Here is a 72,089-nt window from a genome sequence, read left to right as displayed (position 1 = left end):
GGGCTGCACTTCCAGCCCCTACCTGAGCAGGTGTGAGGGTTAAGCCCACGGAGAGTGTGAGGTCATCCATGGCACTAATGGAAGGTGCAACCCCAAGCAACTTGCACAGATCCCTGATTTGCATTTCCCTCACTTGTGAAGTGAGAAGTAAAATAAAACCAGCAAATTCATATTACTGTCATGAGAATTAAATGAGACGATATGTGCAAGGTAACTTCGAACACTGTCCGCTAAGTAGTAGTTGCAATGTCCAGTAAGTGGTAGCTAGCTATGATTATTTTTCCCTGTTAATATTAGTGCAAAGACTCTAAAATTATGGAAGTTATTTCAGGCAGTCAACTCTTGCTCCATGCCTACCTTGCTTCCTCACTCCTTCCACCAGCACTGGGTAGTTGAGTCAGTGGAGGGCAGCCACCTGCAGCTGCAAGACGCACACTTCTTGCAGGGGAGGCTTATCCTTCCCCGGCCCTGAATTCCAATCCAATGCTCACTTCCTCCATTTCTTTGCCAGACCCACACTGCCCAGGAAATGCGGAGTGCCATCCAGAAAACTGATTGCCTCCCCACGCGGCTGCCTGCTGAGTGATGATTTAGAAACGGTCCTGCATCAAGTACAATTCTGTGGCGGGCTCCATGTGCCTTTTGTGGGTTCATGTTCTGTATTGCTCAGAACCGAAAACATTTTACTTACCACTCACATAAACAAAAAACATGGATGGAGAAATGACTCTGTTTTCCATTCTCCAATAAGTGTCTTTCCCTCTTTTTTCCTTCCCATAAATGACAATACACAGTTTTATTACTTTGATAGACCGCAGATTCGTTCATATGCAAGATGGAACTAGTCGAAGAATCTGGCTAAGGATAAAGTTTCTTCTCTTTTCTGTGTTTCACTTTTGCAGTAGAACTCATCTCTGAAAACCTTCCAGTTTGTCTGTTTTCTGATCATAGTGTCCATTATAATTCTGCCCGATGGCAAACTTCTCCTTATTGACGCTAAATTACATTTAATCCTGTTAGGATCTCCTTTTATGGAAAGGCGTGCGTTGTGATGACATTGACAGGAGTCCAGAAGCCAAGATGACCAGCCAAAGGAAAATAAACTCTTGGAGCTTCCTAATGCTTGTCATTCTCATGCTGGGCCCAGCTGTGCAGCCTCTTGAAGGATGTAGAGGATTGGGGTGTTCAGTACAGATAACGGTGGGCTCCCAGGCGGTGTGGGGAGCTCTCCACTGTCAGAAAATAATCTTTTGAGCCCAGTGGACTAAGAACCAAAGGCCATTTTGAGCTAAGACAGTATAATTCTATTAGTGCAAAGCCCTTGCAGAGGGAAATGGCCTGTGCTAAAATCTGTGCACAAATTAAAATAACAGGGCTAAGGGGAAAATATCTCTATAAAAGGCTTTATGACTCTACTGGATAATAATATCGTTGTCACATTAGGATCTGGGGACCTAAAGATATAGAAGCTTTTTTACACAGCATATGGGCCTTCTTTACTCAACCTTAGCCTGTGCAGTAACTCTGTTCTTGGGTGCTTATTTGATGAATTTATATGCTGTGCCAAAGCTTACTTTTGTTCTCATCAAGAAAAAGCAGAAAATAAGGTCTGCGTATCCTTGCTGCGTGTTGACACCTTATAAGATTGATGTCATCTGAAAGCCCCATTTTGGCTAAATGTATTGCATGCGTAAGTTCCCTGTAATTTGCATGGGATTTTGTGGCAACAGGCACTGTTAATATGGCTGTTTTGATAGGTGTGTAAAATTTATTTAAATGTGTATCTTGGTTTAGAATAGATTCATTAGAGAGGGGTGAATTGAGGGAAAAAAAGCTGTCAGCACAAGTGCTGTTTATTTTCCAGGGTGACAGAAATCAAAAGTCCCAAGGACCGTGACTGTTAAATAGCTAACTTCGTGTATCACGGTGCTACCTGCACTGTGGGCCCGCCTCGCTGATGGGATGGGAGCTCCACGTGTAAAGCTTATGCTGCGTTTCCCTAATTCCATGGCAAGGACGACATGAGCAATGGGCTGTCACAGTTTTGAAAATGGTGCCATATAAGTAAATAAAGACACAGTTCATAAGTCTACAAAAGGATGATGACAACATTTATTTTACAATTAAGCAATAATGAAACATGATTCTTTGAGCGGTGGCAATAGAGCAGGGAGTTTAGTGCCGATTCATCTCCTTCCTAACCTAGAGCAAAATTAAGATAGTAACCAACTGGTTTTATTTCCTCCCACCCGGATGCCCTTTCTCCCTCCCTTCCTCCTCTCTACTTCCTTTTTTCTTCCTCTCATATTTTCCTCCCTGCTGCTTTATCTGTTCTACCTCATTCTCTTCCTCCTGATCCATCCACTTATTCACTTACTCACCAACTCTCTCACTCTCTGAGTCTTTCATCAGTCAAACTCATAGACACGGACAACCGTATGGTGATTGCCAGAGGGAAAGGGGGATGGGGGGAGGTAGAAGAGGGTAAAGGGGGGATAAATGGTGATGGAATAAGACTCAACTTGGGGTGGTGAACACACAATAAAATAGGCACATGATGTATTAGAGAATTGTACCCCTGAAACCTATATAATTTTATTAAGCAATGTCACCCTAATAAATTCAAGAAATTTTTTTTTTAAAAAGAACCTATCTGGGTCAGGCAATATGCTGGCACTGGGACTGCCCTGTGACCCAGACAGATGTAGCTTTGGTCTTCATGAAGCTTGCAGTATCTGAGGAAATGATGCTGGGTTATCCAACACGAGGACCACCCGCATGCTCAGGGCACCGGCCAGGGCAGGGGCTGCCTTCCTCCCCTCTTTCACAGACTAGGCTTCGTCTGTAATATTTGGAGTAAAGTATAAAAGCCATCATGATGGGAACTATGGGAACCTTGCTGGACATCTTAAACTTACTGGAAAGTTTTGACTTTTCTCTTAATTCCAAAATCCATATGGTGTCGGAGGAGACACCATTATCTTGTCAGAGCTTTGGGCCTCTAAAAGTCTTACTAGAGAACATGTGGGGACCAAGTAATTAGACAGTGACACTGAACAAGTAATTAGAAGTGTGATGTGCGCCGTGAAGGAGAGTGCTATGGAGCATATGACGGGGGCCTAACCTTCTATTTTCTCGGTGAAATCCAAGACACACACAGTTTAAATTACAGTGGGATAAAGACCTTGAAAGAATTGATATTTACAGTTCTTGGAGTGGGTGAAGGTGGGAAAAGTAATCACTCTTTCTGGCTGCCCTTGAACTGGGTAAGCACACTGGAGAAGGTTAAGAGAGATCGGAAGACTCTTAAGAAAGGACTTGCATTAAGATTTTTACTCTAATAAAATTAAGTTGTTGGAGGATCTTGAGTTCAAGAAGTAAAAACCCTTTTCTTTATCTCCAAATGGTCGGGACAAGAGGAAGACAAGGTAAGTAAAGGCCACGTCACCTGCATTGTATGGATACTCCTTAAACATTCTGCTCCCACTGGCTTTGAGGTCTTCTGAAGGCTTAATCTGAGGACCACAGGGACTGTTCCTGGGATGCCTTTATGATACCATAAGTGGGAACATGTCATGTGGTCTTGGGAAGTTTGATATAAAGTTTGGTGTCAGTCACAGCATCGCCTAAGCTACTATGTGTAGCATATACCAGTGGTTCTCAAACATTAGTGGGCATCCGCCTCACCCAGAGGGCTTGTCAAAACACAGGTTGCTGGGCCCCGTCACAGACTTTCTGACTCAGCAGGTCTGGGTGTGGGGTGACTGGGAATTTGCATTTTTTAAAAAACTTTTTTTATTGTTGTTTAAGTATAGTTGCCTCCATTTTCCCCCCACCCCCCCCCTACCCCTATCAACAAAATAAGCAAGCAGAATATAGCCAGAGACACTGTAATTAAGAATTTGCATTTCTCACGCGTTGCCAGGTGATAGTGCTACTGCCCACTTTGAGAACCCTTGGGGCATACATTGAGTTGACCTTAATGGTGGGGAGGTGGGAAGAGTATCGGCCTAGGAATCAGAGACCTGAGTAGGTTTCCACTCCGCCAGGTAAATGCTTTCATCATCATCTTAATCTTGCTGAACTCCAAGTTTCTTCCTTCATCCACGAAATGCATGTTTTTCTAGCAAAGTTACTACAAGGGCAGATTATACATGTGAAAGCACATTGTAAACTGAAAAAGCCCTCTGAGATTGAAGACCTTTTCTCATTCTCACTGTGATCGTACATCTCTGTCTAGTGTGTCCAGTGAACAATGGCCCAAAGATTGGGGAAGGCTTCCCAGAGGATAGGGAGAGCAAACTGCTGACCTCGAACAATCATAGTTGCAGGAAGAGTGTAGCGTAGACTATGAATATGCTATAAATCAGACATAACAGAAAAATTGAGTGTGACCAATTCTGTGGTGTTTCCATAAATTCCTTGTTTGTTGCATTTGGTAATCTGTCCATCTGGGGGGAACCAGAGTTGTCAATTTTCTCCATCTGATCAGATTCTGGGTGAGTACATGAAGCCTGTTAGCTAAGAGAAGCTGAACCTCCTTCAAGAGTGATGGAGTGTTAAGAAAAAATGATACAGTTTAAATACAGTGGTGTAAAGAGAAAAACAAAAATCAGAATCAGGCAACAAGCTATTTTGGTTATGTGAAGCAACTCATTCTCATTAGTTGAGGAGTCCCAGTTGTCATTTTTATTTTCTGACCTATTTGCTATTGTACAGTACCTTTTATTCAAATTTATTATTAAGGCTTTATAAAATTAGACCTCAAATGAAAAACCCTTCTGCCCCCATGAGCTATACATGAGGCCCTGTATTTTACTGACTGTTAACCTCCTGAGATGCTTCATCTCTAGTCTCAGCTGAGCCCTGCCAGTGCTGAGCTGTTCCGAGAGAAATGGACGATTCTGAGCCGTGGAGAAAATTTGAACATCGATGTGTCCTTGAAGCATATCTGTGAGGTGTACTGGGAGCACAGCAAAATTGAGAATCCCCTCCATGGGGGACCCAGAAATCCTTTATTTGGCCATTAAACTGTTCATAGAACTTATCACTTTCATGCGGTGACAGAAAATCATTGAGGAAGGTCCCTCCTGTTCAGCAATGACAAAGAAAACATCCCTGAGTATCAGTTGTCCTGGTGGTGGTTGTTCTGAGCTCTGGGCACATGCCAAGTGGCTTTCCAGGTAGCCTCCAGGTTTGATTTGAAATATAATTTTCTCTCAACCTTTGCAGGGGAGAGGGTGTAGATGTTGACTTGTGTTTTAATAATTATGTCTGGAAGATTTCCTGTAGGAGGCTGGACTGTTATTCTATAGCATTTTTGAGGGAGAATAATAAAGGAGGGAAGAAAACATATTGAAAAGAGTCCAGCACTGCAACACTAGCAGGACATCACTGAGAGTAGTCCTTAGCTTTCAGAATAGGGAAGTGTCAGCAGCCGAAAGATTAAAGTCTACATTAATAGCCTGGATTCCAGAGTCAGACAGACGCGGTTGAATTCCTTGCTCCACCACTCCCTAGTTCTCTGACCTTGAGTAAGTAACCTTCCAGAACCTCACAGATGTGTGGTGGAGATCACATGAGGGAATGTCTATTAATTCCAACTAGATTACGTGTTCCTTTAGAAAAGAGAGTAAGGTCTTTTGTCATTTATTCAAATATCTTGTGTTAAGCAGCCACGGGGTGCTGGCCACTGGGGATATCTTCTTCCAGTGTGCCTGTCCCATTGTGCCCGCTTCACACTTAGCATGCAGATAACACTTCAATATACTTGCTGTATTAATTAAATAAAAATCTCCCATTTTACTTATTTAAAAATGGTATAATGTGGGTCAAATCATTCACCTCTCACACCCTCCTTAAAATATGTGCAAGCTTTAATTTGGACATCCTATTAGTAAAAAGTTGGAATGGTAAAATTCCTTCCCAGCTCTCCCATGCCATAGTATTTCCTGGGGACATTGTTGATTAAAACTTGACACAAGGAACATTTTACTTTATGCAGGATGAAATGTATGCAAAGGACCATGACTATTTTGCTATCATAGTTTATATTTCTGAAGTTTGGATCTAAATTTTGATTTAGGCATTTTGCCCCCAATGAAATATCATGTTATAACGTAGCTGCTAATAAGATCTGATACAGTGACTTCCAATTGAATTTCATTAAAAAAATAAGAGCATAAAATGTCTTCCTAATAGTCTTAATTAGGGAAAATGGAAGATCATAGTATTTCTATATTAATGCACTAACTTAGATAATTGGGATAATATGAAATACATAGTTTGAGAAAAATAGGAAGTTTGGAAGCCAAGGGAGAAATAAGCCACTACTTCCGAATTTCTAGTATTTTTGTTTTTGTTCCAAGGAAACTCACCAGATGCTGGGCATAATGTCTTAAAGTAATTATCCTCTTTCATGTGTACAAGTCAGTATTGTCCTCCTGCAGCCCTTGTTTCGTGGTGACTACTTCCCCGGGAAAGGCATTGTTCTGCATCTCACTGCTTCATAACAACTGCCACTTGTCCCCCTGATTAGGGCATTGTATGAAAACCCTGCATTCATCGCAGGGTTCTTACTAATCTCTCTCCTTTCATCCAGAGCCTCCCAGTTTCTCAGACAGCTCTGCCTTTGCATTTCTAATTGAATGCTCCTAAAAGTTGATATTCATGTATTCTGCTTGCCTGAAATCTCTGTTCATACCTCACTATGACTGTCTTATCTCTCTCTTTTATATTTCAGCCTGGTTGGGAAGTGAAATTAGTCTTGATTCCCTAATTGGAAACCACATGGGGCATCTGCATGATGATAACTGTATCCAGAACTCAATAGCTACCCAGCACTCTGAAACAGAAGGTCACCATTTTGTAACACCATAGAAAATGCCATTGGGCCTTTTACAGAATTGTCAATCAGGATAGAATGGACACTAATTGCTTCTCCCACAGCTGTTAACATTCCCTTTTAGTGACCAGGCAAGTCTTAAGACAGATAAACTCTCTTAGACATCTGAAAATTTCCTACAAACCTAAGTATAGGTTTCCAAGGTGACATCTGTGATGAGTTGTCCGTTTATTAGCGTAAATAAGGAGCTAACACTTCTGAACAAATAAAATATTTCAGACAAAGAGATCTGACTCTATTGAATGACACAGTCATCAGATGAACAACATTCTGTGTTCACGGTGTTGGGAGTGTTTGTACCGTTACCATCACAGTGTTCTCCGGGACAGATACCGATGCACCAAATGATCAACAACCCAATCTAGCGGGGTCCACACCTATACCAGGTTACTAAAACTTTTCTCTACCTAAAATTAAGGAAAATGTAAGCTTTAATATTACATAAGTCGTATTACATAATACTACTGCAGAGTTAAAGTTTGTAGTAGTACATATTATTCATAACTAAATATATATGTTTAGGAACTGCATACTCCAAGTTTTATTTTTATGAATCAGAATATGTGTTAGTTATCTATCTGGATAACAATCACGCCAAACTATAACATATTAAAACAGCCATCATTTACTATCTCACAGTTTATAGGGGTCAGGAATCTGGGTGTAATTTAGCTGGTTTCCTCCAGTCCAAGGTCTCTCATGAACTAGAAATAAGGCTGTTGGCCAGGGCTGTGATCACATTTGAAGGCCCAACTGGGGGAGAATCTGCTTTAAGCTCACTTTCTTGGTTGTTGGTAGGATTCAGTTCCTGCAGACTATTGGATTAAAGGCCTTAGTTCCTCACTGTTGGCTGAAGGTTTTTCTCTTTTCCTTGTCTTTTTGTTGACTAGCTCACAATATGGCAGCTGGCTTCCCTCAGAGAAGGTGGGTGAGAGAGGGAGAGAGAAAGTCTGAGTCAGAAGCCAGTCTTTTTAAAATGTAATTGTAGAAGAGGCATTCCAACACTTTTTCGTATTCTATTCAGCAAGCAAATCTGTAGAACAGAATAGAACAGAACAGAGTGGAATCCAATCCAGTCCAAAATAACACAACAGAATGGAAGTGAGCTGCTAAACCTAGGCCATGCTCAAGGGGAGGGGATTATACAAGGACTTGAACACAAGGACGCAGGGACCTTTTGTCACTAAATCAGAGGGTGCTTTACACAGAGTGTGTGATTGAAAGTCTGTACGTAACTTCTTTTTCCTTTTTATTGTGGTTCAGTTACAGTTCTCCAAATTTTTCCCCATTGCTCACTCTTGCCCCGCCCTCCCTCTCACTCCTTCAGTCAGTCCTCACCCTGTGGTCCATTACTATGGGTCCTTTATACATGTTCCTTGACTATACCCTCTCCCTTCTTTCCCCCATTATCCCTTTCTCGCCTCCAATCTGGTCACTGTCAGTTTGTTCCTTATTTCCATGTCTCTCATTCTATGTTGTCCATTTGTTTGTATTGTTGATTAGGTTACACTTACAGGTGAGGTTGCATGGTGTTTGTCTTTCACCTCCTGGCTTACTTCACTCAGCATCATGCCCTCCAGCTCCATCCATGCCGTCACGAAGGGTAGGAGCAGACATGAATTCTTTAGAGTGCAATTCTGCAAACTCTTTGTAAAGATCCAGATTATAAGTATTTTAGGCTGGATGGATCACATAAAATCACTGTTGCATATTTCTTTTTACAGTCTTTAAGGATATAAAAACCAATCTTAGCCTAAAGGCCATAAAAAATGAGACATTGGCCAGCTTTTTCCTGCAGACCATTATTTGCCAATACCTGTAATGGACTGTGAGGAAGATTTCAGCTCAAATTCTGAAAGATCTCTAGAAATGAAAGCTATCCAAAAATAAAAACGTGTTTGCTCAAAAAAAAAAAAAGAAAAAAGAAATGGGATGGATTACTTATTTATAGAGTTATTTAAGCAGAGTTATAAAATTCTTTCACTGGGTGAGGTGTGGTTGGGACTGAGGGCTAAGGCTCAGAAAATGTACTGATTGAGCCCCTCCCAAAATCAGACCAGTAGGTTCACAAGGTGTGGCTCGATAAAAGTTGGAGATGACATGTGCTGTATCTGATTTTGAGAGAAACACAAAATTTTAGCATACCAAAGTCTCTGAGAAGTGAAGAAACTAGTTTGATTCTGTTTCCTCAAAACATATTAGATCAAGGAATCTCCCAATCCCCTTTGTTTTAGTAACATCTGCTACTTTTAAACCATGGAAAAGCAAAGGAGATGTTAGTTTCAATGACATGTAAGATCTCTTCCCAACGTTTTCACTTCATGATTCTAGACATGTAAGATATTATTTGGTTCTCTTCATTCATAGTTTTATGTATATCTGCCTCTCTAAAATGTTTAATTCCCTTTAACATTTATCAACTACGTATATTAGTCTGGGCCCTCTTACTAGGCATGGAAAGATAAAGATGATCTAGCACTTGCCCTAAAAGAGCATATTAATTTCTTTCAGGCTCTGAAATTTAGTACAGTGCTTTCCACACGGAAGGTTGTTAGGAAAGGTTTGTCAAACAAATGAAGATTGAAAAAACAAATGGGGCCCTTTGGACCATTTGGGGTTATGGACACATAGGGGAAACCAATAAATAAATAAATGAATCAATGAATTGTGGGTGAAAAATAACTGCATTTAGTTATTCCGATATTGCTGTAAATCTGGATATACGTTCCTAAGCAATCAAACTAAGTTTATCACCCTTGTAAATGAAGAAGCTTAAAGTGAAATTGTACTCCTGAAATCACATTAGAATCTGCCACTTTAAAAATAACCCTTGCCGATTCAAGTTGACATCATTCCACTAGATGGTTTGATATGACTGTGGCTTTCATCTTTGTATAATAGAGTATTATCTGGGTTACAACACATAATTCAATTAACATTATCCTTTCAATTTCTCTATCCTTTGTTGAAATGCTTAAATTTATTCCTCTTTTATCCATGCTTTTCCTTTTTCAATCTTAAAAACTACTGTCATTCATTAATCTATATATTTTGAGGTTATCGTTTTACTTTAGGTAGGAACCATTTCATCCTTATCATCCACAGAGCATGGGCTTGGGCTCTTCTTCTCTATACTGTTTATTGCCATCAATATTCCATCCTTATATATTTTTAATCTCAGCCAAGAATGTTGTATCATCTTCAATTCTGGTCAGATAAAATAAATGTTCCATTGGATATGTAAGTGATCCTATAAGCCAGATGAATTAGAGGTTTTGCCTTTAGTGTTAAAAAAAAAAAAGATCTTTACCCTTAAATCAGACATTATGGAGACAAATGAAATGTTACATGCAGGCATGTTTTTAAATGCTTATTTTTCTCACCTCCCCATGAAGAAAAAGATGACATTTGCAATTCAGGCTTTGCTCTGGAAAGTGAAGCCTTGTCATTTATTTACAAAAAAAAGGAGCATCAGGAACACTTAGAGAAGCTTTCATTCTTGCTCTCTCTCTTCAGCCATCAGGTTGCAGTAGCATTGGCCTCTGCTTGCCTGGGCTGGAAGCAAATAGATGCCCCCAAAACAGCCTAGGAAATCAAATCTCAGGATGTTTTAACTGGAAGCAATTTAAAATGATATCTGGTCAACCCTGTTCTGATAATAGAGAAAACTGGGGCTTAAGGAGATTTTTTCTTAAACGTTCTTATCTTTTTAATTGTTCAAGTACAGTTGTCTCCATTTTGCCCCCACCCCACCCCAGCCACCGCCACCTCCCACCCCTGATCCCACATCCCCTTGGTTTTGTCCATGTGTCCTTTATAGACATTCCTGAAAACCTTCCCCTCTTCCCCCCATATTCCCTTCCATCTCCCCTGTGGGGCCTGTCAGCTTGTTCTTAATTTCAATGTCTCCGGTTATATTTTCCTTGCTTGTTTGTTTTGTTGATTAGGTTCCACTTAAAGGTGAGATCATATGGTATTTGTCTTTCACTGTCTGGCTTATTTCACTTAGCATGTAGCTCTCCATTTCCATCCATGTTGTCGCAAAGGATAGGAGCTCCTTCTTTCTTTCTGCTGTGTAGTATTCCATTGTGTAAATGTACCATAGTTTTTTGATCCATTCTTTTACTGATGGGCACTTAGGTTTCTTCCAGTACTTGGCTATTGTGAATCATGTTGCTATGAACATTGGGATGCATAGGTTCCTTTGGTGTTTTAGGGTTCATAGAATATAAGGAGATTAAATGAATTATTAAGGGTGATACAGCTCTCAGCACTGTACTAGGGGCCACTTTTCCTGACTTCCAACTCAGGGCACTACTTTAATTTATCACATCATGCTACCTCCTCTTCTTCGAGTTTTGCTGAATAGTTAAGTAAGGACTTCATGAACAAATCAGTACTTCATAACACATGTCCACTGTGTCCCCAGGTGGGAATGTCAAAGCAAAGAGAGCCTTAAAGTAATTAAATAAGTGGAATTTTAACTTACGACTGGGCAATCTATGGTAAAGGCGGAAATATGAGCGTGAAAGTTAGTGGGTGGGCCCACAGTGTTGAAATAGCTACTTGTATAGGGTATAGTAATGAAGTCCACAGAAAGGGAAAGCATGGGGGAAAGACAGAATGTTTGAAAGTTTTGAGCCTTTGATGCTCCTCTCCTGAGGCCTAATCTATCCTCATTTTAATTGCATTTTAGAAAGATATTTGAGAATGTTTTAAGAAACAGAACAAATGATTAGAAAGTAGACATATCTGAAGGGTACCTTCTAGTGCTATGTTGAAATTTGTTTATTGAAGATCTGAGAGAAGTCAGATGATAAAGGGAATATAAAACAAAATCTATGAAGATGGGCAGTAAAAAAAAATCAATAGAAATCTTTCTGACATTGAGAGGCAAAAACAGTAACAAAAGATTCAGATTACTACAAAAGCAATAACTTCCATTATGATGAGGTGTCCATCAAAACTCTGCTTATGATTTTAGGCCATAGACTAGTTTCTGCCACCTTATATTTCAAACCTTGTTTCTCCCCCAATACCTACATACTTCCTTCCAGTTATGGGTGTCTTAGCTCATAATGCAGTATCGCCTCTGGCCTTGCACCTTCGTGTCAGGAGGTCAGATTAGTCCATAGTAGGAGTTTCTTAAAGCCCTCCCTACTTCTGTAGGGCTATCAATAACTTAGTTATACATAGAAGTGACTATGGGACTCTCTGAGCTTCCTGGATTTCCCAGAAGTCTATTTCCTTTGCCATATTAGGGAAGTTCTCCTTCATTATTTGTTCAAATAAGTTTTTAATTTTTTGTTCTTCCTCTTCTCTTTCTGGCACCCCTATAATTCAGATGTTGGAACGTTTCGAGATGTCCTGGAGGTTCCTAAGCCTCTCCTCATTTTTCCGAGTTCTTGTTTCTTCATTCTTTTCTGGTTGGATGTTTCTTTCTTCCTTCTGGTCCACACCGTTGATTTGAGTCCCAGTTTCCTTCGCATCACTATTGGTTCCCTGTACATTTTCCTTTGTTTCTCTTAGCATAGGCTTCATTTTTTCATCTACTTTTCGAACAGATTCAACCAATTCTGTGAGCATCTTGATAACCAGTGTTTTGAACTGTGCATCTGATAGGTTGGCTATCTGTTCGCTGCTTAGTTGAATTATTTCTGGAGCTTTGAAGTGTTCTGTCATTTGGGCCTTTTTTTTTTTTTTTGGTCTTGGCGCGTTTGTTACTTTAAGGGGCGGAGCCTTAGGTGTTCACCGGGGCGGGGTAAGGCTAAAACAAAAACAAGAGCAAACTAGGCAAACAACTAGAACAGGAACAGAACCATAGAGATGGAGATCACATGGAGGGGTGTCAATAGGGGAATGGGAGGGGGAGAGGGGGGGAAAGGTACAGAGAATAAGTAGCATAGATGATAGGTGGAAAATAGACAGGGGGAGGGTAAAAATAGTGTAGGAAATGTAGAAGCCAAAGAACTTATAAGTATGACCCATGGACATGAACTATAGGGGGGAATGTGGGAGGGAGGGGGTGGGCAGGATGGAGTGGAGTTGGGGGGAAATGGGACAACTGTAATAGCATAATCAATAAATATATTTTTTTAAAAAGTGACTATGAAGGGAACCATCTAAATCCATCCCCCTAAACCCAGAGTAGATGTGTCCCTGATCCACTTTCCTATTAACAGACAAACATAGAGGCTCAGGAAAGATAGACAGCAAGACTTTGCTCACCAGCTAGTCAGACGTGAGACAAGAGCCTACATCTCTTACTCAAAACTGGTCACATTTCCACTACTTCATTTTGGGTGCCCAGGCTTTTTCTGGGCTTCCTGCTGTACCTCCCTCTGGGTACCGGGAGGAGGACCTGATGACTCTTCCCAACTGTCCACATGGTTGATTGGCAACATTTATTAAAACCAGATTTTCATCATTCTCTCTAGAAAGAATATTATAACTGAATTGCCATAACTTTGATGGTAAAATTTCAGGAAGATCCCTCTTCTTGGACATTTAATTTTTCACTCTGGCCCCTGCCCAACTCAGCAGTCTTCTCTCTTGCCCCTCTCTTAGGTACCCTACAGATTTCCTTCCTTAAGGAATTTTTTCAGTCCTCTGATTTTTTTTTTCCCTTCTGGCTTTTATAACTGTGTTTCTCTGTGTGAAATGCCCTTCTGCTTTTTATTCCTGCCTGGCTAATTATTTCTAGGTTCAACTTGGGATATAGATGAAAGAGTCATATATCCCTCACCAATTTTTCCATTTCCAGCAATCCCTGAAATAGATTGTATGCGGCACCATGTGCCTGCGAAATTACCTTCAAATACGACAAATGGTTGCATTAAAATATCACCTCTTAGCCCTAAGACGAGACTGTACAAATATTCCAGAGACTGTTTGTAGTTTGTAGGCAATACAGTGCAAGCTAGCTCTTGGTTTTAAATGTTATGCCCAGAAGAGATCTTTGCAATTTTATAAACAGATGGATTCTTTTTGCTTGATTCAGTAGTGTTTTTACAATTAACTAATTAACAGGTTTATTGCCAAAATTGGCAATAACGAGTGTTCAGGAGCTTTGACCAAAGCGGTCTTCTGCAATTGCATAGATACCAAAACAATCTGCATAGAGTTTGAGGCTAAACGTTGCTCACATCCCAATTTCACCTGCTGTTTTCAAATAAAAGTTGACAAATACAAAAATGAACCCTGCAGATTTCCACACTCCTTTCATACACACAAGTCTCAGCTTTAATTAATAATAATTACAGGTAACAAACTATAGCAAGAAGGCCTAAAGTACCCAGATGGTTTTCAAGTGTGTAAAATTGCTTAGCAAACACAGTTCTGAAGAACTCCCCGGAACCACTGTTATGCAAAGTCCATCTGTTGTTTTCCAGCTAGCAGGACCTTGATAAGGTCTTCAACTTTAGCTCCTACTGTTCCCCACTGGGAGAATCAGGTTAGGGTCCTGTCCTGTGGGTCATGTGGCACTGCAGCTTGGGTCCTACCCCAGTCCCTCTCTGTCACACCCCAGGCTGCAGCTGTACTCAAATCCATGTGGTTCCTGGAACATGCCACAGTCTCTCTTTTGTTTTGGTGGGAGCTATTTTCTGCCTGGAGACCTTCCAGTCTCCATGATGATTTAGTTTGAGCAGCACCTTTTTGGGCTGTATTTCCCGATCAACCCCCTACTCCTGCCTCCAGAAGATGGAGTTAGATGTAGGAGGGAAGGGGGCAGAGTACATTTCCTTCTGGTGTCCCTTTATTAAAGTGTGACCAACTTGCAGTGAAGGAATAAGTTTTCAATTAAAAAAATAATTCTAGGCTCAGTAAATGTCTATTACAAGAAAGAAATAATGAAAGAACTAATGAGAGTAGGAAGAAGAGAGGTGGGGAGAGAGGCAGGCTCTCTATTTAGAATATCCCCTCTGCCTAAAATCCTTTAGTCCACATTTCTCATTTCATCGTTCAGAACCCCAGCAGGGGTTTCTTTTGTATGATTACCCCCTTACCACTACCTTTCTAATGAGCATTGTTTTACACTGTTATTTTTTTCTGGCATGAAAAATCTGCTTTATCAATTAGGTAATAAGTTTTTTGAGTTAGAGAGTGGCAGAAATGAAATCTCAATAACCAAAGGGACTTAGCAAAATGTGACCCTTTCTAACCCTAATCCCAAGGTCAGAATCCTATTGGTCACAGTTCTGGCACTCTTGAAAATTCTCTGGAAGCTTCTTTGGTATCTAGTCCTTGACAAACATTCTCTGTGCATGATTAACAAATTAAACATTCCTTGTGCTTAACAAGATTAAATGCTGTTCTGATGATCTCATTGATTGATTAAATTAATTGCTTTTATATGTATGCTCTACCATGTTCCCCAAACTACACATCACTGGATAAGAATCAGTTATGATCTTTGAACACTCTGGTGTGGTCTGAGCAGTGTGTTAAAGAATAGCCTTTGTTTCCTGATTTCTTTGGCTCAGTTCAGCTGACATTTTCTCCTGGAAGCCTTCACTGACTTCTCTACCATGCGGTAGATAGCCCCTCTGTGTGCTTCCAGAACATGACTGTGCGCACCTTTATCACAACGCAATAGTCTTTGTATAGCAATGATCTGTCCCTGATTGACCTGCCTGCCCACTAGGCTGCCACCCTCTGGACAGCCACGACAGTGTCTGTTTTTGCGTGGTCTCTAACACAGAGCCTACGACATGCTGCCCTTCCCTGAATCCATCCTCTCTTTTGCTTTAGAAGTTCTCCTTCTTATAGAAGGAAACCTGCACACATACTCCCCTGCAGAAAAACCTCTGAAGGCTCTGTATCTTCTATAGAAAAATGTATAAGCCCTCTGGTTTGGAACAGGTATCTTTCCTAATATGGCCCAACCTACCCTCATCCAGGTACTCTGAACCTTTCACATCCATTTTCCTGTGCATTACCTTACTTTTTCAATGGAAAAAAAAATTGTTCTTCCCTTGATCTCTGCTAACTGAATACTTCTCTTCTTGGAAATGCCCTGTCCTTCTTTAAAGATTCAGCCTGAATATTAACCTGCTCTTTGGTATTCTGAAAGCACTTTGATCCAATATACCACATCACCATAATTCAACTAACCTGTCAGTGAACACCTACTAAGAGACAGAGAATTGGGAACCAAGGACTTACTATGTGAGCATGGAATCTCTTTACTTGTGTTCTTCGCTCACTCTGGCCAAGCAAGGTCTAGCCAGTTGCGATAGTTTAGATGAACGCACTCTTGGGTATTTCTTGGTTATTTATTTATTACCAACCTAATGTCAATACTGCATTTTAACTAGCCATTTTACATATCATTTATGAAATTGTAAATGACTACAGGTGGAATTCCATGGGTGAATTTTTTTTTTCCAGAGTGCCGCATTAGAAAACTCTTTGCATTAATTCTAGAAGCTCCTGATATCTTCTTGCTACCATCTTTCTAATCTTTTCATTTAGAATTCCCTTCTTTCACTTTTGTACTTTGCTGTAGTTAATTTTTGCATTAACATTGTCTTTGACATTGTATTAGATATAATGCTTTAATTTTTAGCATAATGTATGGAGAATTAGGTATACAACTTCTCTACTGATAATGGTAATACTGATAATGGCAGTTTTAATGTTCAAGCTCCTTGCATATTTTATTAAAATGTACACCATTATTTCACCCAAGTTTCTTCAGGGAGCTGAGCAGACACTATTCAAACAACTTTAGAAGAAATACAAGCCTGATTCACTCTCATCTTTTCTTCTTCTTCTTCTTCTTTTTTCTGTTACACCGTAACCTGTTGCTGTGCTTTTCATGGAGGAACATATGCTCTAGAGAAAGACACAGATAGAGCCCATAGAATGAAGTTCAGTACGCACACCGTACTAATGCAGTTGACATGCACAGGGTCTTAACTCTCGCAGCCAGACAAACTTGCCCCCAGGATCCAGGGGAGTTTCCAAGGAACTAAACCAGAAGCAGTGAACGCGACTATGTCTTCTCTCTTCCCCTTTATAGGGGAGCACATCCACCTGGTTGTACACTCCCAGCATGGAATCACTCATAACTGGTCTGTATTTAATCAAATTGGTGGGTTCCTATTTTTAACATTTAATATATCTGATGGATTGATTGATTGTATTAATTGATACTCTCCTTTCCTTCTCTAAATGTGCTGGCAACCTAGACTCACTAACACCCATGATACTTTGATGACTCCGAGTCAGCGGGCCACATTCTTTTAAGTTGGTTTCCTTGTTTGTTTACTTACTTAATTATTTATTTTTCGGCTTCATTGCAGTACAATTGAAAAAGTCATGATATATTTAAAGTGTACAGCACAATGATCTGATACACATCTATACTGTGAAAACATTCCCTCGATCCAGTTAGCTCCCATAGGCACCTCACATATTTATCTTTTCAAAATATATTTATATTTGATAAAATATGTCATGCACATTAAAGAAAATTGAAAACATTTCTGATTCCTTTAAAAGATAATAATACATAAATACTTCAGTGCCCACTATCCAGCTTTAAAATTAGACACTCTGTGCCCCTCCTCCCTTGCATTTCTCTTGCTGCTCCCGCGCCCCCTGCGCTCTCCCCAGGGTGACCACTCTGCTGAGTTTTCTCTAAATGACTCTCTAAATTTCCTCCATGGTTTCGTATATAAACCTAAAAATACGTTATGTCATTCTGGTGCTTCCTAGTACAATCATATTATTCTACTTCTAGGTAATATACATGTAAAATAATCTTCTCACTTTATTTTTCCCTCTGTATGTTCAGATGTTATGTGCGCAATGTATTTTTCTTTACCGCGGCATCTTTAACATATAACCATCACCATCCCCACCACTTCCGCCTTAGTATCCTCCCAGATATTCAAAGACCTTAAATAACTTAATCGTAATCATTTTCCCCCCAATTTAAATCTAGTTGTTTCTCTGTGTTTTAATTCTCATCTATTTTTCTCCGCCATTCTATCTCAATTATTCTATCAGGATCACTTCCTTTCTGTTTAAAGTACATTCCATGGACTGTACTCTAGAGAGTGTCTGTACTAGGTTGAGCTTCTTGTATATTATTTATCTGAAAATGTCTTTACTCTTTTTCTTGAATAATATCTCAATTTTTTTCTTGTACATTGAAAATATTATTCCAATATTATCTGGTTTTTATTGTTGCCGTTGATAAATCATCAATGGGTTTAATTTCCATTCCTTTGTGGTCAATCTGTCTTTTAGGACTTTCTGTTTCTTCTTGGTGTTCTTCAATGTTATTATTATGACTCAGGTGTAGATACTTTTTATTTAATCCCTTAGGAATATGTTTCAGTTATTAGTTCTGAGAACTTGGTGCCTTTAAATAGCTTTGGAAAATTCTCAGCAAGTGTTAATTTGAATACTACCTTTTTTCCATTATCTCTGTGTCAAAGACAATACTTTGAATGTACCAGGCACAGAATAGGATTGGCTTATCTAGCCTCCATTTCAATTAGGAATGCTGTGCCCGAGTTGTGGACAATGGAAGGTGGGTGGAGGGGATTTCTGGCCCATCTAGGTTTGGCAGACATACGAGCAGTGCCCTGATCATCAACTTTGTGGGGCCAGAGGAGTGATCACCTCAGGTTCAAATATACATTGATTTACGGGAAGATGCAACTACCCTGGACAGGGGGCCAGACATCTGGAAACAGAAATATTAGACGACCGGAGAAAAGGTAGGATAGAGGCAGATGGGTGAACATACAAGTGCATGCTAGGTGTGAAGATCTTCTTGGTAAGACATATTAATGCCCACCAGAGAGCATCCCCTGTGGGAGAGGAACAAATAACTTGGCTGATTGATATTGGCCAGTCTCTGTCACCCTGGTGCTGGATAATGGCCATCCATTATTCTATGGTGAATGAGATGGCCATACGACAGAGATGGGGCCATGAATGGCCTCGATAATATGGACTCACACTCACCAAGCCTGATGTCGCTACTGCTGCTGCCAAATGTCTAAATAATCAACACCAGATACCAAGGATGAGGCCCTGACACAGCACCATTTCTTGAGGAACCAACAGCCACTTTGGTGGCTAGTTGACTACTACATTTTGCCCTGTCTACCATTGAAGGTCCAGTGATAGATTCTCACAGGAATAGACACATAGTCTGTATATACATTTTTCTTTTTTGCCTGTAGGGCCTCAGACAGCACGACAACTGAAGGACTTACAGATCTGTGACCACTGGTCCATCCATGTAATATTATGTTGGACCAGGGGCACAAAAACATATGCAAGTGGGTTTACACCATGACATTCATAGATTTCATCCTGTAGAAGGAGGTCGTAACATTGATGTCAGTTGTAGCCCAGACACCATCTACAGTAGTGGGGCTGTTTTTTGTTCCATTAACCCTCCTCTTCCAAGTTCCCCTCCCCCAAAAGAGAGGCCTCCTGGAGTCAGGAAGAAGGTGCTCCTCAAAAATAGTAAGAAGTTAGTGGGGAGACATAGAGGATAGCCTCTGAGGGACAAGGAGAGGTTTTGCCTAGATTTCTCTTTACGGAAGGCCTTACTCCCTTGTTTCTGATAGTTGTATCACTGTAACAGCTTTTTCACAGAAGGCCTTAGCTGCAGATAGCCACCTTGCCCAAAGTCACAAGCTTCCTGGTTGTGACTGGTACTTAATGGCTGACCAAAACAGGTTATAAACAGCCAGCCTTTGGGTCCCAATTGTGACAGTTTTCTTGGACCATCTTAGCTCCCCAGGTCCCTGTGGGTTAGGCTGAGGCTGTTACAAGTCTTCTCCACATCTCAATTTCTCCCTCTCTTCCATCCTACCACTTTCCTTTCCCTTTTACAGGAGCTGAACCCAAGGTCATACCTTAACAGAAATCCTATATGCAAAAACTCCATATTGAAATGCGCTTTCTGGGAAACTCAACTCATGACAATGTTATAAAAATGGGATTTGTGCAAGAGAGATGGGGCCAGTTTGCAAGCACAGTAAGAGGAAATACAGATATTTGGGAAACTCAGAACCTTGCAGCACAGGTGTCAAACACAAGGCCCGTGGGCCGAGTCCAGCCCTCCACCTTGTTTCTACCTGGCAGCAGCACTGAGCTCCTTTCCCCTAGTTAAGGAGTAATTACATTTATACAGTCCTAAAATCACATTCGGCCCTTTGAAGGCAACCACGAGGCTGATGTGGCCCCTGGTGAAAATGAGTTTGACACCCCTGCCTTACAGAATTGAGAACATCAAAAGATCTAAAAGTTGCAACCAGCAAAACCTGTCAGTAAATAAAATGACCAAGGATAAAACCACACGATAGGTTTGGCGACCCCTCTCGTTACTCCAGATTGTTTGTATCTGCCAGCAGATCAAGAGAGAGAGGTGTGTGGGATTGGAAAACGAAGAAATCATATCTGAAAACAATGTCTCTAAGCGTAGTTCTGGTATCATTATTGGCACATGTAACTGACTGAAAGCAAATAGATCAGAGGCTTAATAAGTTTTGAGGAAACCTATATTGACAAAGAAATCATGGGCATGGATTTTTTAAGAAACAGATCGTTTTTTCCCCCCAGACTTAAAATATCCTGTCGGTTCCAACATTCCATAAACAGGAAGTCAGTTGTGAAACCCGGGCAGACCACAAGGGATGGCTGAGTCCCCAAGCCTGCTTCAAACGTGGCCAAAGCTAGTGATTAAAAAGGGACGACATTACAGAGAACAGCACCCCAGGCCTGAAACCGATGGACAAAAATCCTTCCCAAGGAGGAAATCAGAGCTCACGGAAGAAAATTGTTTCTTGAGTAAGGAGTGTGCTGAAGATTTCAGCGACTAGTGTCAGCCTCCCACTCTTCTCCTCTCAGAACGGGAATATTTATTGTAATTATTTCGCTCCTGTTTCACCATTATGGATTTGATGGCCTGGGGATTTATGGTAACTTTTTAGTTCCTGGCTCTCAGGAATAAGAGATGCTGTGTTCGAAGAGACTAATCTAAATATGACTCAGAATTCTTGGGTTTTGAACTGAGGGGAGTGGCTAGATGGGACTTTGGATTGGGGCTGAGCGTGTTCTGTGTGTGGGTAGAAAAACGAAATGATGTGATGACTGGAGAGCAAATGGAGGCAGAGACAATGCTGTGCTTTTGCCACACCACGTCTGCATATTCTGGGACCCCTCCAGCTTGCTCTTCTCTTTTGGAAGCAGCTGTGGAGACCACTTGTTGAGACAGAAGAGCCACAAAATCCCTGGGGCACCCAGGGGAAAATATTTCCCTAAACAGTTGCCTGATTTACATTGGACTTTGTGTGAATAAAACATACACTCATTTTGTTAAGCTAGTAAATTTGGGGCTTACACTGTTGCTACACCATGGATTAGCCCATTCTGACTAATGTAATTTTTCTTTCTGGACCAGCAGTTATGTTTATGCCAGACATTATTCCTGCATCCCATATGTCTTTTAGCTTCCTTAATGTTTCAGTAACTTTTCTTTCTGAGATGATCCTACGTCATTTATCTGGATCTATCATTTAGTTTCTCACACCCTTGGCTGTTGTCTTTAATTTACCCATTGCATTGCATTTTTAATTTTAATTAATTTGTTTTTATTTCTGGGAGTGTAATTTGGATCTTTTCCAACTCTGTTTAGTTGTTCTCTTTTTAACTGTGGTTCTATTACAGTTGTCCCAATTTCCCCCCCATTGCTTACATTTTCAAGCTTATCATTTTTTATAACCATATTGATTTTGTATATTTTATATTCTGCATCTGATATTGTAATTGCTGAGGACTTTCAGTTCTGATATTGCAATCTCTTGGTATATGCTGGCTATCAGTTTTGTGTTTTCTTTTGTGTTTTGTTATTTTTCAGTGTGATTTGCTCATTTTCCTTGGCACTTTATCTGTGTGTAGTTGGATTCCTCTAAACCACATTTTTATCTGTTCAGGCTATTTGACAGCATTACCAAGATAGGATTACTTTGCTGTGGGATTTTTTTTATTTTTACCAAAATGTAAATATGAATTTGTATTAAAAGCTTCTATAATGATTGCCCATTGGTAATAAATTCTCAAATGAATTTTTTTCCCTTTTCACTCAGTACAGAATCAATAAATGCAATGAATTGCTAAATGCTATGTCTCTTGAGTCTCTTTTTACTGTGAGGATGTTGTCCTTGGAGGCTGAGCCCTGTGGAATTTGTCTTCATAGGCTCCATCCTTGGGCTGACCCTAGATTTTTAACTCTGGTCCCCTGCATCTTTCACAACATTAAAGTACAAACTCAAGAACAACAGGGATCACCAAAAATATCTACATATAATCTCATTTTGGTATCCTGTTATCTTTCAAGGTTTCTGCTTTCACCTTTTCTTTTTTTCCCTCTGTGAATTACTTCCCTTTGTGCCAACTCAACAATGCTTTTTAGAAGATTAAAAAAATATATATATATGTATATATACATATATATATATATGTTTTATAAAATATTTTAGCTCTTTCTTTCAAGAAGCTTATTTAGAATTGTCTAGTATACCATAGTGCTAGAAATAGAAGTCATATGAGGTCACCCCAGGGACTCCACACATGCACATACACCTCTACCTGTCACCTTGTACACTTGCCAACATAGAGGTGTCTGTTACTTCTGATCGTTTGCTTGCTACAGATTTTTTATTATAACCAATTAATTTATAGAGCTATTATGCTGTTTAAACAATTAAGAGGTCTTTTATTTATTATTAAATAATGATGACAAATCTCAATAAAGATCAGTTGTTTAAGTAAAGAACATTAAATTAAACCTGGAAGAAACAACAAAAAAATATTTGGAAAATTTTTAAGGATCTGGAAGGATTCTGTACTCAGATTACTTCGCAATTGTCTTTAATTTCTTGTCCCTGTACAGAGAAATAAAAATAGAAATTAATGCTGTATTATAGTTAGGGTTTATATAAGGAAGATAATGGGAAAGCTAACTGAGAGAACTTCACTTGATGAGAAGACATTGGATTTAAATACAAAGATTAGTAGAAAAATATTTCCAGTATGTATGCAAACTTTTTATAATTCCCCAGTCTAACCATTTGTTTTTCCAATAAATTGGCTTTGGCTATGGGAAAAGTGAGATCTACTAGTAATCTTAAACCCACATATACATATTGGTTAACACACTTGATACTAAACTATGTGCAAAGCAAAGTTTATTAGAGGTGTTTGTTTTTTCCCCCAAATTTTACTGAGGAGTAGTTGACAAAAAATTGTAATACCCTTAAAATGTATCATGTGGTGATTTGACATCATACACATTGTGAAGCGACTCCCTCAATGTATTGACACATGCATCCCGGAAGTGTTTGTTTTGTAGTTCTGGATGTAGGAGGGGTTGCATCTCAGCATTGCCCAGCCAGGGGCATTTTTATAAGAGAATATTTTTACTATGTCAATGTGAGGAATGTCTTCAATCCTACTAATTACAAAATATGCAATTTAGGACAATTATTAAGTACAAAATTTTCACAAATTTTTTTGTCAAAACTTGCAGATCCAATTTTGGTGAGCAGGTAAGGAGAAGCCACTTTTATATTTTCACCAGCTTTGTTGAGGTATAACTGACAAATAAAAATTGTATATATTTAAGATGTGCAATGTGATGATTGGATTTACATATATAGTGAAATGATTACCATAATCAATTTAATTAACATATCCATCACCTCTCATAGTTACCTTTTGTGTTTGTTGATGATAAGATGTCAGATCTATTCTCCCAGTAAATTTCAATTACATCATACAGTGTTATTAACTATAGTCACCACGTAGCAAAGAACTTTTATGTGAATGTTTCATATCCTTAATTCTTTTTTTTCATACTGGTGTTTTTATTTAAATGGGAAAATTCTTTCTATGATTGCATTGCTAGAAAGAGGACATGTATATTTTTAATTTTTAATTGAATTTATTTGGGTGATATTGCTTAATACAATTATACAGGTTTCAAGTGTACAGCTCTATAACACATCATCTGTATACTGTATTCATATCCTTCATTCTTGAAAAAGTTGTTGAGACAGTTTCTTTAATCAGCATTGTTTTTTGTTGTTGTTTGTTTTTTGTTGTTACTTCTTATCTCCTTAATAGTTTTTATCTTCTAGAGTCTTTCCTCCATTCTCAGACTCTGGTCTGGGGTTTATCTTTTTATAGTCAAATATGACATTGATATATTTGACTTAACAAAATACAGTTCTCATCCTCAGAGGAATTTTGTCTTTGACCTTAAAAAAGCACTATCATTTTTTTCTTTATGACTTTTTTTGGTAATTTACATCGTGCTATTTTAAGTTCCTGGGCTCTTTTATATACTCCCTTATTTAAATTCACATAACAACCCTGCCAAGGAGTTATTATAATTTTCATCACAGAGATAAGAAAATAGAAGACCAGAGAAATTAACTTGCTCCAGGCCATGAGCTAAAAGTTGTTGATTTCAGTGTTGAAACCAGGGTGCTTGCGTCTCATGCTCAGGCCTTCTTGTTACCGCATCACATTGCCACCCACCCCTCTTGGCGGTACTTGAGCCTAAACCTGCTTTGTCTAGCTCTAAACTACCAGCACTGTCTATTTTTTTTCATAACCAAACTTCACGTAGCTCAAGCAATCCACTTTTCCTAGCCTGACCTGCCTGGGAGGATTTTGAACTAGTATTTTTTTTCCAGTCTAACCAAACTCAGTGAAGCTTTCTCTAGAATGACTAGACGTTCAGCTCTCTCTTTAGCACGATCACTAGACTATTAGATCCAAGATGACAGTTTTGGGTCCCTTTTGTCTTTGGATCTCTAATATCCTCCCACGTGAACCACAAGGAATAGGCACTCATATTTACTCGATTGCAGAACTCACCTTCCTACTCCAGTTCAAGCCCTCCCTAGACTTCCTCTCCAATACCCACTAATTCCCATGGCCATCGGCTGGGTGTCTGCTTCATGTTGCATAACATGTCTAACTGAGATGTTCACAACCTTCTGGAAAGTATTCATCTTCAATAAGAAGCAGGTACCGACAGAGGAAATATTAGAAATAAAAAACGCAAATTAAAATGAAAAATGATGTTCCACCTCCCAAATTATCAAAAATAGAAACAGTGATAATACTCAGTGCTGGCAAGGTTGCAATGAGGTAAAAAACCAACCAAACAAATGAGCTCATATATTATGAATGGGCTGGAAAATGATGCAGCTTTCTGGAAAACTAATTGGTCAATATGATCTGAAACTTTAAAAAATTCTTAACTCTGACTCACTAATTTCCTAAATCAAGAAAAAGTCTTACATGTGAAGGTGATTATTGTAACTTTATGTGTAAGATCAAAAATTATAAACACCCTAAAGTTCCAGTAATATTAAAGTTGGTACACAGACTATCATAGTTCATTTTAGTAGACTATTATACAACCATTAAAAATATGTTGGGAATCATTTACAATACTGTATAAAAATTCTGTCATTTTAGGCTGATTTCCCAGGATGTAGCATCTGAGACAAAAGCTTGTGTATAGGTTGTACATCTGGGGTGGGGATTCTGTGCCGCAATCCGGCAGAACACAGGGTGAAACAAGGAGACCCAAGCAAGGGTGTGTTTTTATGTCGCCCGTGGCTGACAAGCTCAGTCCCACCAGGATTTTCAGAGGGGTCTTCTAAATACAACTTAGAACCATTTCCCTCAGGAATGAAAAGAGGAAGCATTTGTCCACTGGCTCCTGCCTCTTGTTGGTCAAGGCCAATAAGAGGTCATAGCTCCAGGCTGTCCATAAGGTTCCATGAACGTCCCTGTTTGCGGAGTGAGGAAGCTCTCAGGCTGGAAGAAAAGTCCATGCCAGGCATCCTCTAGCTGCTCTAGCATGAAGCTCATCAAGGCTGCCGGGAACCATTGCTCTTACAGCACTTGGAGTAAGTGAAGGGATTGCAGGGACCGTGTGGTGAGACACAGGCACGCTCACTATACTGCTCTAATGTTAGGAGAGAAATGCGAGATCTAAAGTTACACATTGAGTAGAACCTCAATTAATTTGTGCATTCAGCCACCTACTGAGTGTCGAAGTGGCCCTGAGTTCCGTGAAAGCAGAGACTAGGACACGACTCTTCCCTTGGGAGTATAATTTTTAGAACAGGAAGAGGGTTTGAGGGTAGTGATGGGGTGAGAGACAATAAATATATAAGCACATTATTAAAGGTTGTGATTAGGTCTAAGCTAGAAATGAAGAGCTGTAAAACAAATTGACAATGTAATGATGCTTAGAAAAAAATTAGGTAAAAATACATCAAAATGTTATTAGCAGTGGTTTCTGAGTAGCAGCACTTACTGCATACCATCTCTGTATTTTCCACATTTCCTATAATGGGCATAGATTTCTCTCAATAAGCAGAGAAACCGCATGAAAATTACTAGTAAAAATTGTTAAAAGGAAATGAAGTAGTTCCTCATCACTTGGGTGGCCCCTGGAAGTGATTTCATATCCCATGTTGTACTTGGTCTTTTTCCTGCATAGCTTTGGGCTTGGTTTCCCTTCCCACTTGTTTTTCACGGCCTTACAGACATTTCACAGAAGGGAAACAGATGCGTGGGTCTGTGTGGGTGGATGTGTATGTGGATGAAAAGCAAGTCCCTGAAGGCAAGGACATTTCCAAAGTTGCTCTGCCCTTAACGAGAACTTGGTGAGCCGGGGCTCCTGAAATATAACTTACCCCATTCGCTCTCTGTTAACAAGGCCAGCGATCCATGAAGTTGATTCTTTTTTGGCTTTTGGTGTCTGAGCATTTAAATTAATGGTTTGAAAGGAAAGTCGATTACTGTATGCAGCATAGCCAGCAATTGTTTACACTCAGGCTAAACAATGGATTGACTTAGGTTTTCAGGTTTCAGGGTGCCCACTGAGCTCTGCTATTGGCGATTCAACATTGCTTTCATGTCCCCCCTTGCAAGGTGTCACCAGAAACACAAATCTGTAAGGGGCTTTGCCGCTTACCATCTGCTTGGTACTCAAGGTCTCCGAATGGCCCCAAAAGGTGGTGGCTGTGCGCAGTGCTCAGATTTGAATCGCATTAAGTAGCAGTCTGAATTTTCTGTCTGGCTGACCTCTAAAGAAGGGCAGAGGAGACCCACGCAGGCGTCAAGTGCCCGGCAAAGGAACCTTCCGGGGCAATTCTTGCTCCCGTCCCGGATGCCAGTGTGACCAATTCAGCAATTGTCTTCCCCCAGGATAAAATGAATATTGTGTCAGTGAAGCTAGAATCAGAGAGTGATGATCTGAGAAGCAGTGAGAAGGAAGACGTTGACCTTGGAGAGGTTTAAGAATGCCTTACGAATAGCTATCCAGAACATAATTAAAGGCATTTTAACATCATAAGCCTTGAAGAATGCGAACCATCACTACTGCACGCTGGGGAGTAAAAGATATTGCTTTTATAGCTGCAGAGCTTATGGTCAGAAGTGATATGAAATATTGGAAATGTGACAGTTTTATAATAATTTTATTCTTGTTCATTGTGATAATTTTCATTTGCAGCTTTTTACCTTTGAATATCTTGTACTGCATTAAGTCTTCCTCACTCCATCCTTGTCCTGTAATGTTAGAAGCTGCAGTTTTTAATCTTAGGAATTACAGTAAATGCTACAGGCACAAGCAAACAGATAATGGTGTTTACAACGCCTGTTCTCTGAAGAATTAAAAGTTCTGAGTGAATTTGTCTCCCAGTTAATAAAAGCAATAGACCCCTGAGTGAAAAATTGTCTCTTTCTTCTTGTTATAATATCACTATCACTTTCATATCCTGTTTCCAAACTTAGCTGCTTTTTATTTGGGGTGCAAAAGGGGAAGGCAGATCCTTTTTTAAAATTTATTTTTAGAGAGAGGGTAAGGGAGGGAGAAAGAGAGGGAGAGAAACATTGATGTGAGAGAGAAACATTGATTGGTTGCCTCTTTCAGGGGACTGAACCAGCAACCCAGGCATGTGCCCTGACCAGGAATTGAACTGGCGACCTTTTGCTTTGAGGAATGACGCCCAATCCACTGAACCATGCTGGTCAAGGCAAGGTAGGAACCTTTTCATCAATTAATTGACTCTGCTCTATTTCTGTTTCCCTTGTCAATAGTTTTCTTGAAAAACCATATGTATTTAGTGAATAGTCCAAATCAGAATTACTGCTAGAGATGATTGAGTTTAAATATTTAAATATTTCCATTTCTCAGATGAGGAAACATGAGATCACATATGTCTTCTGACACAACGAAAACAGTAGCGAATGTTCACGGAGCATTTGCTGAGGGACAGGCAAAGCTCTGAGACCTTCACAGGCATTAACTCGTGTGTGTGAGTGTGTGTGTGCACTCGAATAAAAAATTTATTTATAAAAAGAAGGTGATGGGCCAGATTTGGGCTCTGGGCTATAGTTTGCCACTCCCTAACTCTTCTAAGCTTCAGAGTGTCAATATGAGATGGATCCCTCTATTATTGTCAGTCCCAGTTACAGAAAAGTACGCTGAGGCATAGGGGAGCCAGGCAACTCACCTAAAGTTATATACTTAACGAGTGCCTCCCACTGAAGAAATTGGTCTGTTTGACCTAAACTGACACACTCCACTGTAGACAAGTGTTTGAAGGTCTTCTCCAGGTTCTTTCCTTTCTCTTTATTCCTTGGGTTCTTTCTTGGAGGGAAACTGTCTAGGTTGGTAGGTAGAATCTCACACATACATATGTGCTACAGACTTACCTTGATTTATTTTTTTTTACCTCATTCTCTTTCTATGGTTGGCAATGCTGTTTAATATCATGCTTGGTCATCCAAGGGGTATGTAAAAGAAGACTTTGATGTGGTTCTGCATTTGAAAAGGTTAAAATTAATTGTGAAGTCAAAGAAATTAAAATTAGATAAAAGTTTACTGAACACCTACCACATGGAGTACATAGTGCAACTCTTCTTTATCTTAAGACCCGGTCAGGATCCAAAGGGCTGTGGGATGGCTCACTTATTCAGAAGTCCCAGGACACTTGACAAGCAATCTCTGCTAGGCCACTTGTGTGTTTTGTAAAAGAACGTTATATATTTAACAGTTCTGATTTTTCAACCCTCAAACAATTTCTCAAATATAATTGTGTGTTCGTAGTTTTCTTTTTTATTGCAAATAAGTTGATGACATGATACTGCTTCAGACATTCAGTTAATTAATAAAAGTCCTGATTGCTAGGTCTCAGGGGACCATTCCCAGCCATCTGTTGGTGGCTGGCAGATTGCTTCACTTTGTCTGAGTAGGAATCTTTGTCTCTATGAAAGTTTGTAAACTGAATGTTCCTAAGTGGAGGGCTTTCTGGGATTATACATTACAGGTGATACAAAGATTACAAAAATATTCAAAACTGAGTTTTTATCTTTGAAGAACAGAGAATCCAGGTAGGAAGACAAGGCATAATCACATATCTAAGATGCTTTTTGATTATTCTGAGAACTCGTGCAAGGGTTAGATTCCTTTCTAATGAGTATAATTATTCACTATCTGTTAACAGGTGAGCTTGCTAATGAATGGCACAGGTGTGGCCCACGTGATCGCAATGAAAGAACCGCCTGCGTAGGTGTCAGGCGGGAGAGTGTGTTTGAGTTGAAAACGGAAAGATGCGTATGGTTTAGAAAGGTGGATAGGGAAGAAGGAAGAGATTGACCATTTCATGTCAAGGTCCAAACGCATCATCAAATGAATCCTAGCCAGGGCAAACTAGGACTTCCGATCCACCACCACTACCCTATCCCATCTGTACTTCAAGGAAGCAGTTGCTCATATCATCAGTCAGATCAAAGCACTCCTTGGGGACCATGCTGGTGTCACAGTTGTGCTTACAGTCCTTAAAGGTGGCAATGGCACCTTTCTCTATCTCTTATGATTTCATTTCATGTCGTAAGCAGAGCTGGGCAGGGCCACCATCCTAGGGAACTGTAGTAACTTGTTATTCAATATCTCTCAGCTTACCATGGGGTAGGTGACCCAGGTCAGGGCCTGCTCTCCATGTTTACTCACTTATTTTCTCTCTTCTTGTACTCTCCCTCTGTCTTCCATCCCTTTGTCCCTTCCTTCCCCCACAGATCTGATTGTGTATAATTGTCTAAAAATGCAGATATGCAGAACGAGAAGGGGAATTTGAGGCACCTCTTAGGTGTCCACCAAAAGAAAACTTACTCTGATTCTGCCATGTGACAGAGTCAAGTGGTAGGAGGACCTTCTGCTGCTGTTAATTTAGTGGTTCTTTTGTTCTAAACATCCTGCTTCTGCATTTGGATATATTTCTCTCGGGAACTGTATGGGGAGGTAAGAGAATTTATCATGGCAAGATTTGAGAACTTGGAAGTCCTTGGGTATTGAACCTTTACCCCAAGTCTCTACATTAGCATTAGCATTAGCATTAACATTAACATTAACACAGGGTTTATTGTGGAAGAGAGTGCCTCAAGTTTATTGTCATCCTAGTGTGTATAAAACTGCCAGGAAACTTGATTATAGCAGTTCTCGGTGGTTTTAAAATAGTTATTTTCTTTAAATTGTGTCTCTGATATATTTGATCATTTATCTACTAAGTGACTGAGATGAGGTACTTCAACAGCTCTGCCTCTGTCAAGTCACTAGGCTGGTGTGTGTGTGTGTGTGTGTGTGTCACACACAGACCTCATGCCTGTCAACATTGTAATGGCCATTGATTTTTCTGAGATCTAACCACTGCATAATTTAGCCTATGTGATCTTAGCTTTAAAGGAATCCTTTTTTTAGGCCAATTTCAAAGTTACTTGCGAAGAGTAAATTTTATAATTTAAAGTTGGATAAGTGGATGATGGCCAAGCAGTGTCTAGATTAATGATTTTCAAATTATAATCTGTGGTCCAGTCTGTCTGCATCAGCACCACGTGGGGCATATGTTAAAAATAAAGAATCATGTACTTTAAACTAGACCTATTGACTACACATTTTAGGGTAAGATACAAGAATCTGTAAATTGTAACATGCTTGTTATTTGATTATGACTCTATCCAAATTTGAGAACCGAAAATGACCCTAGGCTCTCTGTGTTGAGATTATACGTCTAGAAATGTGTTGTAGCTAAGACACGAGACCCTGCACATGCTGCATGATAAGGAATCTGTCTGGTCTCATTGGACAATTCTTTCAATAACTTTCTCCATCGCATGCCCAGTAGGCTTCCACCAGATCTACCACGTGATGATTTGCTGGAGAGTGGTAGGATGTGATGGTGATAGGTTTTTAAAAAATATTTATTGAATTTATTGCAATAATATTGGTTAATAAAATGATACATTTCAAGGGTGCCATTCTTTAATACATCATATGCATATTGTATTGTTTGTTCACCACCCGGAGTTGAGTCTCTTTGTGATGCTGACAGTTTTAATAAAGTCTCTAAACATTAATTCCTTAAACTCAGCAGATTTAAAGGCAAGCCCCGGGCCCAAAGTAGAATGTGTAGCAACTTATGCATTGCAAATAACTGGCAGAGTGTACAACTCAGCAGTAAATATTTAAGTCAATTAGAAGAACTCTGAGACTTTTTGATACGTCCTAGAATGGTCCTGGCGAATCAACCTAAATTCTTGACTAATGTCTCATTTCCTAAGGACCGGTTGGTTTATTTGACAGGAAAATGCCAGATATGTTTTAGTTTTCTGTTGTGTTTTCTGTCACCATTATCAGAACAGATTTAAATCCATAGCTAAAAGCTAAGCCAACACTTTCTGTAGTTTGGCCAAGGTAATAAGATGTCTGCTTTCTGTAATGTTGATTCTTGAGCATATTGAAAATTGATTCACAGTGCCTTCTATCATCCAGCTTTATTTTTATTCATACCAAAATGCAGTGTTTTGGAAGGTAACAAGCAGATGACTAGCAATTTTCAGAAAGCATGCTTTATTAAATGATATAATGTGTACTGAGCACTCAACACAGAGCCTGATGCCTGGTAGAATTGAATTAAATGGTAGTTACAAATATTTTTTCAAAAAAGTAATTAACCCGACCCGACTTCCTTTGCAATACAAGGGGATAACTCAACAAGAGACAGGATATAAATAAGCACATTTAGAGAAGCATTTCAGCACTAATCTGCCCACATGAAAATGACAGAAAGTGAAGGAGGGTTCCTGAAAAGATTGAGGACACCATTGCCAGACTACACTTATTTTTTTGCTACAGAGCTCACCTCCCAAAGCCTACAGAGGCTGAAAATCATCCGTTTCCTGCTTGCTTGGCCTCCTTTGCTATTAGTTCATTGGCGTGGATTTCGATCCTGACCAGCAGGACCTGAGGGTCTGATACCAAACCTGACAAGGATATGTGTCAAAGACTTTACACCCTGATGGAAGAGAAACAGAGAGCACATCTTTCTCCATTTGTCTCGTTTTACATATTTTTGGTGTGAGGATATGATGGTTGGTGCTATGGCAGCTATCTTTCAACCATGAGAGTAGGTCCAATCAAGAACATCAAGAAAAACTGACACAAAGCCCTGATGTTGCTGAGCCATTGAATGCACCCTGGAACCACTCCAATTCCTGTGAATGTGAGACAAACAAACCTTTACTTCAAAGCTTCTTAGTTTCTGGTCATTCTTTTTCTTGAAACCCAAAGTATCCTATCTGATATACCTTTATGACAGCTACACTTTGCTTCTAGAATGCAAGCACCACTAGGACAGTGATCAAGTCTAGTTCACTTCCAATTACAGTGATTTCAACCCGGTGGAAGCTCATTTCTCCCTCACACAAAGTCTGCGCTGCTGTGTTGACTGTGTGAGGTTGTTATATGAACAGACTCCTTTTATCTGGTTGCTTTGCCATCCCTGGGGTGTTGCCCTACCTCATCCATGAAGTCTAAGGTGGCTCCCTACCATGTCTGCATTCCAGAAGGAGGGGAGGAAGAAGAGGGGAGGGTCTTTCCTTTTAAAGTCACCACCCAGAAGTTACAGCATCATTTGGTTTATTATCCCATTGGTCAAAAACTTAGTCTCCTGGCTATGGGTACAAGGACAACTGGGAAATGAAGTCATTACTCTACATAGCCATGTGCCCAGCTAAAAATTCTACTCTCATGTTTGAAAGGAAAAAATGAATATCAGGACACAAAGAACAGTTTCTTCCACAGCATCGCTGATGAAAATTATAGTCATAAATTGATTTAAAATATGAAAACAATGAATATTTTGTTTATACCTATCACTTTACTAAGTTTTTTCCCAAAATTATCAGAACCAGTTTTTTACAATAACATTGCAACATCGATAGCATTATTACCCCCACCTTGCAGATGAGGACAATAAGACTCAAAGACTTTGAGCAAATTGCCAAGGTCATACTTTGAATAGTTGATGAGACTTGTATTTAAGTCAAAGTCCATGCCCCTGAGGTTTTATCCATTAAGACCTATCTGGCTCACTACCATCATCTGTCCACAATGCAAATGCTTTGCCTAATACTACATTCTGTGTTATATTTACTCCCTCTTCAAATTTTGCTTGTGAATTCTAAGAGCTTACATTTGTGTTTACTGGTTACCTCTCATTGCAGTTTTCTGCTTCTCCTGATTCGTATGTCCTGTGTCTTTATAGCACCAACCCCTGAATGGTATACATCTCTTTCTCTCCTTGATTATTCACCAGTGCCAGTTATTAAGGAATTGTCTCCCCAATCCAAACTGACCCTTCTCTATTCCCCTTTGTGTTGCTGGCATTGGGCATCTGTAATCACCTTTCTGCTTCACTCGCTGCTCCCTGGTAAGTCATGCCACAGGGAAGCACTAGGAGACTATGAGCAAAGCTGGAGGGGAAACGGGACCTGCTCTTCTTGTTTGCTTCCTGTTTGCTTTATTGAACTTCCGGTTCCTGTCAATATCACTCACGGTATACTTCTTCGCCCCAGCAGTCGAATGCACATTCAAGTTTTCCCAACACTTGGAGGACCAACCCTGTCAGGAATACTCAGAGATACCAGCACCAGGCAAGCACTGCTCCCTCCTCCAAGGTATGAATTTCAGCTTTACCTGGTCTTTGTTCTGTTGTAATGATGCTAATGATTCGCCTTAGTTTTCCCAGCCCTCGGGGTGGTAGCCACTTAGTGCAATTGCTACCTCCATAATACTTTTCTGTTGTGAAGTTACGCTCAGTCATTTTTGGTTTAACTTTTTTTTTCTCAATTTTTCATTGGCTGAGCTTTATTTTTCTGAGTGGATCTGTGTTTCTAGAAACTGCATGGAGAATCCTTGATGGAAGGCAGGATCCTATTTCTCCCTCTCTGCCTGTTCCACAGAGGTGGGCACAGTGTGGGGACACAGTGGGTACTTGATGAACACGAGGGGTTGGGTGGTTTCCTTTGTGCACATTCCTCAGAGCCCCAAAGCGGACCTGTCTTCTGCTGACCGAATGGCCATCACGCTTGTGCACTCAGAAGCACTTGAAACCGGAAAACACCTGGGCTCTTAAGTATCTCTGAGGACAAAAACCTGAGTGATGCTGCCCACTCAACAGGAAGGAAAACTGAGGTGGAGCAAAGAAGTTGGCCAAGCTTTCAAATTACTGGACTGCAGCCGGAATGAGAAACTATCTGCTTCTTGGACTGCTTTCACCTAAACCCCTTAGATAGGGGAGGACAAAACTGACTTTGGAGAGCCAGGTTGTTCTTCCTCTCTGACCTTTCTCATTGGCGCCTACAGCCCTTCCCTGTCCCAGCCTGCTCAACTGCCTCTGGTGCTTTCCACAGGCCTAAAACTCGCTTCGGAGAAGGAAAATAAAAGTACGATCAAAGCCTCATATAATTTCACTTCCCCCGGGGGGAGAGAAAACCTCTTCTAGCAGCCTGCTACCTAGGAGTTAGCCTAACCACCCTGTGTCTCCTGTCCACAGTGAGTTGAAAGAAGTGGAGAGGACTTGACGTTTTTGTTTTTTCCAGTCACTAAGTGGTACGAGGGGTGGGTTAGGCAGTCAAGATAAATAACCACTTGGAGGCACTAAGAGGCAAGAGCGAGCCGTGGGGCTCCCACCAGGACTATGGGAGCTTCAAGTGTGGAAAACTGAAACCTTGTATTCACTGGGTATAAAGTTCTTGTTTAAATGTTCATAGCCAAGTGGCTGTGTCCGAGCCCTTCACCAGGTGGTGTTTTTTCAATGGGCCTCACACTGTGGGTACCATGGCTCGGTAATTGACTGATTGTATCTCCAAGCCTGGCATTTTTTTCTTTATATATTTATTTTATTTCATGATAATGGCAGATCTTGCCATGGAAAGGGCTTCTTGATATGATAAGTTGCTTTGAAGATTGAGTGATATTTAATATTTTGAGTGACTGCTTCTTGTTGAAGCAATTGGGTTCTTCAAGGACATGCTATACATGTTTAAAATGAGATGTCTGGGGCTGCCACAGAATAATCGACTGTGAAATAAGCCCATTGGAAAGGACAATTACTCCCGGGGCCTCAAATGCAAGTCAAGTCTCCCGTGGCAGCGAGGGGAGGTTCCTGTTCACTTCTATCAGGAGTGAAAATGACTGTTGCTGTACTGCTTAGCATGGGCTGGTGCCTGCATCATAAACTCACCAGCCAGCATCACTGAGATGCAGATGCAGCCCAGACAATCAGCCAACAAGGGCTCGTAGTATGAGTGGCTACTGTGAACAATCCATCCATCCATCTATCCAATTCATTCTGACATTAATTAACTATCCAAAAAGTAGTTATTTAGAACTTGTGTGCCAGTTATACACACAGGTACTAGGAACAAAGAGACACATAGTATTTTCCTTAAGCATACAGTTAAGTAGAAAAAGGAGAGAGAGCTAACATTTATTAAAACTATACAATGTCCCAGAAATTATATCTTATTAATCCCTTCAGCCATCTTATAAAACCATCTTATAAAACCATCTTATAAAAATGTCATGTCCATTTTACAGAAGCTGAAACTGAGATTTAGAGCAGTTAAGTAACCAGCCCAAGGTCACTAGCTGGTAAGGAGCCACACCGGAACTCAGCTCAGGCTGAACCCCTCTGTCCTCACTGCCCTGAGGCTGCACTGAGAAGCCGAGTGGGGACGCAGCTGCGAAATGACTAAGACTCTGTCCCTTCACAGTCACAGATCTTTTTTTATATATATATTTATTGATGATGCTATTACAGTTGTCCCATTCCCCCCCCCACTCCACTCCATCCTGCCCACCCCCTCCCTCCCACATTCCCCCCCTATAGTTCATGTCTATCGGTCATACTTATAAGTTCTTTGGCTTCTACATTTCCTATACTGTTCTTACCCTCCCCCTGTCTATTTTCTACCTACCATTTATGCTACTTATTCTCTGTACCTTTCCCCCCTCTCCACCCTCCCATTCCCCTGTTGATAATCCTCCATGTGATCTCCATTTCTGTGGTTCCATTCTTGTTCTAGTTGTTTGCTTAGTTTGCTTTTGTTTTTGTTTTAGGTGTGGTTGTTAATAACTGTGAGTTTGCTGTCATTTTTACTGTTCATATTTTTTATCTTCTTTTTCTTAGGTAAGTTCCTTTAACATTTCATATAATAAGGGCTTGGTGATGATGAAATCCTTTAACTTGACCTTATCTGAGAAGCATTTTATCTTCCCTTCCATTCTAAATGATAGCTTTGCTGGATAGAGCAATCTTGGATGTAGGTCCTTGCCTTTCATGACTTGGAATACTTCTTTCCAGCCCCTTCTTCCCTGTAAGGTCTCTTTGGAGAAATAAGCTGACAGTGTTATGGGAACTCCCTTGTAGGTAACTGTGTTCTTTTCTCTTGCTGCTTCTAAGATTCTCTCCTTCTCTTTAATCTTGGGTAATGTAATTATGATGTGCCTTGGTGTGTTTCTTCTTGGGTCCAGCTTCTTTGGGACTCTCTGAGCTTCCTGGACTTCCTGGAAGTCTATTTCCTTTGCCAGATTAGGGAAGTTCTCCTTCATTATTTGTTCAAATAAGTTTTCAATTTTTTGTTCTTCCTCTTCTCCTTCTGGTACCCCTATAATTCAGATGTTGGAATGTTTCAAGATGTCCTGGAGGTTCCTAAGCCTCTCCTCATTTTTCCGAGTTCTTGTTTCTTCATTCTTTTCTGGTTGGATGTTTCTTTCTTCCTTCTGGTCCACACCGTTGATTTGAGTCCCAGTTTCCTTCGCATCACTATTGGTTCCCTGTACATTTTCCTTTGTTTCTCTTAGCATAGGCTTCATTTTTTCATCTACTTTTCGAACAGATTCAACCAATTCTGTGAGCATCTTGATAACCAGTGTTTTGAACTGTGCATCTGATAGGTTGGCTATCTGTTCGCTGCTTAGTTGAATTATTTCTGGAGCTTTGAAGTGTTCTGTCATTTGGGCCATTTTTTTTTGTCTTGGTGCTTCTGTTACTTAAAGGGGCAGAGCCTTAGGTGTTCACCGGGGCGGGGTAACGCTGGTTGCTGAGCTGTGACACTGTACGTGGGGGAGGGGCCGAGAGGGAGCAATGGTGCCTGCTCCACTCTCCACTGGATTTCCGTCACTCCCTGTGCCACCCACAATCAAATTGGGCCCCTCTGGTGCTGGTTCCTGAGTGGGTGGGCTTGTGCATGCTCTAGGCCCCGGTGGGTCTCTCCAACGACCCCTCCTGTGAGGCTGGGAGTCTCTCCTGCTGCTGCCCCAACCCCCATGGGTGTTTTCAATCAGAGGTTTGAGGCTTTATTTCCTTGCACTGGAGCCCTGGGTTGCGCGGTCTGCTTCGCTCCCCGCCGCTTGTCCCAGTTATCTGTGTGTGAATGTGGGGTCGCGGGGTGCTACCCGCCGCTCTGCCTGCCCTGTTCTCTGCCACTCTGAGTCCGACCCTCTCAGTTTATGTGCGTGAATATGGGGCCGCAGGGTCTGCTAGTGGTCAGACTGCCTGTCCCGTTCATCCCACACTCCTCCAGTCTCGGTCTGCCACGGCCACGTGAGTCCTCTCCGCCCCTGTGCCCGTCTCCGCCCCTCCTACCGGTCTGGATGAATGTTCATTTTTTATCTTCTTGGTGTCGGACTTCCTTGCCGTTCGATTTTCTGTCAGTTCTGGTTGTGAGAGGAGGCGCAATGTGTCTACCTACGCTGCCATCTTGGTTCCAATACAGTCACAGATCTTAAAAGCTGCACTGCTAGTGTGGCCCTTATTACTTCTTTCTTTTAATGGAGAACTTTTTTTTTCTTTTCCTACATGAATCAAGTATTCTAAAAGCTGCCTAGGAGGTTTTAGCGAAAGGTACATACTGAAGTCTCATCAAATTAGAGGCACAATTACAATGACAGTTTGCCAATACCTAAACCTGAGGCACCGTACTGAACAAACCCCACAGAAATGTAAGGCGATGCTTGACCTAAAACTGCGTCTGATTTTTGAAATGCCAAGTGAATTCAAGGAATCCCATGGACGGCTCCAGGATTCAGTAAGTCACAGTGTAAGATGACAACTGTAGGCAGTCCTTCTGAGCTGATGGATGCTTTTCCTTATCAGCGTTTTCTTGTTCCCTACTGATAAATGTCCTTATCAGTCGTGACGCAGTTTTCTTAAAATCACATACACACTCACACACTCAGAAGCAGGAACGATAGTTTCTTAAAAAATATTTTTCATCAGTAAGAACTCTGATCACTAGTTCACATTATAAAATAAATCTTTTCATTTGTTTATGTTGGTTTCTCTGTTTTCAGATTCCGCTTAATTCATCCTGGCAAAAATTTCTCAAGCCATAACTTTTATCATCTGCATTTTAATAAGTTTTCTGAATACTGTGGTTTGGATCACTGAAACCTCCAGCTTCCTTCTAGCTGGAGAGGTTAAAAAACTGAAAGCAGCCCTGGCTGGTGTGGCTCAGTGCATTGAGTGCCAGCCTGAGAACAAAAGGGCACCAGTTCGATTCCCAGTCAGGACATGTGCCTGGGTTGCAGGACAGGGCCCCAGTAGAGGGCACAGGAAAGAGGCAACCATACATTGATGTTTCTCTTTCTCTCTTCCTCCCTCCCCCACTCTAAAAATAAATAAATAAAGTCTTTTTTGAAAAGCTGAAAACAAACTAAAACAACATCTCCTGGAATTCGTTATGGAGAAGGCTCTGGATTTGAGTTAGGTTCTCCCAGAGTGCTTTTGTGCAGTATTGGGAAAGTGCCATCTCCCCACCCCTCTTGGACAAGGGTGTGGATGGGGGTGTTTCTGCAGCAGGGTCCCTTGTGCACTGTCAGCCTCCCGGGGCTTCGGAGGCAGCTGTGGTGGAGCCAGAGGTGGTGCAGCTTCCCAGGCCAGGTACAGCTCCCCTGGCGGCTCACCTGTGTTGATCCAGGAGATGTCCCTGGAGTTCCCAGTGGCCCAGCCTGGAACACATGAGTCCAGCAGCCCCGAGAATCCTGGAAGCTCCCGTGCCCCCTGTAAAATCCCTTCCTGATGAGAACACCTAGGCTGGTTTCCTTCTCTAGAGGAACACCAGCTGGTACTGAAGTCTGGAAGGGCAGGTGGGGATCACTCGCATGGGGCCACTGTATGTTACTCGCTAACTTTTTGGTATTAACTTCAAACTTGCCATCTTCTAATTTGACTTAATGATTTCCATGCTTTTGCTCATGTCCTTTCTCTGCTTGGAATGTCCTATTGTTCTCCCTTCAGAGGCCACTGTCCCCAGAGAGTTTCCTCCATACAGCTAGGGGGAAGTGAGAGGTGTGTGCGTCAGGTACATTCAGCCTTTGGGTTTGGATGCCACTGTGGTCCAGCGACGTGGAGAGGAAAGACCCTGCTCTCAGGGGGCTTTCATTCTAGTGTGGGAGAGACACGAGGAAGTACACAGACACGGGAAGTCCAATGACACTAACGTATCGCTGTAGCTCTCGAAGGCTGGTACAGTGCTGGTGCTAATAAATGTTTGCTGATGGGGTTTGATAGGACACATGTGGGTGGAGTGATTACACACAGTGAAATTCACATGGCAGTACTGATGCTTTGAAAGAGACACCGTCAGTTCTGCTTTATGGATTCAAAGTCCACATTTCATTTCATCAGCACTCAGAGAGTGATTTGCCTACTTCTTTGATCCCCACAAGCCAGTATGATAGTGTGAGGAAAGAGAATATTCTGCTTCTTTCCTCTCTACATAAAACTTGACATTCCTTGAATTAATTTCTTTCAGAAGATACCCCATGAAGTTCCATTTGAACATTTTTAAATGTACTGAGTTAATTCCAGGATTAGTCCCTCCCCAGCTAAGAGAGAAAAAAAAAACCTGTTAATAAGTTGAGATTATTGCTTACTATATCTCTTTAGAAAGGAAGCGTATATTCACAAAAGTTTAAACTGAAGTTTTATTAAAACGAAAAGTAAATCAACAAAGGAAGACTTTTTTTTTTTAATTCCTCAACTTGTCTGCCTAGCGTCATGGCTGTCTGCCAGATGGAACCACTCTCAGACACACATACAGTTCAGACCAGTTGAAGGTCTAAATTCTTTAGGGCTCCCACCTGTGCTGAACCGGTAACCTGCAGAATTTGAAACCTGCTTTCCTTGAATCTTTTTCTTGGTTTCTTGGTAGGTAACCTACTGTTTGCATGGCAAATGGAATGCCCAGGCATTACCATTGTGTGAGCCCCCATTGCCCCCTGTTGTAGCAGTTTAACTGTCCTTAGAACAAGACTGCCTCCTCTGGTCCTTATGTCTTCCAACCTGACAACTCCCTTTGGGGCCACCAGATGGCTCCAGCTTAAATTTTAGTCTTAACATCAAACTTATCCCATCCTATCCCATCAACCAATGGTTCTAACCCCCAGATTCTTGATTTTGCCCTCTTGCCAAGACAAGCCGGTAACTCAAAATCGGCCATTGTTCTTCTATTTACTAAGATACCGGGACAGTCCAAATCTGAGTTTTTCCTTCTTTGTATCCCTCAGAGAGATATGTTGAAGCCCTAATCCCTGGTAGCTGGTACTCATTGGAAATCGTCTTTGTAGATGTAATCAAGTTAAGATGAGGTCAAACTCAATTAGGGTGGGCCCTGATCTAATATGACTGATGCCCTAACATGGAGAGAAAACAGAAACACAGGGGGAGGGGGATGCCTTGCAAAGAGGTGGGCACAGACTCAGAGCGAAGGCAGCCATGTGCAGGTGGAGGCACAGGTTGGAGTCATGTTGCTCCGAGAGAGAGAGAGAGAGAGAGAGAGAGAGAGAGAGAGAGCGAGCACCTGGAATCCCCAGAAGTTTGAGGAGGCAAGAAGAGCTCTTCCCCAGAGTCTTTACTGGGAGCATGGTCTTACCAACACCTTGATTTTGAACTTCTAGCCAGTAGAACTGTGAGAGAATAAGTTTCTGTTGTCTTAAGCCACCCAGTTTATGGCAATTTGTTACAGGACCCACAGGAAACACACATAGAAACTCAGACAAGACATGGCACAGTTGGCCCTGTGGTCGGGCCCTGAAGTTCAAGACAAGCAGAAGCCATCCGCCCCAGCTCTCTGTTTGGAAATACTCCCCTAGAGTTTAATACTGCATTACAGGTGCAGAACAGTTTCCACGTGTTTATCTTCACAACTCTACAAGCAGTACGGTCCCCTGAATTTTACAGCTGAGCTAAGAAAGGCTGGATGTTGAGTGTCTTCATCAGGGACGCAGCTGGTGGGTGGTAGAGTCCAGCTCATTCTTGGTTCTTTTGACTAAAAGACAAAGGCCCTGTCCACTCCCCTACCCTGTCTAAGTTGCATAGTGAAAACAAGTCCCTTGAATATACCTCATTTCAATCCTCTCCATTGTCCACATGTACACAGCTGGACAGGTGAACTCAGGACTGAAATTAAGAACTTGAGCTTAATCAGATCAGTGAAAACAAGCATGTGCCAGGCTCCTTGGCCTTGCTGAAATTGACTGGAGTGCTGTGCACCTCCCTCTATCTCTGCAGTTACTACTGTAGTCCACGTTCCATCATCTCTCAACAAGGCCAGGGCACCGGGCTCCTGTTGTTCTGCTTCTGCCCTTGCCCATGACCATGTACTCACAGCAGCCAGAGGGAGCATTTAAACATATAATTTACTTAACACCGGTTCCTTACAGAGCCTTCCATTATGCACAAAAGAATACTTACCTTGAACTTCAAGGTCCTGCCAAGTCCTCTGACTTCATTTCACGTCTCTCTCATTCCTTGCTCACTCTTTTTCAGCCTCACTGGTCTTCATTTTTCCCTTGGCCATGTTAAGACCATGCTGCTATGGGACTTTGCACTAGCTCTTTTCTATGTCTAAGCATTTAAGTTGCAACTCAGAGATTTCCACTTTAGAGAGAGGTCTCTCTTGAATACCCTGCCTCGAGTGGTAGTCCCCACCCAACTCTCTACCCCATCTACTTTGTCTACCCCATCTACTTTGTTTTATTTTGTTCAGGGAAATTCTTACTCTTTCAAATGATTTTATTTATAAATTTATTTCAGTGTTTGTTGTCTGTCTCCTTTACAAGTATCTAATATTCATGATTGCCCGAACCTTGTCCATATTTTTCTGTGCTCTATTTGCAGACCATAAATGAGGCCCAATAGAGAGTAAATGCTAAGTAAAAGTGCATTGAATTACCAACTGCAATAAGCAATAATAGCCAAGTTTTACAGAGCTTGCAGTGCATTAGATATGATGTAATCCTTACATGAATGATCTCGTCCACAGAATCCCAATGAGTTAGAAATGATTCTTAACCCCATGTAAGAGATGAGACACCACGGCTGGGAGGGATTAAAGGACATGCTCAATCAAGGTCACACAGCGTCTGAGTAGCAGCGGCAGGACTCGAACCCAGATGTGTGAATGGCAAGCTTATTCTCTTGCACTAATATGCCCTGCTTGGTCTGAGTACAGACTGGAGTTGCTTCTTCTATGGCAGCCGATGACCATGTCAGAAAGCAAATGCTAGGTATTCAGGCTGTGATATATATATTTTTTCTTTTTTAATGTGAGTTGACCAGCTCAGTACATGGAGTCAGGGAAATGGTCCTATTCTTGGCAATCCTATTGGTTTAGGGCTCCATTCTGACATCATTCATTTTGGTGCTTTATGGATTGGGGGCACACGACCCAGACAAATCGGTGGATCCCCTGACAGTAGAGAATTCTTGGAAACAAAGAGGGTCATGGTGGAGTATTGTTCGATGCTTCCCCTCCTCCTCATATGCCTCCCATTAATTTCCACTCCTGCGTTAGCAAAGCTGGCTGGGACACAGGCTCCATTTAGCAAAACGATGAAACACAAACGTTTATTGAGACTGTGCTTCGAATCAACAGGGTTTCCCTCAGATTGAGTTGCGGCCAATTATCCTCCATGCAATTATGGCGGTCCCAGAAGCAAGCAGATGGGGAAGAGTTTTGTTTTCCAATGGAGGAGAAACCAATATGCAGGAAGAAAAGGCAGCTTGTTCATTTGAACAGACTCCAGGTGGCGGGTCGCCAAAAGGCAAAGAGCTGGGGAGCCGGGTCTGGCCCTGGATCAGTCGGCTGCCCACAGACCAGAAGAACCACGGAGACAACAGGGCTCTGCCAAGGGAGGGGCGGCCCACAGAGGCCCTCGGATGTCAGCCTGCCGACCTTGACGTTTTCGGAACCTCAAGTGCTGCTATTTTGCTGTTGCTCAACACTGACAAGTTGGTGTGTTTTATTAAAGAAAATTCAAGGGAAAAGAAAAGCAAAAGCCCAAGCCATATGGCAAACCTCCACGGACAGCTTTGATCATTTGACGTTTCACAAAACCTAAAAGATATTTCCCTTTTCTTGAGGCTGAGGTTGTCCTACCCTGCTGCCTCTCGATTTGGCCATTCACGAGAGAACCAAGGATGCTATTGAGTGATGATCATAATTACTTCTGTCTGAATTTTTATTTATAATTATCAGGTGCACCTAGGGCTCAGTCAAAAGTTGTCCATATTGCCAGGCCCAGGATAAATTGTCCCCCCTTCGACAAGAAGGGGGCGTGATCGAACCCAAGGCGTGTGATTGGGAGTGTGGGAATGATTTACTCAGTAAATAAATGGAGGTAATAGAGGTATCACTAAATGCAAAAATGAAATGCAAAAATCAGCTCAACCCATAAGCCAAATGAAAGTGGCTTGAATTTTAGTTATCACCACTTAGTAAGTAATGACTTACAATCCTGTTTGAAAAGAGTGGCCATTTTCCCTAGGTAAATAGGTGGGAAAAACTCTTATATGACCTCAGTTTTACTCCCTGTTTAGTCACAGAAAGCTGGGTAAATTGGGTCAAATCGCTTGAACTGTCCGAGGCTGGATTTTGTCCTCCAGATTGAAGTAGCGTTCTCAGATTCTGGGATGAGTTCATTAATGGATCCTGAAACATGCATTTTTGGTTAGAGGGGAGGAAAATAGCCTGATAAATGCTGGGTTTTTTAAGGGGCTGACTCACTCGGTAAGCACCTAAATGAGGTTGCCAGAGAGCATACTGATGATTGCACAAATGATTGCTGCAACTGCACGTCTCTTACCTGAACGGATGCTGCGGGGATTTGCTAGGATATGCAAACGGAGGCTGGCCATGCAACAGCATGGACAAGATGGATGGCGTCTATTTTGATGGCAAGGGGAATAAAGGCCAGGGAACCTCTCAGAGGCAGGAAGCAATTTTGGAAGTGCTGCAAAAGACAATGATACTGTTCTTGGTTTAATAGGTGATCTACCCATGAAATAAAGCTGCAGGGCCACATTTGTCTTGGTTAATAATGTCAGCGGAATGAGGAGGTTTAGCTGTAATAACAGTAATAACTGTGTCGATGTAACTGCTGGGCTGAATTTCCATCTGCAGCCTCATAATATATGACCTTTGTTATGCCTCTACCTGTTGATTTTTTAAAGGCAAAATTGGCTTGTCTGTTCTGCTCAGGGCACGGAGGCTGAGACAGTCCATTTTCCCTGGGTAAATCAAGGTCTTATGGGCGGTGATTCAATCTCACATGTGTTTTTTTGGACTTTATTACAATTGCAGAGAATGGAAGAAGAACATTAACAGATACATTGTTACTTTGCTACTGAATCAGGTGGACTTAAGCTGGACATTTTTATTTGCTTTTGTCTTTCCTTTTTTTTTTAATCCCCCATCAAACAAACACAGATACCTGCATTTTCTTTCTATGACATGTTTCCTGACCGGCCCGGATGCAGTTAGCCCTCCCTACTCTTGGGGACGTGTTTTTTTGTATTACACTTGTCATACTGTTTTGACATACATTTGTTAACATGCTGTGTCTCCACGCCTGGGCTGTGAGTTCCTTGAGGGTGGAGACTAGATCTTGCTCATCTCAGGATCTTAATACTTGACAAGGAGTCCAGCTGGAAGATGGTTGAATCGTTCACGGTTTTCTAATTTATCATTAGTGAACATAGGGTCATAGCTCCTGTTTATTAAATAGTAGCCTTGAACTTGGGCCAACCCATGGGAGACTGGCATTCCCATGGTCCAAGGGCAGTGACAGACACCTTTGTCATTATCATTCCTTCGCTGCCATGCCCAGGCTCTTACACCACTTCATTTGCTTATTTTTCTAACCCATTGTCCTTTCCCTCCGCTAATAGTATTTTTTTACCTTCCTCCATTTTGTTCCTTTCACTACCGCTTTAATGTTCCCTCTTTATTTCTCTTTCCCTCCATTTGAGGCTGTAAGGTGGTCTGTGACTTATGCCGAAACCTATTGCTTAGCTTAAACAATACTGAGCATTTCCCTGGCAGGCCTGATCAGGTACATTTGTCTTTCTCAAACTTGAGGTCTTGGGCTTGGGGGTTCCAGAAGCCCTCAGGTGGGCATGCTGTAATTATGATAAAATGTAAATAACAATGTATCTAATGCCGTAAGGCATATATAATTAGGAAAGGGGTATAGATGGTGAGTGCTGTGACTTCAGAGGACACTGATCTCATTATAGGGGAAATGGAGAGATTGCTGGACAAGAAACTTCAGCTGGCCCTCAAACAATCCAGCAGAGCTCTGGATTCAATGGGCTTGGGTTTCACTTTTGCATCCGGCACTGATTAAGCAGAGTGAGCTCAGGCAAAGTCACGGTTCTTTCCAAGCCTTAGTTTTTCCATCTGTAAAATGAGGATGGTGACAATAATAATGATATTATTTTATGTTGCAAGGATTTAAAAAGAACAGTAAGAGTAAAATACATAGAATAGTACTTGGCTCGTGGTCAGTATTCCACACACAGGAACTATTATTCTTAAAGTATTAACTGTATGTTACTTTTTGTTGCCCTTACGGGTATAGGTACATTATAGAGTATAATGCAAAATTCACCTAAGTGTCTGAGATAAAACAAATCTTCAGAGAAGCTTTGAACCTGTGGTGATAGGCCTCAGGTGCTGGACAGTCTGTCCACTCTCCTCTGACCTGATGGGCACTGGGTCCCATGGAATACTTTAGAAGCACAGCCTGGAGTGGAGAAATCATAATTAGACACATTGAATGGGAAAGTGCAGAGTTCCCTGGCCTTTTGGAGAGAAGGCAGTGATGATGGGTCATTTCTATTGACTATAATGGGCACTGCCCATTAGGCAGTGGCCTTGTTCTTAAGGATGAAATGATGAGCAGCTACAGCCTGTGGCCCCTGGCCCCCCTCCTTGACTCCTTTTAGCATCTCTCATACCCAGAGTCTCAACCACCCAGCTCTCTCCAACTGATCAGGCTGCTGCCATCTTCCTCACTCTTATGATTAGTCATCTATGCTTGTCCATCTGGCTCAGGACACTGTCCATCCCATTTTCCACTTCTGTCCCTACCTCTAGCATCCTCCCTATCCCCAAGAGGACTTAGTAACTCCAATAAATTAATTTGTGAAAAGTAGCCAATGAGTGATACTGCAGGCAACATGTGATGCCTTTAAGGAAATAGAGTTGATTCTTCTTATTCATGGCAGTTATGTTTTATAAATTCACTGTCAACACTGAGTTAGAGAGTACTGAACCACTGGTCCTAGGAGAGACACAGGGTTAGGTTCCTGTGAGCCTCTGGCCACATTTTTGACAACCAGTCAATATATAACATTGTTTTATGTGTGTTTCTGTTTAAAGGCATCTTAATTTATATATATTTGATTCATTGTCACTGAACTTGTGGCCAATAGCACTGTAACTCATGTCTGAATGAGGCTTATCTAACACGTGTGCTTTTCCATATCATAGCTTTTTCATGTGCCTAGGGATACTAGACAGAACTTTAGCGCTACACTGGGGGAGGTCATTTCCAATTGCAAACTCACCAGTGAATAGCGCAAATGTGAAAAGCGTGCCACTGAATAGATCCTGCTACCACCACCAAGAGCTACCAAAGAAAGAAAGCAGAGCCTCCCTGTGTTGTACCTCAGCTGGGAGCATCAGAAGACTCAAATTTTTTGTCATCATGTACATGTCTACGAACAACCATGACAGTACCCCAAGGATTGATTTTGGCCAGTAGGAAAATTCTCATATACTGACCCTGCAAATAATGATAGGTTATAAATGCATTTTCACAGGGTTTAGGCTACAAAGGAGCATCTCTTCCAGGAATGTCAGGACGGAACACCCTCTGAGCGTCAATGCCATCTTACAGGCAAATGGGCGTAAGTGCACGTCCACTTTCCAGTGTGGTTAAGAGCACGGGGTTTGGAGTCAGTCACACAGGCCTCCCCATTATTAGCTGTGTGATCTCAGACAACTCAACTTCTTTGTATCACATTCTATGTATAAGATATAAATTATTGGGGAATTCTACTAGTATTTATGTTCATCCCTCAGAAAACTGTTGACAAGACTAACCAATTCATGCGAAGGGCTACCAGACAACCATATCTGGATATATTATAAGCACTTGACAAATGTACCAATTATACCTTGCCTCTATCTTTGATTGTCTTCTCTCTTTGTCTAAAGCCAGCTAACCCTGGTCTATGCTTCAAAGCCAAACTAAAGTGTTCACTCCACTATTTCGCTGTGGAGTTCTTCCTGGAGAGGACTCTGTGTCTTCCGAAACCGTAGCCCTGACTGTCCATAGGTTGTCTGACAGAGTCAGTCACACCGTCTTTTGTGCCCTGATCGCTCAGATATACTAAAACAAGTCCGATGTCTGCGATGCGCAGCACTCCATGCAGTGCTGCGTAGGGCTCCTGACCTCAAAGAGCTGGCAACCTTGGAACCATTTCTGATTATGTTCATATTTGCTTAGTGCTTTCCAATGGCTTTTCTATGCCTCTTTACCTCATTTGTTCCTTGACATTTACATGTCCTTCCTCTATAAGGTGAGCACGACAAAGTTCAGTGTCTCCATTTTACAAATGAGCAGACTGATCATCAGAGAAGTGAACGTTCCAGGTCACATGGCAACTTGAGTGCAGTGTTGACGATGCTAGTGATGATGTTGATGGTGATGATGATGACATGACACATTACTTGCAGGGAGACACTTCTTGTTTCCCTGATGTGTGTGTGAATTCTTTTTGCCAGTGACCTCCAGCTTCCCTAAGAAAGACCTTGAATCTTTCTTCTCTAGTCCAAGTTCACTGCCAGCTGATGGATTAGTTTGGCTTTATCATTACTACCCAGATATGAAAGTGAAAACTCCAGCGGGGGATCCGCCAAAGATTCCAGCCAATATCTGACAGCGACTGTTTGAAATTCCAATTCTGATGTTGATGTTGGCCGTAAAAACAACAACATCATGGGCCATTGCACAGAAAGAAAGAAGGAGGCCGGGCAAAGAGAGTGGACAGCAGGAAACACAGCAGGAAACAGAGATGATATAAATATTTGTATCTGTTGCCTCTGGTCATCCTTTTTGAGACTGAGATTTCACATCGACTGAGCTTCCTTCATCTCAGCATTCAGTTTTGTACTCTTCTAGTATCAGACATTTAAACCTTTGTTTCAATTTAGGTCAAAACCACTCGAGCAGAACCCTGAGTTAATGTGTAAATTTTTCCCTAGGGTATCCCTCATTTTGGAATGAAAGGCTGAGTCCCATCTTAAAAGAATTTCAGGCATTAGTGAGCAGGCTTGTGGGTGGGGAAGGGGTGGTTAGCAAGGAAAACTTTCCAAGTATTATTCCAAGAAAATATCATGCATATCAATGGAGTATACTCTGCTTTGTCATTTTTGAGTCTCAATGTTTGCAATATTCTCTATTATTCTACCATCTGTCTCTTAGTCTGTCATTTCTAAAGGCAGGAGGGGGTAGGTAGAGGGTGAGTGGAAGAAGACTGTTCTTCTATGTCTTAGCCCTTAACATTCAAGGATGCTAGGATTCCACCTCCCATCTTAACTCTTCACTATTCTTTCCAAACTCCAACACCTTTGTGTGTATGTTATTAATATTTTTTAAATTACTACATAGAGGGGAGGAAAATAAGGAAGGAAAAATGTCTCTCCTTGCCCCCTCATACCTTCCTCTTGTCTACTTTTTGTATCTCTTGTCAACTATGTTTTGAACTATCAATCTTCAGCATGTATTGACATTCCTCTCCCAACACTTCTGAAAAGGTAAAAAATTAGCGTACTATCCACTCCCTCTGAACTGTTCCTGTTTTTTAATTCATAAGATTAATTCGCAGTTTTTCTCCTGGTTACCCTTGCAAATTTAAGTAATATACTTCAACTTCTGTCACTGGGTCCATCGGCTCCAGTGATACAAGGACTATCACTTTGTTGTAGATGCCACTGGCAGAAAATAGTCTCTGCTGGAGAGGCCTTGGTGCAAGTCCAGCCCTCGGTTTTGCACTGTGGGATCTGCATATCCAGGAAAACTGCCTGTCACCAGGTTGGTGATAAAAACTTTGGGACAAAGACACATTGGAAACCAATATCACAGAAGGTTTAGTAAAGTTAAAACTGATAAACTCAGAGTAAAAAAAAAATCAACATGATAAACAGTAATTGGGAAAATCACTCACTTAAAAAAGAAACACTATCCAACAATTAGCCGAATTAGCATCTCTATTGATTCTTGGAAGTATTTTCTCCCATTTAACCTACTCAGATCAATTAGCTTGGCATCTGCCTCCAACTTCATATATCAATATAACTGTTTTCTTCCCAGCCTAACGGCTTAGGAGGTAATGGGAGGGGTGGACCATTTTCCAAGACAATACCTCCCTTCCTGGAGAAATGGAGAAGTCAGATTTTTTCCGGAAGAAAGTGGTACATCCCTCCTATGGTGCCTAATACACTGGTGGTTAAACAATTAACGTTTATTTTTGGATACGGAGTTAATTACTTTGAAAAGTCAGTGATACGCCATTGACAAATACTACCCTAAAAACCCTTAGAAATAACAAGGCAGTCACTCAGAACAGCGAAAATGGCAACATTTGACATTTGTTATTGCAGAAATTATAGTCCTCCTGCAAAGTTACCTGATCTTTCTCATCTTAATTGAACCTTAGCAGGGCTGGCCTTAGAAGTTGCCTGGAATGTGGACTGAGAGCCCCATGGTTTTCCTTGGTAGGCCCAGTGAGTATTCCCCAAATGCCTGGATTAGCTGTCAAGCACCTCTCCCTCAATTGTTACATCCCTTGATTTTAAATTCTGTTTAGGAGCTAGGCTGGCCCCAAATATCAAAGCAAACCATCATAATGGCCAATAAGTGAATGGGAACTTGATTTCCTTTCTGCAAAATTTAGACACCTGTTAGAAGAAAAGGATCACAAACACTAGAGAAGTTGTGGAACATGTGTGTTACACAATGTACCACTTACATGGCCATTAAAAATAGTATCTGCACATAATATTGAATGATACCAAAAATGATGCAGTCTATGGGTAGGTGTAAAAAGGCAGGAAGCAGAACTCCCTGAGAATCTAATTTTATTGAAAACAGTCACATATGGATCATCAGAAAAAAGACTGGAAAGAAACATACTACATTTACCTCTGGAAAGTGCGTTTATGGATGATTTTTTGTTGCTGCTGTTTACATTTTTCTGCATTTTCAAAATCCTTTAACGTGTATATCTTTTATAATCTGAAGGAGTAGACTGTATTTTAAATAATTAAAGGGACATTTAATTTAAGTAATTGAAGGTTTAGAAATTCAAGGGCCCCGGGCTCGCCTGCCCCATCCTTTTTCTACCCACTACTGCACAGCCTGTCCCAAGCAAGGAGCTTGGTATCTCCACACTTCTCCTTGACGTGAAGAAAGGCCGCTATCTCCCTTTCTTTCCCATTAGAGGGACATAATGCAGAATGATAGAATGAGGCCTATTCAAAAACATTCATTACTTTGTAGGACAAAAGGTTTATATATTCTTTTAATACCGTGTGTCCTTAGTGATGGTGGGTCAGTGAGAGGCCCAGCGGGAGACAGAGGGCCTGTCCACGAGGGATCGTTGACAAGAGAATCTTCAAGGGGCGGCGTACAAAGGTGGCAGCAGACTTGAGGGAAACCAGCAAGGTGGGACTTGGGGGAGCCTCTGTGGAAGCGGGCACTGTCTGTCTTTGCTGTGACAGGCATTCAGTGGAGTGTACAATACCACAAATCGTAATGAAGTATGGAGAGGCTCAGCAACAGAGAGAAATCTCAAAATAATTATGTTAAATGAAAGAGTGCATACTCTCTGATTCCATTTCTGTTAAATTCTAATTAAGGTGAACCTAATCTATAGGGATGGAAATCAGATCTCTGGTTGCCTGGGCCGGAAAGGTGGGGGAACTGCAGGGGAGACAGGGTAGCGTTCGGTGGTGGTGGCACGTTTTCTTTCTTGACTGAGGTGATGGCTACACAGGTGTGTACATTTGCCAAAACTCATTCAATAGGTCAAGTAAAAAGGTTTTTACTACATACAAATAAAGTTGATGGAGAGAGGGATGGACGGAGGGAGGGAAAAAGGAAGAACGAAGGAAGGAAGGAAGGAAGGAAGGAAGGAAGGAAGGAAGGAAGGAAGGAAGGAAGGAAGGAAGGAAAGAAGGAAGGGAAAAAAGGAAGAGGGAAGTGGGGTGGGAAGAAGGAAGGAAGGGAGGGAGGGAGGGAAGGAGAGAGGAAGGGAAGGAAGGAAGGAGGGAGGGAGAAAGAAAGAAGCCTGTGCTAACAATTGGTCTGTAGAGAGGAAACCAGAGGCATTAAAATACCTATCCTCCATCTCCCCACTCCACAATCCTTGCTGCTGCCTCTCAGGGCTACCCTACCTGGAAGCCAGAGGACAAGGGGGCTTGTCGAAGCAGGATTTAGAGGTCAGCCTCCTGGGGCTCAGGACAGAGTGGAGGGCAATTCTGTAGAAGCAAGCGGAGAATACACAGCGCCCATGTTTCCAGGCAGTGTGAGGCCCTTAAGGAACCCCTGGTGGAAAAATACCAGGTAGGAACGTACCTCTTGAGTAAAAGACTTGCAAACGGGACAATTGACAACACAGGGCATAATCGGGGGGCCCTGCATATGCTAGGAAAGTACAGTGTGAGACTGTAAATGCTTCAGTCTGAACCTCTGTCTCAAGTGGTCACGCTCAGCAGCAGAACCCCTGCCTGAGGGTCCCAAGGGGCATGTGGAGCCAGGCCTGCCCATCTTTCTGCAGGTCAGTGTGAGAGGTTAGGACCCTCTCCACACAGCCTGGTGCTCTTAGTGATTCATTAGGTGTCTGTGGTCCCTTTGTCTCCATTTACTTAATATTTTATTTACCTTTGTCACAGAGGAATTTATATTTGAATTCAATGGATGACTGAAATGTGCTATCACATACAATTTTTAATGCTAAATAACAATACGTTTATTTATTTATTTTTAAGATTTTATTTATTTTAGAGAAGGGAAGGGAGAGAGAAAGGGAGGGAAAGAAACATCAATGTGTGGTTGCCTCTCATGTGCCCCTTGTTGGGGACTGGGCCTGCAACCCAGGCATGTGCCCTGACTGGGAATTTAATTGGCGACCATTTGGTTTGCAGGCCAGCACTCAATCCATTGAGCCACACCAGCCAGGGAGCAATACATTTTTTTAAAAAGTTATGACACTTTCAAGTTTAGGAAGACAAAATGCAAAACATAATGCTTCGCATCTTTGGAAGGATTCTATGAAATTGTGATGTGTACACACGTGTTATTGGGACATATAGGGCTTGCTTCCTCTTCATCAAAAGGCCCCAGGTTGCTCTTTTAAAAAAATTTTGTTTAGACTGTAGTCTAATTTGTTTTCATTTGTCTTCTGTGTGTCAGACTAGTGTCTCCCAGTACCTACAACTTGTCTGACTAGGCAACTGTTGGAGCTTAATCTCAGGAGGACTGGAAAAGTAGATTCCCACTTGGGTTAGAGTTACGTGTAAACCGCAGGTAAATGGGAACCCGCAGACTAATAGACACACGTAACTTGGCAACACTCATTTTGCCTTTTTAAAGACTCTGTGAAAGGTTTTTTGGATAAACTCTGAATTTGGAACCCCCCTTTCAGTTCTACATTTCTCTATTTCCATTTCACCGCATCCCATTTCTCAAGTTTCACCATCTCTTATGTTAACTACCTATTTTACGAGGTCGTCTTTTAAGCTTATTTTTCTCCACCTGACCTTGATTCCTGTTTCCACATGTGTTTGGGGGATGTGGACAGTACGTCTGAGGTCTAAGCATAAGCATATTCTGGTTGATGTTATAGGTTTCGTTGTAGTCACGTGCAATCAGAAATTCCTGCCTGTAAGGTTCCACTCTTTTAACAACCACTAACTTGCTTTTCTGTGGGATCCTTGTAGTTGACTTTCTCTGCAGTTTTCACATATAATGATCCTATTTTTGGAAGGATGGTAAATGAAACTACAAATATTTTTTAGTTTATTTAGATTAATTATTATGAACCTAAAGGTTGGACCATATAAAATCTTAACAAGGTAGATATCATGATGCTTATTTTATTATTATAGAAATTGAGGACTTGGAGAGATTTATTTGCTTTTTCCAGATATGTTCGTTAATCAGCAGAGAGCCAGGAATTATATACACGTGTGTCTGGCTCAGAAATCTTTTAAAAATAATTATGAGATTTATAAAGTTTTCTTTTGTCCAGAATTCTACATGGAGACATCCATGAGTGGTGGGAAGGTCTGTGCCTTCTAGATTGGAAGGCCCACTTTGGAGTCAGAGGCTGTATTGTATTCACTTTCTGACACATAGTGTCATCAAAAAGTTTGTTAGTTAAATAAATAATCTGATTTATGCTGTTATATTTCTGTAGATTTAGATGGCAGAGTAAAATAAAAAGAAGTTGCTTTTATAAAGCTCTGATTTTATGTTTCCACTGTCAGTAAAGAGCCACAAGATATTTACTTGGTTATTCAAAGAATATTTATTGAGCAGCTACCAAGTGCCATATATCAGTGTATTAGTAATCTATTTCTATATAACATGTTATCCCCACACTTAGTGGCTTGAAACAACACACATTCATTATCTCAGAGTGTATGTGCTTTAGGCATCTAGGAGCAGATTAGCTGGAATCCCCTGCCTTGAGGTCTCTCACAGGGCTGCAGTTCAGGTATCTTTTGGGACTGTAGTCATCTTAAGCCTCAGTGGAGGAGGCTGCCCTTCCAGGTTCATTCACATGGCCCTGGGAGGCCTCAGGTTCTAGCTGGATGTCAAGTGGAGACATCAATCCCGTGTCATGTGCCATTTCCTTAGGCGTACCCAACATGGCAGCTTGTTTCCCCCAGAATGAAGACTCCAAAATAAACGGAGGAAAAAGAGAGACAGAGAGAAGGGCAGTTTTAAATCACTGGGCCCAGCCAACCCTCAAAGGGAGGAAATTACACAAGGTCGGGAATATCAGGAGGTAGGCAGCATTGAGAGCTGTCTGAGAGGCTGTCACGATCAATCCACTCAGTTAACAAGTATTTGGTGATTGAGGACCAACATGGCACCCAGAATTGATGAGGAGGTTTTGTGTGGCAGTGATGAGTGGGCTCTACAGCAGTCAAAAGCCTGGTGAGTTATTTCCTCTCCCAAAGAAGATGGCAGTGAGTTGTAGAAATGGCCGATAACCAGCAGAAATAGTTAATTAATGCAACTGTGCATGTAATTCCTTGTAAAAATAAGTGGGTCTTGCTTCCGACCGATGAAACATGCATCTGAACACCTGTGGTTTAAACTAGGAAATTGAAAGTCCTGAAAGAAAGATGCACAGAAGTGCAGAGGAAGGGAAGATGTCTGGGGAATTAAGGTACTAATAAAAATTTTCCTGGGAACCCAGTCATAACTTTTAGGTTTCAAAGAAAGGCTCCTAATTACTTTCATAAATTTAATTACTTATTTTCTGTGCACCTCTTGTGTATGAGGCGCTGGGCAAAATATTGCAAACAGAAGCTCCTTTGTGCATCCAATGACCCTGAAGGCTGTTGTTATCACTCCCGTATTTATGGGTGAGTTCCCTGAGACTCAGTCATACCAACCGGCATGCCCCATGGTAGAGCTGGCATGTAAGTTTGCCATGTCATGTTGTAAGTGCAATATCATTCATTCTTTTTTTCCTTTTATTTATTCAGTATTTCTATTTGAATAAAAATGTTCCAGGGTCTATTTAAGGCCTTGGAGATACAGAGATGAACAAGGTAGAAGAGGGCCCTGGTGTCTTACTGGTTTACATTCTAGTTGGAGGAGGGGTGGGTTGGGCAGACAATTAAAAATTAAATAAACCAGGAAAAAATGGGTAGGGATGTGTGACTTATCTCTCTTGCTCCATTGGAATGTAAACTCCCTGAGAAGAAAGACTGTTATTTTGGCATTGTGTCCCACAGTGCCTGGGAGAGTTCTTGCAATGAGTAGGCGTTCAGTCAGTATTTTTAATAGGCCAAAAATCACAATAGCAAAGGATAGAATGTATCAAGAAGAAAATAAAATGACGTGACAGAGGGGGACAGAGGAATTACTACCAGGGAGTGCCTCATTGAAGACTCCGACAAGATTTGAGCTGAGTACTGAAAGATAGAAGGGGCTGGCCCTGCAAATATCTGGATGAAGAGTGTTCTAGACAGAAATGAACAGCTAGAGCAAAGGCCCTGAGGTGGGAATAGGCTTGGTGATTTTTAGCAACAGAAAAGAGGTGGCCATGGAAAATAAGGTATGTAAGAGGATGGGCAAGGCAAGAGGATGGGAGGCCCAGGAGGCCATCGGGTAGATTTTGGATTTTATTTTCAGTGGGTTAGAAGTGACTGGAAGGTTTTAAATGGAAAACAAAACAATTTTTGCAATAGTCTGGATGAGAAGTAAAGGAGGCTTACGGGACAGAGGTGGAAATGGAGGGAGGGGGCAAACATTACTTGTTGACCAGATGCCTATTCATGGTTTGAATATGGGCAGGCAGGTGTCGAAGAAAATTTACAAGTCACGGATGACTCTTAACTTTCTAACCTTGTTTTTTAGGGGGAAAGTGTGGTGATACTTCCTCAGATTTAGAAGATTAAAACAGAAAGCTATATTAGCTTCCTAGGGCTGCCTTAACAAAGTACTATAAACCGAGTAGTTTAAACAGCAGAAATTTATTGGAGTAGAAGTCCAAGATCAGGTGTTTGTAGGGACAGTTTTTCCAGAGAGCTGTGAAGGAGAATCTCTCACCTAGCTGACAGTCCTTGGCATCCCTTGACTTGTAGATGTATCACCTGCATCTCTGCATTTATCTCTGCATGGAGTGAGAAGGCTGGGAAGCAGGAAAGGAACCCACAGTTTCTGTATTGACTATGTTAAATAAAGTCTGACTATTAGATCCAAGGAGTGATGTCGATAACGACAGGAGAGCAAAGAAGAGGCAGATTACCGGCAGGAGTACTTCGTGGAGGAGGGCCTCAGGCATGGGCAGAGTTTTGGCAACATTAACTTCCAGGCTCTCTGGGATTCCCACACCATTTGGATAAGTAAATGGATAAGTAGATATAACTACAAAGAAACATTTATTGTTTTTCCCTTCACAGAGGGAAAATTGAGCCAAGGAATGATTAAGCATGCTATTCTGATAAGTCACTTTAGCCATTTCCAAATGGAGCTGATGTCCACCCAGTAGGGAATGCTGAGTTAGGAATAATCCTTGCTTCCCAGGAAAAGCATCTCTCTTCCTGTCTCTTGTCTTCACTGCAGTGGTTTAGTCTCATCCATGTCCAGGAATATGCAATGAGGGGACTGGAGAAAACCAAACCACTGAACTGGGAATGACTCCTACCTCTGACACGGCATGACTAAGTATGACTTGAGGCATCTGCTCAAAATTTTAGTCTGATCACGTCACTCCCTTGAGTGGAGATCTTTAATTGCTTCTGTTGCTTTTAGACAAAAATCCCAACCTTAAACGTTGCCTAGAAGAACTAACCTGTGCTGGTGCTGCTGATTCTCTTTCTTCCTCTGCAGCCTAGCCTCACTGGCCTTTCTGGGTTTCCTATCCCCACTCCCAATGCAACTTGCTCTCTTTGCTTCAGGGACTTAGAATGCACCGCCAGGACCTCCCTTGCAAAATTGGGTTTTCTTGTCCTTCTCTCCTTTTGATTAGTTCCACTCATCCTCATGATGATTGAAGTGCCTATGTTTTTAGGGGGGCATAAGAAACATACTTCATCCTCATCATTTGACATTCAACACTTGTCTGCTTCTTCTATTTGTAATAACTTTAAAAAAGTCAGTAGGCTTTAACAAAAAGGGATGCGTATATAACCCAGGCAGTTCTAGGATATTTCCTGCGTCACCACTAGGGGGAGGGCTGCACTGCCCAAGTTTTCTTCTTGGGAGCTTTGATTACAGGTTATTTGATGGAATAAAGTGTAAAAGAGGAAATTAAGGGCAGGCATCCAGCTGCAGTGGAGAAGTAGGAAATACAGGCAGTATTAGTGCTGGAGGGTAACAAAACAGAGCAACATGAGACAAAATCAGAGAGGAATGGCCGTTGGTGATTACAGGGGTTGACATCTTTGCAGAGGGTCCTGGTAGAGGCTTCTTTGCTTGCTATTCCTTGTTGCCTCCATTCTGAGAAAACTAGAGATAATAGGATAGAAGGCTCAGGTGAGGATTTTACCACGCTCTTGATCTGTAATCTGCTGACTTGATTTTTTTTTTTTTTTTTGCACACCTGGGACAAGTTGAGAGGGAGGATGTTAAGAGCTTGGGCTAGTGGTTGGGTTACCTTGAACAAGTTACACTATTTCTCTGTGCTTTGGTTTCATTATCTACAAATTGATAATATTAGTTGTAGGAGGGTTATTGTGAGAGTTAACAACTAAAAGCAATATCGTGCTTATTACATCGGGATTATTCTAAGAGCTTTATGTATGAGTCCTTTAGTTCTTGCAGCAACCCTAGGCATAGATATCATCATCATCATCATCATCATCATCATTGTTTCAAAGCTCAAGAAACTGAGACAAAGAGGAGTTTAGACATTTGCCTAAAGTCACATAGTTGCAAGTGGCAGAGTCAGGATTTGAACACCCCATGCACTTAGAACAATGCCCAGCTTAAATTAGGCACTTTAAAAGGTTTAGAAATTGTTCTACTTACTGGGAAGCCTCTGCCTCACTTATTTGGTGGTTCAAGAGCCAGACATCTATTTTTTCACAATCTGATTTTGTGTGAGAGGAAGTAGAGAGAGGTAAAGGGTGGTAGGGGAGAAACTCTCTGATGCTTGGCGTGTTCAGCTTCCTGGGCTAGTTTTTGTTGATTTGTGGGAGGATTCTGGGATGCCTGCGTTCAAGCAACTCTATTTCAGAGTCTGTTTGTGTGGACAGCCCGGGAAAATAGGGCTCCTCCTCATTTCTGTGTTAAACATGGTGTGGCTCCTCCACTTCCGTGAGGCCTGAGAGGATCACCGTGCTGTTTTGGCAACTCCAGCCCCTCAGCTCATGATCTGGGGAAGATGGACTTTCTGCTTCCAACCCACAGATGGATATCTTTGATCTCACTGAGGACTGTGGAGGCAACAAGAGCAGGAGAAGTTTCCAGAAGAATAGGATTTCAATGCATGGGTTGGAGTACAGCAAGAAAACTCTTCATAGAGATATGTGGCACAAATGGAAATCTCTAGAAATAACTGAGGGGGAATTTAGAGGAGGGAAATCAGAACACCTTTAACGTGCAGGTGAGGCCAGCAGGCATCCGAGAGTGGTTACTCTCAAAGGAAACACTCTTAAACTCAGTCTGTTAGGTTTGGGCTCATAGGAGAAATAGGAATCTATTCAGTTTTAATTAAACCATTCTCTCTCTGTCATTGAAAGGCTATTGTATAGTGTTTATTCCCTGGGCATCTAGCCCAGGTCCGTCAGAAATCTGCATCCTTGCATCATGGTTTGATTGATGCCAGAGGAAGAAACATAGACAGACATCAAGTTACAATTTAAGTTCAATTAATGACTCAATGGAGAAGCAAAATGGTGGTCAGCACAAGTTTTGAACATATACCCTTTTAAGAAAGTGCTTAATGCCTTTCTACAAGATTTGCTACGTAAATAGAGACCGCAGGAATAAATGTTGTTAACACCCAGTATTTTTGTTACGTAAGTGAGTGATGCCTCCACCACATAGAAGGAGAAGTGTGTGGGTCGCCAGTTAAGCTCCTCCTGGGCAGGACCACATCTGTTTATCTATTCGTTTTATATGATGCCCAGAGTCCTGCTGGGTGGAAACAATACTCCATTGATGCTCCTTGAAAATGCTGATGATGGTGATTTCTTTCTGTTCACTCCCCAGAAAGCACAATTGGAAAATACATCTACCTCACCTAAAACAAATGACCCCATGAGACGGGAAAGATTTAGATGCCCCTGCTAGAGCTATGGATCAGAAGGACTAGTAATCAGCCTCAAAGATTAGAGGGAAGTCAGCATGGACTGTGGTTGCTACAAATTAACATCAAACATCAAATTTATTATAGGTTGCTCAAGGTTAATAAATTTGTAGTTCATTTCTCATTGGCAAGCTAAAGATGTAGAACAATAAATGATCAATTGGGCCACCTTCTTTAGGAGATATAACAACAAGGACTGATTCTGGAATGTGACAAGTAATAGTGAGGTGGGGGAAATTCCATGAAACGTGATGGGAGAAAACTGACACAAGGAAGGATTTGTCAATAGTCTCTCAAATGGAGAAGGTTTTACTAGTGAAGGCCTTTGGAAATCATTACGCTTCCCTGGTGTTGGACAATGACCTGCTGCTACTGAGGAAGGATGCACAGGAAGTGGTGCTCAGAAGTGTGAAAAGCTTTCTTAGAGTTATGTGGAGAAATGATTAGGAAGGTAGGATCAGAAAAACCGAGAGGGTGTCATTCATTTGCTGGCTTTACCAGAGTGATTTTTAAAATGGTGAAGTTCCAGTTCTCAAGTAGAACAGTAGTACGTCCTACGGGCTCCGATCTGTGGAAGGTGATGGGTGTAACCGAGAAGTCAGCCAACAACTTGCTATCTTTGTTCACTATGTGAGCTGGATTCGCAGCCTGGAAACTAAGCATTTAGTCCTTCATTGAATGCTGAAAGGTCAAGTGCAGGGTATAAGGCAAGTCACTTTCTTCTGCACTGAAGTTTTACTTATTTTTTTTTTAAATTAGCAAAGATTTGAGAAGTCATTTAGAATACCACAGCACAGGCAAAATGTATTTAAACAAACATCACCAACCAAACACTGAAGTTTTGAGCTAAGAAAAGCTTACCTGTGGGAACCTGGGTACATTTTAAAACAAGATAAAAAATATAGGTTAAGCAGTTTAAAAAATTAATAGTGGGATTCAGCTATAAAACATTTTAATATTGCTTTCCCTGAATTTTTGTTTCTCAAATAAAATTTTGAATTTACCATTAGAATTTGAGTTATTTATTAAGGATGAAAAAGTTTGGAGTGTAGACTTGTATAGGACAAAGAACACTGGATTGGATCTAGATTTTAACGGCTAGACAGCTGTGTGAAAATCAAAATCAGGTCAAAGACTCTCTGGAATAAATTCTCCTTTTTGTAAAGTGTACAGAATTGAGCTAGATTACTTCCAAAGGGATGCTGGGTCCTGAATTCTATGATTTGTAATGTGACATCACATATCCTCTTCTCGCTTTGGAATCTCGCAACCACGTGTGATGACGCTGTCTTGCCCAGACATTTGACAGTCCTCAGCTGCACTCTGAAGGAGCACCCCGCACCAGCACTGAACACTGATGGGCATATCAGGGGAGCAGTAACAGGAAGGGAAACACACAGGACCTTCATTCACAGATTAAAGTTCAAACACAGCATCGCAGGCAGAGAGAATTTTTAGAGACGCTTTAAAATTTTTTGAAAACACAATTCTTTAGTACACTGGACTAGACACAGCTGGGAGATGACATTGCATTTGCATATATATGTTGGCTTCTCGTAGGTGGTTGGCGAGAAGAGAGAGTAAAAGAGAAGAAGATATAAATGAAGCAAGAATAGGACGGGAAGAAGGAAGGGCCGACCGGAAAGGAAGAGAGGGACAGATAAAATGATGAAGGGAAGGCAGGTGCAGACAGACAGACTCAGTGTCCTGGGGACGAAAGAACAGCTTAGGAACCAATGGATTTGACTCTCGGTTCCGTCCTTTACTAATTGTTTGACTTTGGGAGGTTACTTAGCTTCTCTGAGCCTCAATTTTCACATCTATAAAATATGGCTAATAATGCTTGGTGTCTCATTTTCCTTACCAGAGTGCTCTTATAGAGCTGGCCTGTTAAATGGTAATTAATACCATCATTAGCTACATTGTTATGCCAATTGGTTCCTTCAACAATACAGCCATGCTCTCAGTGTGGGGGTCACTGTATTCCAGTGTAACTGGGTGGAATTTCACTTCCCCTGTAGAACAGAGAAGTGACATAATTTTGTAGAACACTTATATTTTTGTTTAAGTAGGAAAGGCAATGGAACATGTGAACATTTTCTCCTGTAGAAGATGAGCCTTCATGTGAAGAATACAATTATTATGATCATCCTATAGAACATTTCTTAAGTAGCCACTGGGTATCTGAGAAAATTCAGAGTCCCCAGTAAATATACATTCTATTCAGCATAGTGTCAAAGAATGACATTGGGGGGTGGGGGTGGGCATCACGGGAATCTTCCTTTAACTTAAATATACCTAAAATATTTTTACTTAAATGTGTAACCAATATGAAAATACTAGTAAAGCAGTTTACATTTCTTCATTTTTGCTCAATCTTTGAGATCAGTATACAATATCTTATACTTAGAGCATATCTCAATTGGGATTGGACACATTTCAAGTGCTTGAAATGCACATGTGGCCAGAGGCTACCACATTGGACACTGTAGCTGTAGACACTTCCTCTGTCAATGCGGATGATCGTCCAAGCTACAGAAGGCATTGGAATTGGTAGCCACAGCAAGTGTACCAAAAAAGGAAAACTGTAATCAAAGACTTTATCAATTAATGCTGTCAATGAAATTTTGGACTACACTAGCTAAATCCACCAAGAAGAATCTAACTTACTTTTTCCTTAAAAATGATCTGTCCACTCAAAATAGGATCTTGTTTGCATTTACCAATTTTTAAGAAAAAAATTACAAGGTTAGCATTTACCAATTTTTAAGAAAAAAATTACAAGGTTAGCATTTACCAATTTTTAAGAAAAAAATTACAAGGGTAGTTAGTATTCTATGTGGGACAGAAGGAAATATTTAGAACTCAATGACCAGGTATTTCGGGAATACAAAACGGGAGATGGGAGGCCGAGAACTGTGAGAATGCCGTCCAAGTCTTTCATCAGCAAAGCTGTCACTTCGTCAGGACGGAATCTGACAAGCACAAGACTGAGTTTGTTTTGGTTGAGAGGTTTCACTTGGAAGGTAATTTTATGAACTTTACTCAGAAATTCATGGGAAAAGGCAAGAGACAATAACACATGCTTCTGCTTCTTTTATTTTCTTATGTCACACAAACCAGTTGTCAGAACTCTTACATTTGGAGATTTTAAGTTTCACAGTGAACTAGGTAATAGTTAAAGTTGACAGGTAGGGCCAAGGAGTTTCTAGCAAATGCCAAACCTCTGACACTCAGAAGCCACAGTTATAAAATAATTTCCACTAGAGTGTTTAATAGTTTCAGAGAGTCACATGGTGTTCCAAGAACATCCTCCCCAAACCTGGACTGGACCACGACTGGCTCCATTTTTATATTTGTGTTCGATAAACCCAAAAAACCTGTTTGTGCCTGGGTTGTATGTACTAATTTTAGTCGTATTCACATCTAAATGTTGTTTCCTCATTTTGTATCCCTTGCTTGACTTTTTCATCTATACCATTGCTTTATCAAACTCTCCTTAATATTACTATAATTCTAGAACAATTAGAAATACCAGTAATTAAATTACTGAAGTCCGCCTGTGTAGAGTAAGAACATTTCAATTCTATCAGTATGGGTGTTAATTATTTTAGGCAAGCTGTCATTTAGGCTTTCTAAAGTGGATTCTGTTCTTGCAGTCAAGAACATTGCTTAGCGCAGAATTAATTAATCATTATAAATATAAAACCTGCAGCATCAGCTCCTGTGCTCAGATAGGTTTCAAGAAGCAAGGTTGAAAGAGTCAATAGGCTGCTGCAGGGAATCTTATCAGGCACCCCTCCCCCCAGTCTGATAACGGGACAGTTGAGCGATGTACTTCATTTTCTCATAGGCCGGTCAAGAATCAGTTCAAAACTAAAATGTCTACTTTTTCAGCAGAGTGTTTTTTTGGGGGGTGGGGTGGGTGGGTATTTTCTATTAGTGAAATTTTAGGAAGTATAATTCATAAGAAAATGATGAAAAATTGAAATTTATTTTAGTTTCCCTCATGCCCACCCCCACCCCCCAATGTCATTCTTTGACACTATGCTGAATAGAATGTATATTTACTGGGGACTCTGAATTTTCTCAGATACCCAGTGGCTACTTAAGAAATGTTCTATAGGATGATCATAATAATTGTATTCTTCACATGAAGGCTCATCTTCTACAGGAGAAAATGTTCACATGTTCCATTGCCTTTCCTACTTAAACAAAAAAATAAGTGTTCTACAAAAGTATGTCACTTCTCTGTTCTACAGGGGAATGAAATTCCACCCAGTTACACTGGAATACAGTGACCCCCACACTGAGAGCATGGCTGTATTGTTGAAGGAACCAATTGGCATAACAATGTAGCTAATGATGGTATTAACTACCATTTAACAGGCCAGCTCTATAGGAGCCACTCTCAGTGCTTTAAATGTAATGGCCTTGCATAAGCACTTTATGTGTCATTGTCTCACATAATTCTTACCACTCAGAAGCAAGGGGTGGGTGGTCCCCAATAGAGGAAAATTTGCTCATTTTAATGTGACTTTGCTAACACCTCAAAATGAAAAGAAGCATTTATTTAAGAATATATACTGAGGTGGGTTCTTTCCAAGGCCTTTCCTAAGAACAAGAAAAAGGCACTGCTTCTCAAGCTTCGATGTCTAGATAAACCACCTGAGCATCTGTCACACTGCGGGTCTGGGTGGGGTCTGCAGTCCTGCATTTCAAACATGCTCCCTGGTGATGTTGATGCTGCTGGTTTGAGGACCACACTTTGAGAACAGGGAGGAATCTCTATTCAAAGCAATTTTGAAGCCATAATGGCCAATAATCGTGTCATATTTTTTCCGAGAAGCCAGTTAGTAATCGCAGCTGAGGGAATCAGGCTTAGCTTGGTCAAAGGAATAACATTTGAGTTGGATAGAAGTAGATGGAGGGGGATGTTGCTTAGTCTGTTCTTAGTGGTTGAGTACTTGAGAGAAAAGATGTAGACTAGGTCCTCAGCCATATTGGCATATCTACAGGGCTTTTGACTCTCTCATGAGAGAGCCAGGGGGAATCTATATGGTTGATTGGTGTCCACACCTGCATGGGACAGTCTCTTCCAGTTGTTCCTTCTTCAGTAATTACAGCATCTGCCCGCATCAGGGCAGGTGGTAACAGAAAAGTATGATGTGGTCTCTGAGGCACACAGCATTAATTATGCAAGCTCCCCCATTTTTTAGTTTATTTTAAAAGATACCATTTTATGATTTGTCTCCCTATAATTATGTTTCAAATAGAATGTAATTGATTTTGAATCCAATTAACGGAAACCTAGTTTTAAAGGACATCTCAGTTGCTGTGACTTGGAAGTCAAACCAGCTGACACAGTATAAGTCATCAGAGGATACTTTGAATGCACTAAGTATAAGCAGATAGGGGGATTGGTGAGTGACCTATATTTAATGTTTTCAAAAATTATTTTGTAGTGCTTTGTACCTCTCAAGACTGTGTCAATGCCCTAATGATATAAATAACCATTTTTACTAGAGAAAGTTTTATGGTCTTTTGGGTAAAATTATTGGTTCTGTTTTTGAGAAAGAGACATTTTTCTGGGACACAGTTCCCCTTTGTCCATATATTGTGCCTGCAAATTATGTTTTTTTTTTCCTGCAAAGTCACATCTATTTGAGCTCCTAGAGAGGACTGTTTCAGATCATTAATTTTTCCCCCTAGACTCGGTCCAGTTACATTATGCACAAACCTAAACATTTTAATGGTTTTTCCTTGTCTATTGAATAAACTTTACAATCACGGCTCTTCACAGTACACTGTAGAGTCAAAATCCAAACTTAAGTCAAACTCTCGTACTCACTCCCTCTGCCCCTCACAACACTACTCTACACTATTGGTATTGCTCTTCTTCTGTCTGCCTAGAATGAGCCCTTTGATAGTGGGGTTTGAAAACATTTAGGAAGAACAGTCCAGAGTCGACCTGAAGCCATGTGGTGACAACAGACAAGGAGGGGAGTGGATTGGTGACATGGAAGAGCAGGGAGCCCCTGCACAGTCCTCTCATTGAGCCTGTACACAGGTAGTTCAAAAGGATGGAAAGTCCCCAAATTCTGAACAGCCAATCGAACACCCCTCCTTTATTCCTAAAAATAATGATTAAAGGATCAAACCACAAATGCCAGTGGCCTGTAGTTCAGTGGAAATTTTCACCCTTTGCATTTTAAAGTGCTGGCCTCAAGTAACATTTAAGAAGCGTAATAAACATTACATTTTATTTTCAAAGTAACCAGGGTTCAAAAAGTCAACATACTGCCACTCTGCCCACTTTAAGGTGAGCCTTAACTGAGATGAAAAATTCTGTTATAACTAGTCCTTGTCACAGCTGAGTCTGTTAGGCCAGCCATCTGCAGAAGTCCACACAATTCCAAGTTTCCTAACCCCTGCAAAACTCTCAAAAACACATAACTATAAAAATAGCTTTATTTTTATTCCAGGTCCTTCCTGCCACCAATGTGGGTCAATGCCTCCTTGGATATACTGAGAGAGGACATTCCCCTCCCCCTACTCCACCCCCTCCCCACCTTTATTTCCAAAGGTGAACTTTGCATATGAAGAGGCAAGCCTGTCTGTCAGAGGTCAGCAGAACTGTAGTTTGTAGCCAGGGCAGATGATAACATAAAGCCCAAGGAAAGGGTGTGTCACCCAGGAAGGAAAAAAAAAGAAGACTGGCCTCTAGGAGTATTTGAACCACAGAGAAAAGATATAAGTGGAGAGAAGGCTGGAGGGAAGAAGAAAGAGGGAGGAAGGAGGAAGGAAGGAGGAAAAGGAGGAGGAGGAGGAAGAGGACAGATGGGGAGGGGAGGGGAAGGGAGGAAAGAGGTGGGGAGACAGAGAGATAGCTGCCGAGGAGTTCTGAATGTGTTTGTTGGCTTTCCTCTTGAGGGCAGCTTCAGTTGTGACTGATGAAAATGCTTAAGGAGCAGAGAAGTCAGGGTGGTCTCACGGAGTGCTCCAAACTTCCATGAGCGCTGGAGACAGCCGTTCAGAATTCCCAGGCCCCATCTGCTTCCAGGGACATGCTGAGAAAACTGGCCACGCGGGCAGGTTGGGGTGGGGTGAGGATGGGCAGTCTGAGTGCAGGCCACGAAAGGTACCCCAGACCACAGTGATGCCATGTCCAAAGGGCTCAGGTGTATTCAGCCACATGGTAGTGGATTCAGTGCAGGACATCCTGGTGACCTGGTGGACCAGTTAGCTCGCAGTGAAGGCCAATGAGACCTGAGGGGCAAAATGGATGTGACCATTGTTCCTTCTGGCAATAGCATGGTATAAACCATGTAGGAAATTTATTGGTCAATATGTTAGGTGATAAATAGACCAGAAAATGAATTTGCATTCGAGGGTATACCTTAGCCTTGGTGTTGAACCAATCCATTATTTTCATAATTTTGGAGCCTTCTCTAAGGAAAAGCTCTCCCAGTCTTTCAAATAAGCTGCAACCTGGGAGAACCACCTCGTGATAGTGGGAGGAAGATTGTGCTAAATAAAATGCTAATCTTCACTCCTTCACTAGCGCCATCCACAGAGGTAGCCACATTCTGACTTATGTAGTTGAAAGATATTAGCAAGGGCCCCTATTCTCATTCCTTAAATTTCTGGGAAGAAGGCTGGTGGAGTAGGGTTCCACCACACTTTCCTGAGAGAAGGTTTTAGAAGATGTGCCTCTGATCTTTCTCTATCACGCACTCACTCTTTGTCTTTGGAGAAGTGTGACTTCTCTGATGGGTGAGACTGTGAAGGGGGTGCTGAATGTGTGTGTCTGACTCCACTTCCGCTTCCTCCCTTGGGCTCTGCCAGCCACAGCACACAGCACAGGTGTTTTCTGCTTTTGTCTTCCATATGGTGAGCACCTGAGGCTCTAGGCCTAAGCCTATTCCTAAAAGATGGGCTGGGTTGTAACTTTTCCCACTAATAACGAAAAAGCCATGTGGCTCAAAAATGTTCTGAGGACAGTGTGTAACCTGCATGTCTACATTATCCCTCAGGTGGTTCTTCCCAAGGTCTAGATTTGGGGGAGGAGGGTCAGTTTATTAGGAAGCCCTCTTGTGGCTGCACATTGAAGCTGGCTTCTCCCTTCCACTTTTACCTACAGTAAAAGGCATATTTGTCCTCCATCTATCTAACTTTACTGCTCCTTTCTGAAGAGATGGATGTGAGAAATTGGGGTGATTATTTATGATCCCAAGCCCAAACATATATTAAAGAGTTTATCCAGTATAAATTGTGATAAAAATGGAAGGGAAGCATTTATGTAGTGAAAAACAACACCAACCTTGGAGTCAGCCCTGAATTCAAATCCTCCTCTTTGACTAACCAGTTATTGACCCAATTACTCAACCTCTGCAAGCCTCCTCTGTAAAATATTGATAACAAAACCTATCTCCCAGGATTGCAAAGATTAAATGATGTAGGATGTATAACTTACTTCATTATCTCTCTATATCACCAAGGCTGGCATGTAGTAGAACTCTACTGTGAGTTATTTTCCTCATTTCTCTTCTGTTGAACAAATAACATTTATTTATCTTCCCCCTTCTCCACCCCCATACATACGCATCCTCTGTACATTAATAACCCTCTTTCACTTTATCATAATCACTTGACCTACTCTTGAGGGAGGAACATATTTGTTGGGAATGCAGACAATCCAGTGTAACATCTATCATACATACACTCAATGAAAATTATATCGTTTTTCTTTTCCTTACCAGCACAGCCCTATTGAAACTCTGCATTTTTCTTTATGGTGTACCTGCACTTTATAATGTGATAAAATGCTTTAAAAATCAGTCTCCTTATTTGCAAAATTATGGGATTTTATCATAAGACCGGTAAAGAACCTTTGTGTTATGAATTCTGTAGTTATGTAAAATGCCACAGTGTTATTAATCCTTGACACTATTTTGTTTGTTGTGCTGGTTCCATGTGATTTCCCTAATAATTAGCCAAGGCTTGCGTTTATAGCACTTTTACACTTCACTTTTATTCCATAGAAAGATGGAGAAAAATAGAATTATTTTTCTTTATCAGCAAAACCACAAAAAACATGACCTCAATAGGTTATTATTACAAAAACCACACAGAAGCACACACACAAAAAAGCCCATTTAAATAAATGTGCCATTACAATGTATTCAGACTGTATTTATTAATTGTTTCATTTAGTGCCCATTTGCTGAGCTCAACTTTGCCATGTCCAATAGGTCCTGGGCCCAAGGAGATAAACAAGATTTGCTTCCTGCCCTTAAGAGGCTCCTGATCAAAAAAGGCAAAAGAAAGTGTAGGGTGGTGGCCTGAGGAAACATATCACATTGGTGACAATCATTGCTTACTTAGAGAATCAGAATCAGTAGGAGATAGATACACACCGTAGATGAAAAAGTCTAATAAGACCTTTAATAATTCTAACCAAAAGTAACTTCACAGGATGATTTGATCATAAATTCCTAACTAGGCAGGTCATGGTGGGTAGTGATGCCTCAGGTCTATAACTTCTTTAGTAAAAGATTTAAGCAAGTCCTGCCCATTGTCCTTGTTCACCTGGGTTAACACACCTTTCAATTGCCAGAGTGATTCTCTTTTCCAGACCCCTCAGGGGCGTAACCGCCCTTAAGGGAATATTTGGGATCTTGCTTCCTGGCGATTGTCCTCGGTTTGACTTAAATAAACTCTTCTAAAAATTCTCTACAGGTTGGGGTGTTCCTTATGTTCACAATATTAAAAGATTTACTGCAATCAATTGACTTTGCAATTGTGGGAACTGTCTAGGCAAGTCCGAAATCCACAGGGCCAGTCATCAGCAAGGGCCAGCTGGAAGGCATGGACTCCATAGAAGCTGCTGCCCACAGGCTGAACTTCTGGTTGATCAGGAAAACCCCAGCTGCAGTTAAGATCTTTCCAGGACTGAAATCAGGTCCACCCAGATTATCTAAAACAAAGTCTATTATTTAAAGTCAACTGGTTATGGACTTTAATCCCAGCTCCTATCAGATACTTTCAGAGCAACACCTAGATGAGTATTTGATTCAGTAACCTCCGGCCAGAGCCAGACAAATTGGCGCATAAAACTGATCATCACAATCATCATTTGCAAAATCCTCATGAGTCTAATGTAGATCGGATGTAGCACTCTTCCCAAATTGCAGACAATGTCTGCTGAGCAAATATTGCAAGAATCTGTTTCCTAAAGTGCTATCAATTTACCTCAAACTTATAATCAAGAGTTTTACTGTGACTCCAGAGGTTCTGGACTCTTGATGCTGTAATGCGTTTAGGGAGGAATTAGATGGAGACATGATTTCTATATTACTCCCTCTAATCCATGTGTGTGTAGTGTGGGAGAAAAATACAAGTATAGAGTATTATAAAAGAAATATAAATGGTCACTTCTAATAAGCGTACCCCTTTGTTAAAAATTCACTGAATGAAACTTTAAAGTAGGTTCCACAAAACACTAACTTCTTGAGATGAAAAGCCTGCTCAAAATATTATTATCTATATATCTATTTGCATTTATATACAAAACATGAATTTTATAATGTATGTAAACACCCCCTGGCAATGGACAAGAAGACACCTGATTGATGGTGTTTGCTCTTGTATCAGTCAGGGGCAAAGCAGATGTAGAGTCCTTAGTTCATGCTAGCTTGATGCCTGTGCTGCTGGCCAGAGCTGTTTCATCCCTGGGGCACATAAAAATGATATATGTAAATATATGCATGTGCATGCAAGTAAATATTTTATAAATTTATGCATTTTATATATATATATATAATATATTTTTCTTCCATGTATTGGATACATGGGAGAAATGTTAAAACATTTAAAAAGTCTTTGCTGTTGCATTTTTCTGAGTCTTAATCTGTTGACCTCATTGTTATCTTTAAGAGGGAGATTTGGAATCTGGCTTTAATCAAATTCATTTGATCATGGCTCACCTTTATTCGCGGGCTAACTATTCGGATTATTATTTATCGCAATGCACCTTTGAAGTATGTGTAATAAACAATTGTTTGTGGGGAAGGGATAGGGTGGGTTTGCAGTTAAGCAGCTATTCAATTCCAACTGAAAGTTCTGTCATACTGTGTGAGAGGTGGAAGAAAGCTTAAAGGTTGTCTAGTCCAATCACTCATTCAATGGATAATACTTTTCTTTTCCTTCAATCACACAGTTGGTCAATACTTCATCTATAAAGGAAACTGCAGAGTCTGACAACATGATCCATCACATTGTCTCCATCATTATTTTGATAATGCCATTTGTCATTGTCAAAGTTCTCTAACAAAAATGTTTCTAAAGAGAAAACCAACTGACTAAGACCGAAAACAATGGCAGGCACCCTGGCTCACGAAGCATTTACCGAGGGTCTGTTACATGCAGGGCGTGGAGCAGCTCAGTACTCTCTGTGGGGAGATGGACATGCTCCAAACTAATTATTATAATGAAACACAAGTAACGTCCAGCTGTAAACAAATTGGTACAAAAATGCAAGTGGGTGAGACCATTTATTTCAATTCCAGAACTGTGTGTATTGGGACGGTAAGGGACTTAACACAGGTCACCACTGTTGAGGTTGTTGTTTTTGATGAGTAAGATTTCACTAAATCGAGTGAGATACAAAGAGAATTTCATGTGCAGAGGGAAAAGAATGAGGGAACACCCGGTGGTTTTGAGAGTCCTACGTGACTGGGGGAACTGAGTGTTAAAAAGGATGAGAGCATAGGATGAGTATTAGATGGGAAATGGAAAGTGTTATGGATTGAATTTTGTATACCCCCCAAATTTCTATGTTGAAATCCTAAACCCTAGCACCTTAGCATTGATTTTACTTGGAAATAGTGTCTTTACAGAGTTAATCAAGTTAAAAGGAGGCAATTTGGGTGGGTGTTAATTCAGTATAATGGGTATCCTTATAAGCAGAGGAGATTTGGGCACAGGCACAAACAGAAGGAAGATGATGGAAAGAGACTCAGGGAGAGGACAGCCACCTAGATGCTGAGGACACAGGGCTGGCTCAGATCCTCCCCTCATTGCCTTCAAGTGAAACCAGCACCTGCTTCTGGACTTCTGGCCTCCAGAACTGTGGGACCGTCAGTCTTTGTTGTTTAAGCTACCCAGTCTGTGGTACTTGGTTAGGGCAGCCCTAGGGCTCTAATGAAGGAAGTGAAGCAGGAAAGGGAAATTTGGATTGGACAGTGAGGGCTCTTCTGTTGTGTATTCAGCATCTGAGCAGTGGGGAGCTTCCTAGTCAGAGGTTCCTGAACAAGCTAACTTTGCAGCAAAGAGAAAGAATTGGAGGTTGGAGGAGGAGA

At 41.2% G+C, this 72,089-nt stretch overlaps 1 pseudogene; it reads left to right on the top strand.

Moving 5' to 3' along the window:
• The first annotated feature begins 70,327 nt into the window (after positions 1-70,327).
• Positions 70,328-70,473, top strand: LOC112316960 (small nucleolar RNA SNORA48; annotated as a pseudogene).
• Positions 70,474-72,089: the final 1,616 nt, after the last annotated feature.

This window comes from Desmodus rotundus, chromosome 4 (genome assembly GCF_022682495.2).
Source record: "Desmodus rotundus isolate HL8 chromosome 4, HLdesRot8A.1, whole genome shotgun sequence".
Lineage (NCBI taxonomy): Eukaryota > Metazoa > Chordata > Mammalia > Chiroptera > Phyllostomidae > Desmodus > Desmodus rotundus.
The sequence above is the reverse complement of the archived record's forward strand: the minus strand, read 5'-3'. Positions and strand labels throughout refer to the sequence as shown.